General features: G+C 39.7%; 2 protein-coding genes and 1 pseudogene across 2 annotated transcripts; 1 reads left to right on the plus strand and 2 right to left on the minus strand.

The window, feature by feature from the left end:
- Positions 1 to 14,708: 14,708 nt before the first annotated feature.
- Positions 14,709 to 15,812, minus strand: LOC109730745 (cytochrome c oxidase subunit 6C-like; annotated as a pseudogene).
- Positions 15,813 to 16,008: 196 nt separating this feature from the next.
- On the minus strand, positions 16,009 to 55,264 carry ZW10 (zw10 kinetochore protein). The gene is made up of 16 exons (XM_012753309.3): positions 55,078 to 55,264; positions 53,373 to 53,507; positions 46,083 to 46,184; positions 45,830 to 45,907; positions 45,524 to 45,683; positions 42,926 to 43,078; positions 42,313 to 42,504; positions 35,684 to 35,847; positions 34,665 to 34,847; positions 30,238 to 30,476; positions 27,828 to 27,899; positions 25,268 to 25,437; positions 24,301 to 24,431; positions 23,617 to 23,748; positions 22,361 to 22,563; positions 16,009 to 20,216 (listed from the first exon to the last, which is right to left on the minus strand). The coding sequence occupies exons 1-16, from the start codon at positions 55,180 to 55,182 to the stop codon at positions 20,096 to 20,098; spliced, it is 2,340 nt and encodes a 779-aa protein (XP_012608763.2). The 5' UTR covers positions 55,183 to 55,264; the 3' UTR covers positions 16,009 to 20,095.
- A 4,732-nt stretch (positions 55,265 to 59,996) lies between these two features.
- Positions 59,997 to 60,686, plus strand: CLDN25 (claudin 25). The gene has a single exon (XM_012753306.2). The coding sequence runs from the start codon at positions 59,997 to 59,999 to the stop codon at positions 60,684 to 60,686; it is 690 nt and encodes a 229-aa protein (XP_012608760.2).
- The last annotated feature ends 262 nt before the right edge of the window (positions 60,687 to 60,948 follow it).

The following is a 60,948-nucleotide window of genomic DNA, read 5'->3' on the forward strand; positions in this document are numbered from 1 at the left end:
TAGGGGCCCTTCCAACTCGGCTTGAGGGTTCTGCTGTTATGCCGTTTCACCCACACCCAGTCCCCTGGCTGGTGTGGGTGAAACGGTGTCTGGCACCCTCCTCCTTAGGCCAGTAGATAGCACGGAGGCCCGGCCATACTTGACTGTGGACACGTTGCAGAGCCTGCACCGCTTGTAACACTTCTTTGGGATGTCCCAGAAGAGCCTCAGGGCTCATCCTAGGAACTACAGGAGGGGGTGTGCCATACATGATTTCAAAAGGGGTTAAACCCAAGTGATAAGGGGTGTTCCAGGCTCGGAACAGGGCGAAGGGAAGGAGGGTCACCCAGTCTCCGCCAGTCTCCAGGGCCAATTTAGTCAGGGTCTCCTTTATTGTTCTATTCATTAGCTCTACCTGCCCAGAGCTCTGGGGATTATATGCACAATGTAATTTCCAGTCTATCCCCATAGCCTGGGCCAGCCCTTGACTAACCTGACAGATAAACGCAGGTCTATTATTTGATCTTATCCCTTCCGGCAGTCCATACCTGGGGACTATTTCTTCTAATATTTTCTTAGCTACTGTCAAAGCTGTTTCTCCTTTCGTAGGGAAGGCTTTTACCCATCTGGAAAACGTATCTACCATGACCAGTAAATATCGGTATCCATATTTTCTAGGCTTGACCTCTGTGAAATCCACTTCCCAAAATAGTCCTGGCTGCCTCCCCCTTTCCCTTGTACCTGCGTGGGTCCCTCTGGTCCTCCCCAGCTGCATGACCTGACAGGCTCGGCAACTTTTGACGATGTCATCTAGAACCCGTCCTTGTGACTTGAACCTTAGTTGAGCAGTGTCCAGCAGTTGTAGCATCTTTTTCTTCCCTAGATGTGTGGTCTGATGCAGGTGTTCTAACAGGTGGCGTCCTAAGAGTTCTGGCACTATTAGGCGATGCCCTTCGTCCTGCAACCAGCCATCTTCACTTTCGCTTACACGTAGCTGCTCTGAGGCCCAGACCTCATCTACACTGGAATAGTCTGGCAGAGGAGGCAACTGTCCCATGCCCGGGGGGTGGCAGGCTAAGGTGCAGGATGTTTGGCTGCGGAGTGCCTTCTGCAGCCTTTTTAGCTTTAGCGTCTGCTCTCCGATTGCCCCGTGCTTCCACTGAATCCCTGCTCTGGTGTCCCGGGGTATGGACTACCACCACTGCCTTTGGCAGCAAAACAGCCTCCACCTGAAAGTGGAGTATTTCAAGTTTGTGCTTAATTTCTTTTCCCTCTGCCGTGATGAAGCCCCTTTCCCTGCAGAGGGCCCCATGTATGTGCACAGTCCCAAAGGCATAGCAGCTGTCAGTGTACACCGTCAGCCTTTTTCCTCGGGCCCGGCTAAGAGCCTCCGTCAGCGCTATTAGTTCTGCCTTCTGAGCAGATGTCCCTTGCGGAAGGCATGCCGCCCAGACAAGTTTACCTTGGTCATCTACTATGGCCGCCCCTGCGTACCTGCGTCCGTCCCGGATGAAACTGCTTCCGTCCGTGAACCAGGTCAGGTCGCTACCTGGAAGGGGGCGATCCTTCAAGTCTCTACGAGTCGTCTGGGTCTCAGCTAGGATCTCAAGGCAATCATGTTCAGGTGCGGCTGCATCGGGGGTTGGCAGAAGCGTAGCCGGATTCAAGGCGGCAGGGGTCTGGAACTCGATGCCGGGTGCGTCCAGCAAAAGTCCTTGGTAATGAGTCAGCCTCACATTTGTGATCCACCGTCCCGGTGGCTGCTTCAGAACCCCCTCTATGGCGTGTGGGTGGTGATCTGCAGCCGCTGCCCTAGGGTGAGCTTATCAGCGTCTTTGACCAACAGGGCCGTATCACATAGATTTTAATCTCTGCAAACCTGGGTAATGAAAACGGAAAGAGGGCACTAAAGATTCCAAAATCATGATTAAAACAAAGTACAGCCAACTCTCAATTATCCAGAGATGAACTAAGACATGTCAGAAATGAACACGTTACAATCTCTGCTCTCAAAGGAGTTTAAAACCCAGTTGAGGTGACAAACAAACACACCAGTAGGAGTGAACTGAGAGGATAGGTGGTAGACAAGGTGGGCTACAGTAGTGTCAGCAGCCCTGAGTTCTGCAATGTCACTCTGAGGCCATGGGGTGCAGTGACCACACTGAAAACCCGATCCTGGGAACTGCTCAGAGTAGAAGTTCTTATCTGTGAATATGGAGGCTGGTACTACCAAACTAGGCCCTGAAGGAATGGCCTGGTTTTGATGGAGGCTCAGGTTTTGGAAATGGCAGACAGGTTGCATGAGGTGCTACATCAATAGGATAAAGGATACCTGAGCTTCCAGAGGGACAGCAGATGCTCATCAGGGAAAGCAGGGCCAAGGCAGGCCTGCTTCCAAATTTTCCATGGCAAATGATAAGTAGTGAACCCTAGGTTTGCTCTTGGTTTGGTTTTTCCCATTGAAGATACCCAAGAAAAGATCAGGTTACCTGACTAATCTTTTTCCTTAACGTTCTGTCCCCCCTGGCCAGTGGCTCTTAACCCTGGGTGTTCATCTGTTGGAATCCCCTGGGGAAGTTGTTACTTAAAACACTCATCCCCTGGCCATACCTGAAACTTCCTGAACCACAACTCCTCTAAATAGGGGCCCCGATGTCTGTGGTTTACCCTGGTGATTCTGGGGAAGTTCTGTGTCAGTTAAGCTTGCTAGTCTTCTTTAGGCCTAGGAGCAGCAGCAGGAATTAGAAGAGGGAAAGTTGTGTCACAAAAGAGCTATCTTTCAAAATCACTTATCAGTTCTCCTGAGTGCTCTTCCAGGGTACATGGCAGGCCATTCCCTTGGACAGACTTACATCATCTTTTTAAAGAGAGCTATATTTCTCCATCAGCTGCTACATGGCCCAAATTCCACCCTAAGAGACCCACTGTGTTGGAGTGAGGCATTGTGTCTCCAGCGTCCGGCAGAGAGCCTGGCACACTGCAGGCTTATCAGCCAGGTGAGGCCAGGTTATGCTGCAGTGGGAAGCGGCTCCCAGGTCTTAGTGACTTAAGACAACAAAGGTTTGTTTCTTGCTTATGCTCCAGGTCCATAGGCGGCCAAACTGTGGACTTCTTCCCACATATCTTCAATTAAGAACCCAAGCCAATAGAACAACCTCCATCTGGAATATGGCTGGCCTCAGTGACTGAAAGACAGAGGGTTCTGGAGGGCCCCGTGTGGCAATTAAATGCTCTCCCCACTCACCACTCATAGGCCCAAAATGTCCCATGGCTCCACCCAACGATGAGGAGAGCATGAAAATGCAATCCTGCAATGTGCTGAGAAGCACAGAGCCATACCCATAAATACTTAGTGCACAGCACTAATAACTACCACAGTGTGTATTCAATAAATATTTGTAAAAGAAAATAACAGATGGGCAAAAATCCCCTTACAAGACAAAAATCATTAAGCCCACCTTTATCCTCCTATGACATTTTTTCCCTGAGTTGAGAAGGTGGTGAGTGAAATCAAGGCTAAATGAGCACACAGGCTCCACCCTCTCTGTCACTTCGGTTGGCACAGCCCTAAGGGACTCCTGTTGGCTCTCTTTTCTCTCCAAATCTAACCTCTGGAGAAGGCCACTCAGTTGCCCTGAGTTCCTGTAAGTCACGTTCCAGTGGTGTGAGAGATGGCTCTGGTGTGTGGCAGTGGATTCCTAGCAACTGTAGAGGAATCAGGAGCTGCTGAAACCAGCTCTGCTCTCTTCAAGAGCAGATTCTAGATTAACTAGAGCTGGCCTCTTCCTGGCCATTTTCTGCCTGATTACCCACCAAGTTTCTCTTCTCTTTCTCACTGCTACTCCCCTCCATCCCAGATGAGCTATTCTGGTTTTCCCTGGACATTTCGTTGGTTTGGGCAGAGTAATACCCACCTCTAGGGTAAGGCAAGCAGGAGTCGAAAGTGCAAAATTGAAAGAGGTACTCATGAGCAAGTGGAGTGCCGGCACTTGAATGTCCTAAGAGTGATGCCTCTTTAAATATTGTGCCCTAGGGTGTTGTATCTGAAACCTCCTAAGATATAACTTCTCTGAACAGGGGTTCTGGGGGCTGCACTGTTACCCTAGTGATGCCGATGTAGCTTCACCCTAGTCCTAGCCCTGCTCCCCTGCCTCCCCCCTCTGACAACTCCTGGACCCACGGGGCCCACATCTATGGATAAGCCCCAGCTCATGAGCTTTGAAATTCTTGTTTCCCCCCTCCTTCAGTCACTGTTTTGATGCCCTCAGAAACATCAAGGGCTCTTCTCAACTGTCCTTCAGATGGGCCCTGACATCTTTAAACCGATCACAATGGTGTCTTTCTCCTTGACCCAAGTAGAAATACCCATGTTCTAGTTTATATGGAATTCCCAGATTTGCAAAGTTTGTTAATAAGAGACCATTAAATTTGCCACTTCTCCTATCAGAGAAAACAAGGCTACAAAAGGTGAATGTTCCACAGAATGATGGAGGCCATTCAATCCTCAGTCTCCTGACTTCTAGTCCAGAGCCTTTTTCAACTTCCACCCTACAACCCATGCCACAGAAGTCATGTATTCACTGAACATGCAGGCTCAGAGAGAAGAAAGTCCACCTGTGGGCCAGAGCTCTGGCCAGTGATTATGGAGCCCCATCCTGCTCAGGATCTTCCCTTCCTGACAGTGGACAACAGCTTCAGCCCTTGGATTCAAGACTGCCAGTGACTGTTCCTTCCTGATTCCCTGCCCTATGGATTTTAGACTTGTTTAGACAACTCCCATGATCACTTAAACCAATTCCTTGTAATATCTCTGTCTCTCTCTCCGCCCCTACCCCGAGAGGGAAAGGTCAGTGCTGCAGGTGGTAGTGATGACAGGGCTTGGGTCTGGGGAGCTGCGGAATTGAGAAACTGACAGCTCTGTACACCTGCCTTGGTCCCAGCCCATTGCCCCTTTGGCTTTGTCTCTATCAATAATGCATCCCTCATTCACATCTAGTCTCCTTCTAGATGGAGCAAGATTCACCTGCATCCACGATATCCCCAGGTCCCCTCAAATGAGCCCCTACCCCCTCCAAGTTTGGTTTGGGTCATCCCACTGGGTCCCTCTGCTGCCATCTCACAGCTAGATGAGACCCAACCACACACCTCTGTCCATTCAGCTCTCTGGAGAGTGGTTTGCTCAATGAAGAATGAATAGATCCTATGTCTAATAAGAGAAAAGCTTTAAAGAGTGAAAATTTAAGAAAATGTTAACTTATTCAGTTAGCTTATTCCAGTTAACTTATTCCAGACCATTGCTGCATATCAATAGGCAATGAACAAACCCCTAGTGACTGTTGCCACTTTACTTGCTTTGAATACAAAGAAATGGATAAAAGTGTATTTAAAAGGAAAAGAAAAACTATGTGGTCCCATATGATAATCAGCTGCCTTTTTATTAGCGCATTGCATCCTAAGCATGCTCTTCTGCCTCGTCATTCTGAATGAAGTCTACAGGAGGGAACACCCAGTAAGCATGGCAGGCAACCTCCTCAGAAAGGCCCTAGAGGCCCCAGAAGGGGCTCCCACTCAGCCTTCTCTCCTCCTCCCTCTCCCCAACAAGACCCCTTGCTGGCAAGAATTTTAACCTATCGTTGGCAAATAGAATCATCTTGGGGTCATCTTTGCCTGCTCCCAATTCCTTACCTTCCACCCGGTAACTCAGATTGAATCTCTCTCAAATATACCTCCTCCTCCAGCCCCAAGGCCACTCCCCTAGCCAACCACTAGCATCAGCCAGGGCAGCAGCCACCCAGCTGATCCCATGCCTCCACTCTACTTTATTCTACTCAGTCTCTACCTCCACTCATTTTAAGGGAATCCAGAAATTCGACTAGCAATATAGAAAGATAAAATAAATGAAAATGGACCCTTCTTTTTTGCACCCTGCAGCCAAAGTAACATTTCCAAGAGCAAACATAAATATATTTAAAATCCTCATGGATCCCCATAGCTTCTCCAATGAGAGCATTCATTCATTCATTTGCTCATTCATTCACTCATTCATTCAGCAAGTGTTTATTGGACCCCACCAAGTGCTGGGCACCATTCTAGATTCTGGAGTTACATTAATGAACAAGTCAGGCAGAGCCCCTGCCCTCAAGGAGCTTATAGTCTAATTCAGTCACGCCAACAATTCTAGTGCAGTCTCTGATAAGGGAAGAAAAAAGTGTCCTCAGCATGGCACAGAAAGTTCTACGTTTACCCAACATACTTTGCTAGCATCATCTTTTGTTCTCACCCCTAACCCCCCTCCATATGCCAGCCACTTATTTTCCTAGAATATCCCCATAATAAGCTTTGCTTATGCCATTTCTGAATCCTGAAATGCCCTTCCCTCATTAATTAATTATTTTAGCCCATGAGTCAGTCAATATATATTTATTGAGGATATACTATGTGCCAGGTACTGTGCAGACACTGAAGACACAATACTGTGCAAAACCAGATACAATCCCTGCCCTAAAGAACATTCTGGCTAGTGGGGGAGACATTCATGAATCAAGGGACCACATAAGATGTAAATTTATAAGTATGATAAAGTTCTATGAAAGAGAGACACAAGGTGCTAATGACAGCATGTACCTGAGACATGACAGAGTTGGCAGACTCAGGAAAGACTTTCCTAAGGAAGGCAGATTTAGCTGGGACCCAGGAAAGGAGAGCATGCTCTAAGCATGCAAAGGCAACAGGCAAATTCCCTGTGGCAGGACACTGTGGTACCTCCAAGGGACTGAAAGAGGCAGAGTTGGCGAGTGAAGAGGAGATGGTGGAGCAGAGGCTGGGGTAGACCAGACAGAGCCGTTAGAGCCACAGTAATGATCGGTCCTTGTCTCCAGAGCAATGGCAAACATTTTTAATAAGTGGCCTGGAGTCATGACCAGCCTGCCACCATCCTTTAGGACCCACATTAAATATCCCCCTACCTTCACTAATGCTCCAGGCAGCCCCCATGCTGTGTACCGTCTCCAGTAGAGATGCACCACGTCTTGATATGTGGTGAGAGTTATTCTGTGTCTGGCTTCTCAGTTGGTGATAAGTCTTCAAGAGCCAACATCCTGTCCTCTTCATCTTTTCATCTTTGTAACCTTAACCTCAGAGTGTCTGGCCTGTTGCATGTGTTCAGTAAAGATTTGTTGAATCAATCTATCAGTCGACATGTGAAGATGCCAATCTATTTTATTTCCTCCCCTCTGCCATCCTGCCCACTCAGGAAATTTCCACCCCATTGCCAACAATTTCCCTGCCTCCTTTCTCTCCCCCACACCACCCATCCTCCACGTGGCTACCAGGGTTCCTTCCTAAACATAGGTCAGAACAGGCCTCTCTGCTCTTTACATAAACCTTCATTGATTCACCCATTGCTGGCAGGACCAAATCCAAATTCTTTAGGTTAATTATCCAACATACTTCATGATTCAATCCCAAACTAATGTTCTTGCCTCATGTTTCATTGCATCCTTGCTTCCCCGTACTCTATGTTCCAATTACAATCAAAGCTCTAGAACAGGGATCCTCAAACTTTTTAAACAGGGGGCCAGTTCACTGTCCCTCAGACCGTTGGAGAATGCGCACACATTCCACACATGCACACTGAGGGCTCTGGACCAGTTGGCTGTTAAGCAGGACAGACAGGCAGCGGCGGCAAAAATACCCAGTGGGCCGGATAAATGTCCTCAGTGGGCCGCATGTAGATCCCTGCTCTACAATATTCCTCAAGTATTTCCACTCCCACCTCCATGCTTTTGCTTAGGCTGTGCTCTCAGCCTAGTTCTTCCCTCCTATTTCCTTAATTAGAAAACTACTGGTGCTCCAAGATATAGCTCAACTGCCAACCCATCCCAAAACTTCTCCCCTGATGCCCAAATTCAGAATTAGTGGCTTCTGTTTGTATAGATATATTTTTTCCTAGCACCTTGCCCAATAACTGGTATATCATAGTCATCAAAACAAAAAGAAATAGCCCCATTCTGTCCCTGCCCTGCAACCTCTCTGCACCAGCCACCATGGCAGCAACAAGGAGTGGGAGGAATGGGTAAGCAGCTCTCTCCTCCCCACGTGGGAACATGCATTCCCAGGAGGAAAAGAAACACAAGGCTTCCCTTGTTCAAATATTCAGACAAAAAATGACCCAAGTTGTATTCTAGGAAATTATTTCTAAGCCAACAAAGAACCATCCATTGTTTCTTGACTATTTCTGAAGCTCAGAGATTAAATATGAAGTTTATAATTTACATACTATTATATAAATTAAAATGCCCCCCACATTGCTCATTTTTAAAGCTCATTTTTTACTTTGTTTAAAAGCTATTTACTCTGGAAGCCTTTCAAATATATATCTAAAGACTTAAACTTATGATATACTCAGCTGAATATGAACTATGAGAACAATTCCCCACACAGTGAGTCAGTGGTGTCAACACTGAACACATAGGACATTTTTCATCTGCTTTAATTAAGACACAAAAGAATAGCAAAAAATATTAATCATGTGGCTGATTAAAAATAACTTCCTAAACATCTGCTGTAGGTCAGTAGTAGTTTTTGAATTATTTAAATCAATGTTTAATGACTGGCATGAGTGTAAACACCTCTGTGACACAAAGAATATAAATCACTCTCTCTATGTGCAACCTTCATTGATACCCACCTTTTCATCCACCAGTCTTTTCTTTATTCCCCAAAACTGGCTTTCATCAACCTTCCCAAGTCTTTAATGCCTGTTTGCATACAATGCAGGCTGGGCATTGTACAAAGTGCTCCGTTTTCTGGGAAACAGTCTAACTCAGACACACACATGCAGGCAGAACATAGACAATAAAATGATCCCAGTTATACATTAAATACAACATAAGCAAATTTAGTTTTCTTCATTTTTCTGTTAGCTTGTGCAGGACCACTCCATTGAAGTTTATTCTGTCTTCATGACCACCCTGAGGTAAGAAAGCCAGGGATTTCTATCTCCATTTGATTAGTGACCACACTGAGAGCAGAGAAGCTAAATGGTTTGCCCAAGTCTACACTGGTCTGTAAGTGACAGGGCCATGAATGAAATCCAGTTCTTCTGACTACAAACCTAGAGCTCGCTCCCCTTCCCACAGGTGATTCCCACAGATGAGGGAAGAACATTGAGAGATTTATAAGGTCAGTGCTGCTGGGAGTGAGAGGTGAGTCTAGGACTGGTGTTCAGAAGCAGGAGACAGGAAGAGGTTCAAGGAGCCATGCTGGCTTAGATGGGTAGGATGGGAGCAGCTGACAAATCTAGTGAACAGGCCATGAAGGTCTGTGGTGAAGTGGATTTTCAAGACCCTTTGAAATTATGGGATAGCTGCGTTGGTATGTGGCAAGATGAGAAAAGAGGGTAATGAAGCTGCAGGGCCTTGACTCTTACTCTGGTTTCCATTTAATTTCAAAAGACATATCCAGGATAGAAAATCCTAAACGCCCCTTCAGCGTCCCTCTCTTTTCCTGCCAGAACAGAAGCTAAGTTCCTAAGACCTATGGCTGCATCAGTGATGCCTGGAATGAACAATGAGCTCTGCCAGTCTTGTCTCTGTTCTCTGCCAGTGTGTAAATCAGAGTGACAAAGCAGCTGTCACGCTAACTTGGCTAATTAAATTAGAGCCCACTGAATGCTTTATTGACCTGAAGCTCACGCCAGTGAGCAGGCCCTCTTTGAAGGTGACTATATGCAAGGCTGTTAGTTAACAGATTAAATAAAATGGACAAAGACAGTAAGAGGAAATAGGAAAAGTCCTGTCAGTGTAAACACAGTGTCTAAAGCACAGCTGCTGGGGTGTATGACCTGTAGACTTGTTTGTTATTATGGGTTGAATTGTGTCCCCTCAAAATTCATATGTTGAAGTCCTCAGTTGAGTAGCTCCTTCTCTGGAGCTTTACCTCTTTAGAAAGGTAATCAAGCCGGGCGCGGTGGCTCACGCCTGTAATCCTAGCACTCTGGGAGGCCGAGGCGGGCGGATTACTCGAGGTCAGGAGTTCGAAACCAGCCTGAGCAAGAGTGAGACCCCATCTCTACTATAAATAGAAAGAAATTAATTGGCCAACTAATATATATATAGAAAAAATTAGCCGGGCATGGTGGCGCATGCCTGTAGTCCCAGCTACTTGGGAGGCTGAGGCAGAAGGATCGCTTGAGCCAAGGAGTTTGAGGTTGCTGTGAGCTAGGCTGACGCCACGGCACTCACTCTAGCCTAGGCAACAAAGTGAGACTCTGTCTCAAAAAAAAAAAAAAGGTAACCAAGTTTAAAAAAAAAAAAAAAAGGTCATTAGGATGGGCCCAAATCCAATGTCATTGGTATTCTTAAAACAAGGGGAAATTTGGACACAGAGACATACACACAGAGAAAACCATGTGAAAAGACAAAAAGAGAAAATGAACATCTATAAGGCAAAAAAAGAGAGTCCTGTAACGGATCCTTCCCTCAGAGCACCAAAGGAACCAACCCTGCGGAGACCCTGATTTTGGACTTGCAGCCTCCAGAACTGTGAAGACAATACATATGTCATTTAAGCCACTCAGCCTGTATTATTTTGTTACAGCTGCCTAGCAAACTAATACATTTGGAAATAGATGAGAGGCAGAAAGACCCCTGGATGAGGAGGACTTTTTGTGAGAACAACAAAAAGAGCACCCTTTCTAGAAGCAAACAAACCTGGGCTGAGACTCTAATTTTGCTATTACCCATTATGTGTCCCCAGTCAAGGACACATAATGTCTTAACCTCTTTGTGCCTTGATTTCTCATCTGTAAAATAGGGATGATAATAACTTCCTCACTGAGGTATTCTTAGGATTAAATGTGAACATATAGTCTTTGGCTCATGCAGATCCAGGCCCCACACGGCCCCTCACAACCAGGCATAGTCACCAACACAAATTCTGACCATCTACCAAATACTGATGATAATAAACAAGAGTAACTTTTGTAAAATAACTATGAAATGCACTCTAGCCTGATGTTGCCACACCCTATATGGGATTCTGCACGTTAAGATGAATGCTTTCTTTCTCAGTTCTCCGCGTCCCACCGAATTTATCACACACTTATCCTGTTTCTCCGTGTCTCTGGAGACCTCAGCTTTATGCTCAGAAATTGCCCTCCTTCATTTCTCCTGCCAGACATGGGTGAGGAGGGGAAGATCTGTTAAACAGTCCCCAAGACCCACCCCTCACCACCTCACCCGCTGTAGACACCCATCTAGACCTTGAGGAAAAAAGTGCACCTCTTTTTTTAATGCCTAGTTTAAAAAATGCTTGTTACTGAAAACCTCCCACATTCACTCAAAAATAATAAAACCAAATGGAAAACCACCTCCAGTAGCAATAATAATAAAGTCACATAATAAAACCCTATTTGTCCAGAATTGTGGGGAAATTGGTTGTTTTGGTTAACTGCCTATTCCATTTAAAAGTTACCCTATCAATTAGCCGGGCATGGTGGTGCATGCCTATAGTCCCAGCTACTTGGGAGGCTGAGGCAAAAGGATTGCTTGAGCCCAGGAGTTTGAGGTTGCTGTGAGCTAGGCTGATGTCATGGCACGCACAACAAAGTGAGACTGTCTCAAAAAAAAAAAAAAAAAAGTTATCCTATCAAAACTAAAGACCAACTTTCAAAAAATTAGAATGTAAATCAAATATGCCAAATGCCAAGTGCACCAGGATAGTTGGATCTTTACTTGGTTCTCTTCACTTCTCTTTTCTCTTTATTTGGGCTATATGGCCACACATTGTATGGGGCCTGACCTCAAATAAGTCCATATTTATTAAGCTTCTCTGCCCAGCTCTACAATAGGAGAAGCATTAGATACTATTCCTGCTTTCAAAGAAGCTCCAATTTAGTTGAAGAACTACCTATGTTATTAAGCTCTACATGTGTGCGTTGAGCTTAAAATACTGAACACTGGGAATTGACATTCTGTGATCACTACTCGGTGCTGTGTGTTTTACATATATTACCTCATTTAATCTTCTCATGTTCTGTCATATTATTATCCCCATTTTACAAACGAAGATTCTGAGTTTTTTGTTTGTTTGTTTTTGTTTGAGACAGTCTTGCTCTCTTGCCCAGGCTAGAGTGCCGTGGCATGATCATAACTCACTGCAACCTCAAATTCCTGGGGTCAAGCAATCCTCCTGCCTTAGCCTCCTTAGTAGCTGGGACTATAGGCATGCACCATTATACCCAGCTAATTTTTTAAAAATTATTTTGTAGAGATAAGGTCTCACTATTGTCCAGACTGGTCTTGAACTCCTAGCCTCAAGCTATCCTTCCCACTCAGCCTCCCAAAGTGCTAGGATTACAGGCGTGAGCCACTGCACCCAGCCTTCTGAGTCTTGATAAAGAATAAATAATAGGCCCAAGGTCACAGAGCTAAGTAAATGTCAATTTGGGTATGAAACTCAGGTCAGTGTGACCCCACAGCCCACCCTGGCACTTCATCTCTCCAAAGCTGCCTCTTCCACCCATCCTCTTATCTAATTCCCTGTGGATCAGCTGGCTATAGCAAAAATCCTACAAAGGATCAGAACAAGCTCCTTCTGCCCTTTTTTTCCCCTTCCCTTTTTATCCCCACCCACAGCTCCTACCAATCTCTCCCAAGATTAGCAGAGATTAAAAAACACAGAGAACTAAGAATAAGGGCTTCTCAGGAGCCCTTTTCTTCTACTCTGAAGCAAACTTCATCGCAAACTAAAAAAGGAGGTGTTTGCTGTCCTAGCTTCACTGGAAGAATAACATTATTCTTTCAATGAGACTGTGACTTTGTCTTTATTAGAAAAAAAAAGCTGTCAAATAGGTCTGCTTTTCCTCTAACTGAACTACTTTTTCCTTCTTACTGCTTCGCTGTCAGAAATTAGTAAAAAGACAAACAAAAACCAGAAAGTTAAGACTCTATTGAGTTCCCAGGGACCTCAAGTTAAATTCTCATAGGTTGATAAAGTGAACATTAAACAAATGGGCACTTAAGGTGAAAATAAATAAATAAATAAATAAAGAATTAGAAACAATACAGCCATATGTATGTACTACAGCACCACCAAGCCAGCTGGAAGAGGTAGCTGATATTTTTCTAAAATAAACAAAAAGTTGTCACCAGGATGTAGGGGATTTCAGCTTTCCATAAATCAGCTAGAGGCCCACTCTGCTAAAAATCAGAATGTCCAATGTGTTTTTTAATTGCCTTGCTAATAACTACCTTTCAGAAAGTCTAAGAAGTAAACAGGGAACTTTTTATCCAAAACATCAGTTACAGAACAATTGCAAATGTCACAATGGGGGAGGAAGAAATGGTGTGGCCTAGGCACAGGCCTTGACTTTAGAAAAGCATATTCCAAAGAGCACAGAAAAATGCCAAAAATGATCTCATGGCCAAAGACTTTAAAAGAAAGATATCATATTATGGATTAAAGAAAGGTAAAGATGGGGGGCTTTCAAAATGGAAAATCTGACCATATAATAAAATAAAATGATACAATAAAAAACAGGGCCTGTAATCCTAGCTCTTGGGAGGCCGAGGCGGGCGGATCGCTCAAGGTCAGGAGTTCAAAACCAGCCTGAGCAAGAGCGAGACCCCGTCTCTACTATAAATAGAAAGAAATTAATTGGCCAACTGATATATATATAAAAAAAATTAGCCGGGCATGGTGGCGCATGCCTGTAGTCCCAGCTACTCGGGAGGCTGAGGCAGAAGGATCGCTCAAGCCCAGGAGTTTGAGGTTGCTGTGAGCTAGGCTGACGCCACGGCACTCACTCTAGCCTGGACAACAAAAGTGAGACTCTGTCGCAAAAAAAAAAAAAAAAAAAAAACAGGAGTACAGTTACAGATGGAAACTAGCAATGAATTCTATGAAACAACAACATAACACAAAACAACAGTCTCTTCATAAGCAAAACTGTAAGAATGGCCTGAACACGGAAAAATGGTGACAGGAAGGAAGACCACCACCCAGAATATGCTAAAGTTTATAAAAAACATTATTTCAAGGGATTGGTGGGGGAGGTATTCTTTTCAGTGAAAGAAAAGGAACAAGAAAGAGACTATGCTTGGAGATGATGACTTGATGTTAAAAAAAATGACAGAAAGAAGGCTGAAAGGCTTAAACAGTATTTTGCTTTTATATTCTCTATCAAGGAGAATTATCTTCAATCTGGAAAGAATAGAACAAATGTAGTTGAGAGAAAAATGAAGCCTAAGATAGGTGAAAAGATAGGGAAAGAAAACCTGTGTTTTAAATGAGTTCACAATTCTAGACCCAGATGAATTATATCCCATGGGACTTAAAAGAAACTGCAGATGCAATCACAAAATCATATTACATAGTCCTTAAGATAAGCAAGTGCCCTAATATTCAAAAAGGGGACAAAAGCTCTATTGCTACTTCAGACCAATGCAACTGAAGTCAATTTTACAAAAGATCCTAGAACAGATTACTATGTAGATAGTTGGTGAGCAAGAAGTCCTAATTTTTTAAGTTTTAAACAACAATGTAAGTACAAATATGATAAACTATTTAGACTGTATTTAGGAACACAGCTTAGTACTGAAGTTAAATGAAATTTATAAAAGTGACATATTTAATGTTATACACAATTTTTATCATACTGCATGATAATCGAGCATAGAGCCCTTCATGCAAATGAAAATGATTACCATTCTTTTAAAAGCAGCATTTCTCTTTTTTTATTTGTTAATTATTTACTTACCAAGAGAAACTATTCCTCAGCCTGAGTATTCATAGCTCAGGAACACAAGTCAGTGACAAACTTCTACATAAATCAACCTAAAGAAATTCTTTATATTCCAAAATCACTTTGCACTCTGAAAGATACCAGCCTTCCTCATCTCCTCAAAATCTTTCATAGAATCATAATTCCTGTAGAAATCTGCATATGCCTTCTTACTTGGTTCAGCCACAGCAAACTTATACAAAACTGCAACCCCAAGGATAAAATGGATGCTCTGACAATATGAAACTGTAGATACCTGGCCAGGAGGCCACGCATCTGAGGCTCCATCAAAGTGCTGGAAGCCATGGTAGTTACTGTCCTTGATGGGTATGCCAACCTCAACACAACCTTCCTGGCTGCTAGAGAAATGAACTACCTAAAAGCAGCATTTCTGAAGTAAGGAATGGGGAATGGGAGACAGAAGCCAGCAGTGGCTACTCCACTCCCCACCACTACATTCAGACAAATCTTAGGGAAGAGGTGGCTCTGCCTTAAACCAAGCCAGTCCCAGACTCCAAATGCCATCCAGTGCTAGGACTCAGTAGGTGGAGCTGGGTAACCATGTCTTCTGGGATTCCCTGTGAAAGTAACCCAGGAGAATGTGGTTCTACCGGGATAAGGGATATCCTTATCCTCTCTGATCAAATAATCAGCAAGAGGAAAGTCTTCCATGCACCTTTTGAACACGCAGAAACTATGGGATTGGGTTAGCTGAAGTGGTTTTGGCAGAAGGAAGGAGGAGACAAAGGGGAAGACAAAAGCATGATTCACTTGTCAGCTGCTTTTGAGGTGTTTGTTATTTAATATCAAGTGTTCAGGGGATGGGAGTGGAATGGATGTATTAGGGTGAGTCTGAGTAGAGAAGTGAGGTTGGGGGAAAGAGGAGGGAGGCAGGCACCTAGTGGACAGCTCCCGGGGACAGAGGTGAGGGGAATAAGAGTTGAAAGAAAGATGCAACAAGAGAAAGCTTCCAAAGAAACAAAATTCACAGACTATGGAATGAGCCCTGAGTTTGAAATACACTGCTTGCCATTTGCTTCAACATTCCAGTGTGTTTGTGGGAGCAGGGGCAGGGAGGGAGGGAGGAGAGGCAGAGATTATGAAAGACTGACCATGTGATGATAATTGTTGAAGCTGAGTGATGGGTACACAGGGGTTCACCATACTATTCTCTCTACTTTTATATGTTTCTATTTTTTTAAGAGGTTTTTTTTTTAGGTACTAAGTGTTTACCATTTGACTCAGAGTAAAAACAAAAACCTATAATCTTTATGCTAGCCTACAAGGCCCCCTTCTCCTGTTACTTCTCTAGCCTCCATGCAGCCTACATGCTCCCTCACAGACTATTCCTTGAGCTCACCAGGCATGCTCCTCCCCTTAGGCCTTTGCAAAGCTCATCTCTCTGCTTTGGGTGGGGAGTTGTCTCCACCCACATATGCATGTACCTTACTCACCTTCTCAAGGAGACACCCAGTGACCATGCTATTTAGAACTGCAGCTCACCCTGTGTCCCCCTTCTATGGAACTCCTAATTCTCATCACCCCAAGTAATTTTACCCTACTACTTATCATCTTCAAACATACTATATTATTTACTTATTTCATGTATTATCTTTTTTCACTAGAATTTAAATTACCAGAGGGACAGGGAATTTTTGTTTTGGGGTTTTTGTTGTTGTTCAGTGACTAGAAAAATGCTAGGCACCCAATAAATGAGTGAAATGAATATAGAAAATTTTAGAGCTACTTAGAAGCCTGTGGCAAGGGATGGGGTAGATGTCTTTGGCCTTAGCTTTTCTTGAGTAAAGCTAGCATCTACTCCCACCCTACTCTTTTATGCTAAACAAAAAAACTGGGGCATCTAATTTCTGAAGAGGAGTGAAGAATTTATACATAGCGCATCAGAATTACTGCCCTCCTCCCCAACTTCTAGGGAGAGATTTCATAACTTGGTTTTGAGACATCTAAGGCTATATCCAGTTACAGCTTGTGACATCACAAAATTCTTAACCAAACTCATCAAAACAAAGTGAGGAATTTCTGTCTAAACCATACAATAATTAGAAAACCTCTCAAAACTGGGGCTTTGTAGTTTTTAGGAAATTTTAGGCTTTGGAAAAATACATATATTTAGGAGAAAGTTATCTCAAGACAAATGTTCAAAATCATTTTTATGATTAGGAAGACTGTGGGCACCAAAATCCAATTTAGAGCTACTTTGTGCCAAGACTTTTTTTTGTACGAGGTAATTTCCAACAGGCTTATCCCTTCCTGCATTTACAGCTCTCTCCCGTAGTTCAAGTTACTCCTACATGCACCTTCATTTATCTATGGCACAAACTAGCTATGGAGCTTGAACTCCTTCTGTGGGCCAATTTTCTTATGATTACAAAAATACCCTTAGATGTGCGGGTTGTGTGTGTGTGTGTGTGTGTGTGTGTGTAGTTGTGTATATCACTCAGTACTTTCAGAATAGAGACAAAATCTTGGGAATTCAGATAAACAATAGAATAAAACCCCACAAAAACCTGGGAATCATTGCCTTAATGATAGCATGGGAAAGGGATTATCCACATCTCCTTTAACAGTGTTATTTATCAAAGAAAATACTGTTTGATTTACTTACAAGTGATTGTTCAGCAGTGTGTTGCAGCTTAAAGTACAGAGGCTGTTCAGAGTCTGGATGACCTTTCCAGAGCAGACCAAAATGTAAACTCAGGGTAAAATGAACAGGTTCTCTGCCTTCCATTTCCACAGATCAGGTCTAGATGCCCTACCATCCTCCCAGGCTAAGGAAAGAGTGCCATCTGGAGGATCTCCGTTTCAGAGAGAAACGTTTTTGCAAAACTGATCATGAAACAGATCACCAACCATTCAGGACCCACATAGAAACAGGAGCCATTATCAGTAATCTCACAGATTCAGGCTGTTTCCAGACTTGCCTTTTTAATAAAAACTTTCCTTTTTCTTTTTTTACAATCTTACATGTTTCTTGAATTTCACTTCTCAAAGTCATTTGTATAGCTCTGATTGCTATCTGAGAAAGGGTTTCTACTACTTGGCCCACAGATCCACTGAATAATTCAAGCCTTACAGTTCCCTTTCTCCCATAATCTACCAGGGGTCCTCAAACTTTTTAAACAGGGGGCCAGTTCACTGTCCCGCAGACTGTTGGAGGGCCGGACTATAGTTTTTAAAAAACTATGAACAAATTCCTATGCAAACTGCACATATCTTATTTTGAAGTAAAAAAACAAACAGGCAAAAACACCCACATGTGGCCCGTGGGCCATAATTTGAGGACGCCTGATCTACACTCTTTCTAAAGGAAGAAGGTGCTACTCCCATCCCAACTCAGGTTCCCAATCAGAACAGGTACCCTCAAAGGTCTTGTAAGAGCTGCCAGACCCAACTCCCACATGCTCAATCAGATGATTCATCCCTAACCAGAATGAACATCCACTTAATCTTCCACTATCAATGCCTTGGCCAAGGAAGAGGATGGAGTCTGCCTGCTGTGTGCCATAGTATATAAACTATTCATTAGGGAAAATAGTTCCAAGGGACTGCACCTACACAGCCTAAGAACTGCAATGCAGTTTTCTGTGTTACTGCGGGGAGGGAAGGAGTGAAGAGCATGCTTTTCAGTTATAAGAGATCCCACCTCCAAATTGCTATACCTGTCAAGCAACAGGAATAGCTTCTATGAACAAAAGAAATCTGCTGTTCTGTGTAATAGGCCTGTGATGCATTTATTTCAGTTCTGCCCTTAGTTCCCCATTCTGTCAATTGCTGAGAAAAGTAATGCTACCTGAAATTATGTGAATTTTCAAAAATGGGTATTTTCTTCACCTGTGAAAATGGCCCCTGCCTGCTCTCTTAAGAAACCCAAGTCCTTTGTTCTCAAAACAAACAAACAAACAAAAAACCCCCAAAGCTGGTTCAGATAATTCTTTTCGGGGTTCTCATAGGACATGCAAAATATAGACAAATAGCTTATTATTAACCACAGCTGAGTCCTGTTATAAAAAGAAAACCAGTCTTCTTTCTTAAATAGTTCTTCTATGACACTCAAATTGGAAAAAGAAAGACTAAGCAACCAGAATGACTTAATTAAAGGTGCTAAGCCAGTACTCAGAGCAAGAGGGTGAAGGCAGAGAATACTGGAAGGCAAGAGGAAAAACAATTGGTTCTATGTATGTAAGGGATTAGGAGAATGAGGAGTAAGGAAGCACTCCCATTGTACTAGCAACTTCCTTCAGACAGCACCTGTCTCAAAAGCACATAAAGATCACACACCTCTAACCCTCTTTTCTGGAGAGAAAACTGTATTTTAGTATGAAGATATACAATTCAGAGTCCTAGAGAAGTCCAAGATAAGTTCCTCCAATGGCTGCAGAGTTAAAATTACAAAAAGTTGAGCTGAAGGATTACTTACGTCCACCAAACAAAGGATTAGGCTATAACAGAGCCCAGAATTAGCATCTCATAGCACATACTTTCCAAAGGAACTTTAGCAATTAAAACTTTGCCATTTGACAACATGTAGAAACAGTAGAGCTTCAGAAGGTGGAAAAAGTCCAACCAAGAAAATAAAATTTAGTTGAAATAGCAAAAAGTGCAAACAATTTATAATTAGAGAAACTCTTAAGAGTCCTAGGAATTCTGAGAAATTACCAAGTAGTGTTATAAAGAAAGGAGATAAATTAGTGAGTATTCTGTGAGTGTCATATACTTCAACACAAAGAATGACATAGAAGGTAAAATAACTTGTTGGTCTCTTTTGTCAAAGCTTCCATGTTATTAAAGACAGTCACCCTTAACTCTAAAAAGCATTATTTATTGGAAAGAAAAAATATTACAAGAAGTCTCTGTAATTCCCGCAAGGCTAAATATGGTATCCCTACTTCCCACCTCCACTCCCCAAAAAATATTTCCCATTTGCTCACAAATTTTGTACCCTGACTCTTGGAATCTCCCAGATTCCTTGCTCCAAAGCCAGGGCCTACATTTACAATGTACATAGTTCCCAGGGGGTGCTGGAAGCAGCATGAAACAATGCCGCCTGACAGTTTCTCATCTAATCAAAATAGGGTGGCTAGAATGTCAATGAAGTGAAGTGCTTTACTAGATAACTTATCTTAATATCCAGTTCAAACACAAAGCCTCATACAGGCCAGGAGGTAAGAAGTTTTTTTGTCAAGTCAAACTTCCATGATATATTGGTTCACCAAAACCTACGGGTGATTCCAAGAAGTCTTTAAGGGAGTAATTATGCCAAGGGAGGAATCCACATAGTTAAGAAGTCATAGCTTTCTCAAGAAGATGGAACTATTTAATCTTAGCAAGGGCAGCTGCTCTTCTTTCTGTGTTCTGGAACAAGGCACGAATTAAAGCTTTTACTTCACTGGAAGAGAATGCAGTTGCCAGAGGCCCTTTTCCATCTGCCCACCTGCAAAACAAAAGATAGAATTCATTTTCTTATTAGGTCTCTGAAGTATAAGCAAGACTTAAAATTTGCTTATTTGATCCAAATGCTTATTTGTTTTAAACAGAAATTAAATCCTGGGCATACTTCCTACACTTCAACTACTTTGACCTCTTTGTTCACTGGCTACATCTGGTATCACCACAGCCAGATGAAGAGACCAATGAGGAAGATGAGACTATTCTCCCCTATTCTTATACTCACTAAGCCCTCTCTGAACTTAATAATCATGACCACACACACTCTCATGCCTTAGGCTCTGTAACTATATTAAAAAGTGAACCACAGGCAACAAATTTTAACTGACAAAGGACTGATATAAAAAAAACATATAAAGAACTCCCATAAATCTATAATGAAACCATAAACAACCTATTAGATTAAAGGCCAAAAAAAAAAAAAATAGGCATTTTACAATGTAAGAAACATGAATAACCAATGAAATGTTCAACTTCATTAGAATTTATAGAAATGGAAATTAAAATGACAATGAGCTATCATTTCATACCAACTAGATTAGCAAAAATATTCCAGCCTGATAATTCCAAATACTAGTGAAAATGGGACTCAACAGGACAAATAAACTATGAAATATTTATAAAATGGAATATGACACAATAGTGAAATGAACTACAGCTATACGTACCATCATGAATGGATTTCAAAACATAATATTAAATTTAAAAAAATTGACAGAAGATTCCACTTACAGATACTTCAAAAACAGGCAAGTCTCAACTTTATATTATTTAGAAATATGTGTAAATGTGGTAAGATTATAAAAAGAATGGCAAGGAAATAACATAAAATTCAAGATAGTGGCTACCTCTAATGGAGAGCATGTGGAGAAGGGTAGACAGGAGTTTTCAAAGGTACTGGTATTATTTTTCTTAAGTTGGGTAATAGGCACATGAACATTTATTCTTTTCCTTTAAACTATGAATATATATTACGTATGCTGTATTCCTTCATATGTATATTTTATAACTTTAAAATCTTTAAATTACATGATTAGAAATAGCTTCTTTGGTAAAAAATTTTCTCAATTAGATAGTAGTCTTACATTTACTGAAATCTCTAGGGGAAAAAATTTTCCTAGGCAGAGAAAAGAAGTTGAGATGCATCACTATTGTAATTTTTCTCATAACAAGGAATTAATGATCATTCATAGGCTGCAAGAAGGCCCCTTAATAGCAGAAAGAAAAATTCTTATCTTCTGCCTACCCTCTGGAACCTATTACCTAAAGACATCTTTTTTACCCACTAAGGAGATATAAATTATGAGATATAAATATAAACAAATGAGTAAATCAAAACTTTGTACTAAACATGATTAGAGATATTTTGATGTGATTTTTTTTAAGCAGAAATCTCATTTATATTATTACACAAATGAACAGTTGGCGAAGACAACTCAGACCCATCTACGATAACTGGTCTAATATAACTGGATGTCTGTAGTAAATCTAGTTAAAACAGATAGACAAGTAGCTATAGGGATGGAGATGGACCTTAAGGCCTCTACAGGGAGTTCTCTATGCAATGTATGCATATTGATCAATGATCTACCAAGACAACATAAAAGCATCCATGATGTGTTACTAACCCCTATCTATTCTGTTTTATACAGTACCAATGGCCTCTGAACACTATGGTATGATATAGCATATACTTAGTGGGCACAGCAACATTGACCAGAAAGATTGCTGCTGGTCAATCAAACAATAGCTTGATGCTGAATATTTCAGACAGATAAAAATCACTTCTCTGTTAACATATCAATGTCATTCTTAAAATGCATCCACTGTTGCTTAAAGTGAAAAATTTCCATCCAGTTGTCAGAAGGCTGTAATTCTTACAAATGCCAGATCATTTGTAAAGAGTATCAAAATCACATGTTCAAGACCAAAATAATATGAATGAGAAGTCTTACGTTATCAAATATGAGAAAGTGGTACACTACGATAAATCAGGAAAAGGCTACAACTACTGTTACCCAGTATGAAATCTGTTTCTGAGTAACATTAAGAAACAGAAAAGCACTGCTACTACTAGTACTCTTTGGTACTGTGGAGAGATATAAGCCTCTATAGAAGGGTTACACGCACCGATCCCCGATTTCTTGCAAGCTGGCTTGTAACATCAGCATCAATTCTTTGAATGGCATCCATTTTGGCACATAGACTGGGACCTCTTCTTGATATTTCTTGTTCATGCTTTCTTCAGATAAAGGTGCAAATATCTGAGGTCCTTCATCCACTACTGTTTTGCATAAGGCATACAATCTATCGCCATCTTCAGTAGAGATGTCCTGGTTTTTGTGCAAAGGAAACACAACAGAATAGAACTGGACCAGCTTAGTAGTGGGGAAAGGGCAGCAGATGTTTGATGCATGTTGTCCAGGAGGGTCAGCTATAGCAATATGTTTTCCAACCAATATAGTACACATTACTAGACACAAGCTTTATTTATTTATTTATTTATTTATTTACTTACTTACTTACTTACTTACTTACTTACTTATAGAGACACTGTCGTATAATCTAGAGTGCAGTGGCCACTTACTTACTTACTTATAGAGACACTGTCGTATAATCTAGAGTGCAGTGGCCTGATCATAGCTCACTATAACCTCAAATTCCCAGACTCAAGCAATCCTCCTGCCTTGGCCTCCCAAAGTGCTGGGATTTACAGGTGTGAGCCACTGTGCCTGGCCTAGACAACAGATTTCATCAGTTCTCTGACAATACCCCTAATACTAGAATGACACAAAATATATTTCAACAGATTGTCAGTAATTTAGTTTGGCTATAGGAGAGAGCCCATTTCTCTAGTAGAATATAGCACAGCTTGTTGCAAAGCAGGGGATGTTATTACAAATAAGGGTTTAGACAATCTATGCTTTAGAGGCATCAGCTGGTCAAGTCCAGACAATTTTCCTTTAGAGTCACACATATAATCTCAACTGCAACAATATGTTGAAAAAGTGGTACCAGCACAACATTACATTCACTTTTCTAAATTAAATTATTGAATTTACTTGCAAATTAAATGAATTCTCACTATATGCCTCAGGACCACTGCCCAGTTTCCAACTTCCTCATTCATAATTTACAGATGCTAGGTTGAGAGGCAGTGCAATACTACTTTCTTGAAGATATCAAAGAGATTAATTAAGTTTTCAGCAAAACAGAATTAAGACAAAACTAAAAAAATATAACAGCATGAGTTAGACATGAAACATGAACAATTTCTTCTACCATCTGTGTTGACTAGAAATGAGACTTCAACATTTTCTTAGTCAAGTCACAATCTGGGACAAGAATTGCATCTCATGTCTGGTGTAGCATCTCAAGGCCCTTACCTCTAGGGCAGTGATTCTGCCAATGATCTCAGAAATTGCTGTATTGAGTAAAGTCCCCATAGCCTTGCAATAAATATTTACTGGCAGGACGTCCTGCCACACAATTCCAAGTCTCTTCAGTTGGTGCAGTACCTGTAAGAAGAACAGAGCTATTTACATGAAAGAAAGATTGTTGCAACAACTCACATTTTCCAGATTTACATTTATCATTTGTGTGCGTATGGGGAAAGAGGCATTACACAAAAGTGAGGTAAAGTAATCAAAAACATATGCTTCTTGAATATTTAACCTTAGTGATATCCTTGATAGATGAAATACTCATCTTGAGGATGGGGAAACTGCATTAAAAAGATAAATTACTTAAGAGAGAAAGGCATTAAGATAAAAACCAATTTCAAATTTCCCAAACCCAAGTTCATAAATCAACTGTTTGCTACAACAGACTTAACAGATAACTAGGCACATTATTGGGTCAATGGAAAGATAGCTTTCTGTTGTCTTGGTGGGACAGGGAAAGGAAAAGTTCTTAAATATGACTGTAAAAGGTATCTAGATTTTCCAAAGGGAGTGGAGGTGGGGAAACCAACTGAGCTACTTGTTACATATTCTTTGCTGCTTTAAAAAAAAAAAAAGGGGGCATCTAAGGATAGAGTATAAATTCCAGCACTATCAACAGCCTCCCACCTGCCGGATCGCTTTACTTGCTGCAGAATAATTCTCTTCATCATCCATATTTGCAAAGTTCCTAGCACTTGATAATCTCTCCAGAAGTTCACCTTTCTGTGCCCGCATTTGGGCCAAAAAACACTCTGTCCCTATAATGCGAAAACAGAACAAAGAATTCTAAAAGCCATTCCATTACACACTACAAAACCGGGATGTAAGAAGAGACACTGCTTTGCCTATGTAAAAATAATTGCCAGATAATGTCATTTAGCTGTCCTAAGGATACTAGAAACAATCACTTTTAAAACATTAGCCAGTCCCTCTAACCCCACCCTCAGGATAATAAATCTTTCCCAATAGTTTGCCTCGAGTCAGAGACAGCTAAGAAAAATTACTTATATAGAAAAAGGAGCTACTTATTATTCTGATATATCTATACCACCTAAGGGAAAAGTCAGGAATTGAAAAGCTAAGGGAACCATACAGATTCTCTGCTTTTCTCAGGCTATCATTAAAATAAACATATTGATTTACCCCACATTTCATTTCTTTTGACTTATAATAATCCCAAGTAAAACTAAGGGAGTTGTAGGAGGGGGAAGCCATCTTGGGGTTTTGCAAAAGAACCAAGACTGACATTAGTGAGCTCCTACCAACAATGTTAATAGAATTGTCACAATATAAATCTTATTATGTGTCATTCTACTGACATAATTCTGATTTGGTGAATTCAGTGCACAGCAGCAATGCAGTTTAGAACTCTAATGTACCATGAAATCATATCATGAAAAAATAATGCTTCTGCAAAGACTACATACACTTGATAAAATTAAATAAGTGGGAACATTTGCAAATTAAATGCCTTTCCAATATACCTCAGGACCACCATCTAATTTCTACCTCTCTCTCTCATTCAAAAATTACAAAGATACTAGACTGACAAGCTACATGATCCATATTTTCCCACATTTAAGGTATCAGTTACCAAGTCTCCTGAAGCCAGGTACGAGATCCACAAAAGTAGTAGTGCCATCACAAAGAATGGGAGCAAGACGTAATCTGAACTGATGCCCAAGAGTCAGCAAGTGGTGAGCAATATACATACAATTGTTGTGGTGAATGGCAGCCAACTGGGGCAGTTTTTGAAGGTTCTCCCTAGGCCCGGAGGAAGAGTAGAAAAAGAAAGAAACCACCTATTATTGAAGTTTCCTCTAATATATTTCTAGGCTTTACTAATTGTCTACTTAGTAAATGCTGTACATAACAAGATGCAATCTCATCACTCCCACTCCCAATCAGTGAGGTTGTTCTGCCTGAACGGGATCTTAGCCTATAAAACTATCCCAGTGATTAATGAAAGATTAAGGGAATCAAGATGTTTACCTAAGTCAACTCTGTACTGGAAACCTAGCAGAGTTGTGCATAATAATGCCCTTTAAATTTTACACTGATATGTCTGTGGAAATGCAGGTTTCTCCAAATTCCTATTTCATTTATATAATGAAGCATTTAACTATTTTCTAATTCACTAGTTTTCAAAGCTGACTACAGATTAGAGGCACTTGGGAAATTTTAATATATGGATGTTTAGACTTCACCCCAAACAAAGTAAGTCACAACCCCTCAATGTGAAACTAGGGCATTTATACTTTTTAAAATCTTCTCATGAGGGTGATATGAATTTTCATCCAGAATTGAAAAATCACAGCATTAATTCTTCCACACATACAGTGTCTATCTACCCAGCTTGGGAAGAAACTTTATCTTGTATTTCTACTGTTTATCCATTAACAGTCATTCAAATAACACTTTCTAATTTGCTGACTCAAAGTCAGAGTAGGATATACAAGTCAGAAACCCAATAATCTAAGATAGCTGTCCTCATTCTGGGCTACACATCAGAATCATTTGTGGGGCTTTAAAAATATACACATACCTGGGTCTTACACTAGACCTATAACTCAAAAGCTCTAGGAATAGGGCATAGGCAAATGTATTTGTTTTTAAAGCTTCATAAGTGATTCTAAAATACTGCCAAAGCTGAGAACCATTATTTAAGGACAGTGATTCTCAAAGTATGGTCCCCTGACAAGTAACATCGGCATCACCTGGAAATTTGTTAAAAATTCAAACCCCATCCCAGACCTACTGAATCAGAAACTTTGGGCATGGATCCAGCAATCAGTGTTTTTTTTTGAGACAGGGTCTCACTTTGTTGCCCAGGCTAGAGTGATTGCCTTGGCGTCAGCCTAGCTCACAGCAACCTCAAACTCCTGGGCTCAAGCAATCCTACTGCCTCAGGCTCCCGAGTAGCTGGGACTACAGGCATGTGCCACCATGCCTGGCTAATTTTTTCTATATATATTAGTTGGCCAATTAATTTATTTCTATTTATAGTAGAGACAGGGTCTTGCTCTTGCTCAGGCTGGTTTGAAACTCCTGACCTTGAGCAATCCGCCCCGGCCTCCCAGAGTGCTAGGATTACAGGTGTGAGCCACCGCGCCCGGCCACAATCAGTGTTTTAACAAGGCTTCCAGGTGATTCTAACCCACACAAAAGTTTGTCAACTCTTGGTCCAGTACAAGTTCTGAGATCATACAAAGGAGAAAGAGGCAAATCTAACTCCACAACAGTGTGAAAAATGTTTCTGAGCCATAGAAAATTCTAAGACAAATGTCTCTGAATCCCCAAGGGCAAGGCTGTCATCTGACCCAAATATGTTTTTTCTTTTCCTTTACTTAACTAAGTAGAAAGTGAAATAAAAATTTTAAACTACAGCAAAGAGAATGAATACAAATAAAAACAATAAGGTTCACAATAAATAAGTTCTTTTACAGTAAAAACAACAGGTGGACCTTGTTAAAAACATCTCAATTGTTCAAAAATCTGAACTAAAAAATACTTCAAATAATAAACTGATTTTCATCTTTGAAAGCAGAGTCCTTGGCTAAGGAATAGCTCTGCTGACATATTACCAAAAACATGTATAAGCATCCAAAACACTTAATCCAAAAAACAAAGGAAATTCCTAAAGACTTAGAGATGAATGAATAACTTTTCAGATTAACATAAAAAAAAAAAAAAAACTTTTAAAACCCAAGATGTCAGGTAAATACTGTCTAAAATTGCTAGGAAGAATAGCTGATCATACTTGACAGTTAAATAGCAATCTCTTGTGGTATTAAGTCTGAAGAGCCATGAATACCAAGGAAAAATGGTATGTTTACTGGATAGCTGTATGGAGTGATGCCCTTTTTGTTTTTCAACCAAGTAAAGTAATGCACTTCTGAAAATGCCCAGCAACAAAACAGGGTAAAGTTCTTTTGAGTTTTTAAATTTGCATCACTATGTCGCAAGACTATGGTATCCTTATTAATTTAGTAATGAATGACCAAGTCCTATGAATATGTGTTTTTAAATGGTATATTACATTTTATTATGAATTTTAGTAACCAAAATATCTTTGGGGAGAATATAAAATTACTGGTTTTAACTTAAATTACAAACATTTTAGACATATAGAAATGAGATACAGTGGCACTTACTTGTGATATGTTGGTACAACATCATGGAACAAATGGAAGATATTCCTCACTGAATAGAAAAGTTGAACAGCACTAAAAGGAAAACATAAATTTAACAGACATGCATAAAGATATACTGAAAATACGAAAAAAATTCAAACTAAGTGTACCTTCAGTTCTAGTCAGCTAAAAATACAGTTGCAGAGAATACCTGCCTTGATCACTACCAGAAAACACCATTAATTTCAATGGAAATGTATTTTCAACCAGTATTTACTAACTAGACTGCAGTTCTAAAAACTGGGATCCATTAATAATTTTAAGAACAGCAGCATTCAACCAAAGCCTCTTTTCCATTTATCAATTTCTGTTCTGCCAGTATCCAGAGTATCCCTTCAGTAACAAATGTAACTAAGCCTCAAGCAAATGTCACCTACCCACTGATGCACTCTGCAAAGGGCAAGGTATCAATAAAAGCACTCATTTGGTTCTTTTAGAATCAGTCTGACTTTCAGCTTCCACCTTTTTTCCTTCTTACTCCAATCCAAGGAGATGAATCAACATTTCTAGGATAGACTCTAGCCCTCAAGATTTTTTGCCCTTTAAATCTAGCCTTAAAACACCTAAAGATTATTATTAAAATGCACTTTGAAAGAGCAAATATAAGGTTTGTGTAACTTACCTCTACATAAGAATATTTTAAACTATACACCTTGAAAGCTTATAGGAATTCCGCAAATATTTAAAAAAAATAAGTTATACCCCAAAACACTGTTACTACTTGAGTAACATAATACTTGATTAAATCATTTCATTTTATTTTTACTGGGTATGTTGCTATTTGAGGTTTGATAATGAAAAGAGGGATTATTGCAGTATAGTTGTGGTTTTGTTTGTCCTGTTAAAAACTACTGGAAAGAATATTCATATTCAGTGTACAAAAATACTGCTTGGAGGTTTGCATTCTGAAATATTTAGGAAGTATTGCCCTGCATCTCTAACTTCTACTCTGGTATATTTCAGGAGAATGTCATGTTAAGAAACAGTCATTTCTATATTCATTTTGTGAAAGGATTATGTACTTCCTTTATAAAGATTTATTTTTCTTCCTACTTATAATTTAACTCTGGGATGAACTTGTGAGTATGATTCATTAATGCCATAGAAGTTTCTTGGAAACATGTTCTTTGTAGAGCAGAATAAAATAAAGGGGTTTATTTGCATGTAAAGATAAAAACTGATACTCTGGAAGCCTATCTAAAGATGCAATTTGATTAAGTCAATCCCTAACTGAAATTGTTTTTTTCTCTGAGGATAGGAAGTATAAAACTGCTAAACAGAGAGTCAAACTAAAGAGGCTTTTGTAAACCTGCTCTGCAATCAATTTGGGCCACAGTCTACCATTTTCATCACAATTCAGTCTAGGAGAAAGGGAAGGAGCTTATTAAACAAAAAGAGATTCAGTACAAGATATGGAATAGAGTTTGAGGTAACCTGAATGCAATGTAGATTAGAAGTCATCTTGAAAGGGTAAAGCCAGATCTTTTGGCATGTTCCATTCTTTTCCTTCTACTTTTGGCTGCCTAACAAATTGTTACTGTTTTAAAGATAAACAATTAAAATATAAATTAATTAGGGCCTGGATTTCAAAAGATAAAAAGAATGTTAAGCTAAAGAGCCAGAGCAAGCTGGAGCAGATGATATGACTGTTACTATTACCACCACCATCAATAATAAACATTTGAGGCCAGGCATGGTGGTTCATTCCTATAATCCAAGTGCTTTAGGAGGCTGAGGCAGGAGGATTGCTTGAAGCCAGGAGTTCAAGACCAGCCTGGACAACACAGTGAAACCAGTCTCTACAAAAAATAATAATTTAAAAAAATTAGCTGGATGTAGTGGCTTCTGTCTATGGTCCTAGCTACTCAGGAGGTTAAGGCAGGAGGATCCCTTGAGCCAAGGAGTTTGAGGCTACAGTAAGCTGTGGTCACACCACAGCACTCCAGCCTGGGTGACAGAGCAAGACCCAGTCTCTAAAATAATAATAATAATGATAAAAAACATTTGAGCATTAATTATTTTCCAAGTAGTATTCTAAGTTCTTTGCTTCTCATATATAATTCAATTCCAATAAGTAAAAATTAAACAAAAAGAGCTTTTTGTTAAAAAGTGATCAATAATTTTTAATGTCAGAGAAACCATCCATATAAATGCATCTACTTCTTATACTTTGCTCTAACATCTATGTTATTGTAAATAAAAGTCAGAGATCAATATAAATCTATGTAGAATACTATGTTTTTCTACAGAAAAAAATTAACTAATAGGATAAGAAAACCCAAAGAATCCCACCTAATTTTCTTAATAAATGTCTAGTCGGTTATGCATTTAATTAAGTCATTGCCCTTTTCAGACAACTCAGATTTCATACCATTGATCGCTACTGGTCGTTGCCTCTAGTAAAGTCTGATAGGCAAGTTCCATTAATTTCTTCACAGATTCACTGATGCGGCATGTGGGCAAAGAAAAGGAATGTTGGTCCAATGTATTTTCAGGCTCTAAATTCACCACTTCATCGTACTGAAGTTTGGATGCTTTCTGTACTTTTAGCTTGTTATCTTCATCAGGACTGGGTAAGTCTGGCACACTTATCTTAGAATCAGGAGTAATCTAAGATTCAAACATAGAAACATAGAAAATGTATTGTTTTCAGAATAACTCAAATATAAACATACAATGAGGAATAAATACTAGTTGTTTTCATGATAATAAAGCTACAGCTCTCCAGAATAAGTAAAAGATCTGAGTAAATACAACAGTATTTTACTGACTGCTCAATCTTGGATGAAAGCATGTCGTAAGAAATAAGCAATCCTCTTTACTATGAAATTCTTCCAAACCCTCTTCATCTTGGTTTATTTTTTTTTTTTTTTTTTTTTTTTTTTTTTTTTTTTTTAGAGACGGGGTCTCGCTCTTGCTCAGGCTGGTTTTTTGAACTCCTGACCTTGAGCAATCCGCCCGCCTCGGCCTCCCAAGAGCTAGGATTACAGGCGTGAGCCACAGCGCCCGGCCCATCTTGGTTTAAATAGCAAAGCTGTGCCACTGGCCTAAGATTTCAGGTAAATGAAAAGACCTTCAAAAATCATCTTTCAGAGCCAAGTAAGGTGGCTCATGCCTATAATCCCAGCTATCCAGGAGGCCAAGTCAGGAGGATCAATTGAGGCCAGGAGTTTAGGCTCAAGACCAGCCTACGTAACATAGCAAGAGTCTATATCTAAAAAAAATGAAAAAAAGAAAATAATAAGCTAGGCATGGGTGGCACATGCCTGTAGTTCTAGTTGCTCAGGAGGCTGTGGTGGGAAGATTGCTTGAGCTCAGGAGTTCAAGACAGCAGTGAATTATGAGCATAACACTGCACTCCAGCCTGGGTGATAGAGCAAGACTCTCTCTCTTAAAATCAAACAAACAAACAAAAAAGCATCTTTCTCAGACTAGACTATTTTAGTAGTGAATAGTATGATTTTGTGTTCCACTGTCAAGATTATTAAACAAATTATTTTGCACCAGGCACATGTGTTGGCTTAGTCTAAGAAATAACTCATTCAGAGTTAGCATATCCTCTCCTTAAAAAGAAACTTCAAGCCAAAACCAAAAACATCTCCCTAACATTTATATAGAATGAAAATTCCCTGACTTGGTTGGGACTAACTGAAGGAATAGCAGGCCACAAATCTGGAAACAGTGATTTTTTTTTTCCTAACATTTCATAAAGCCAACTAACCTCTCTTGATCTGTTTTCTCATTATAAAATGAATAAACTGCACTAATAATGGCTTTCAAATGTTGCTTCTCAAAGATGCCTGAGGGGGGGAGGGAAAAAAAGGAAAGATTAAGCAGGCAGGAACAGCAGGCTCCCTACTCCCACTGCAAAAATAGCAGCTCTACTCTGCAAATCCTGGGCCTCGATGGAAAATTTCTGATGGAAAAGGTTCAAAGTCTAATAAAAATGTTTAAGTCAGCAGACTTGGTTTCCTAATCTGTAAAATGGTATAATATCTACTTCCCAGAGCTGGTATGATATTTAAATGAGAATACAAATGTCAGGGACTGGGTAGTCAAAAATTATGGCTAAGATTAGTATATTGATGAAAAAATGTAATTATAGAGATGAGATTTAAAAATGCTAATGTTTGTCTGAAAAACAGTGGGCCCAGAATACATATGATTCAAAAAAGTGATTTCATGGGATAGGAAAAGAAAACTAAGATGGAAGGATGTAAAACCTAATATGACATCTCTTAAATCAAAATGTAAAAACAAAACAAATAACAATAAAACACAACTTTAAATATCTTTTGGGAAAATGATGAATATACGTAAGGGAATAAAGAGAATTGACATAAAGACTATGAAAAGCAATGAAGCTCAAACAGCTTTTAGAAAAAGGAAAATGAACTTTTCAAAATTGGGCAGTTTAGAAGATCTAATTCCAGGGCCTAATTGTAAAAAAAAAAAAAAAAAAACAGATTAGAAACTAAAGCAGTGGTTCTCAACTAGGGAAAATTTTGTCATCCAGGGGACATTTGATAATGCCTAAAGATAGTTTTGGTTGTCACAATTGAGAGAGGTGCTACTGGCATCTAGTGGATAGAGGTCAGGGATGCTGCTAAACATCCTGTAAGATAGCCCCCCACAGCAAAGAATTACCTGGTCCCAAATGTCAACAGTGCCACTGCTGAGAAGCCCTGACCTAGAGGAAGCTAGATTTAGGTTCGAGATTTAGGTACTCAGGAAAAATGTAGTTTTATAGAATGTCAAAACTACTTGAGTAAGAAGCTCAGAGATTTGTCTAGTTCAATTCTCTCACAATATAGAAGAGGAAAATAGGGTTCAACAAGGTGAAAAGATTAAGCCCAGAGTCATAGAGGAATTCAGTAACAATATTGTTTACATCAAGAAGTTGGGATAGAGATAAGTGAGATATATATTAACTCATTTACCAAAGGTACTCAGTAACCACCTGAGCACTGAGTTTGTAGTATTAAGTACCAGAGTACGAGGTTATTTTCTTGGTGCCAGAGATAAAACAACACAGTAAAAAACAAAACAAAACAGTCAAAAAAACAACCAACAAACAAAAAACTATCCTCTCATCAAGCTTACTTTCTAGAGGGGGGAAACAATAAATTATTTATACAAAACGTTAGTTGATATTAATAATAAGTAATGTAAAGAAAAATAAAGCAAGGAAGGTATAAGGAAAAAGGAGGGGGTTATAATTTTTTAAAAAGTGGTCAGGAAGCACTTTTTATAAACCAAGTCATATGGGTACCTGTTCTAATGTAGAATGTTCCAAGTAGAGGGAACAAGAGGTTCAAAGATTCTGCAAACGAGTGGAACTAGCACATTCAAAGAACAACAATGAGTCCAGGGTGGCTGGAACAGAGCAATGGAAGAATGCAATAGGAGATGGAGTCAGAGAGGCTATGGGAAGCAGACCAGATAAGGCCCAGGAGGTCTTAAGACCACTGTAAGGCTACGGGGTCTTTCTCTAAATTAGATGGGAAGCCACTGGATTTTATGCAGAAGAGTGACATAATCAAGCAATACTTATGTTAAAAGAAACCAAAGCACACTTCCTGGCACTGAGTAGATTTCAGCTCCCTCAACAATCCAAAATTACCTTGTTAATATCTGTGCACTTCAAATGGCTAATTAAATATTCTGTTGTGACACAATAATGGGGTACCCCAAGAAAAATAGCAGAAGAAGGGATTAAGAGGAAAGAGCCTAGTCCTCTCAGCGAAAGAAGTATTAATACCTTACGTTTACTAAATACAAGGTATATAAATTATTTTATATACGTAAGATATGAAGAAAACCAAAAAGAAAATACACAAAATTATCTAAGATCAAGGGGGTAAAATACCCTCAGTACAAATTAATTAGTCCACTTACTTTATAGGTAATTATTTATATCCTATCTTTTTGCTTACTTGTTTTATTATTTTAGCTTCAAAATTAGTCCCTTTACCAGCCTAGGAGATGAAGTCAACATTTTCACAACAGGATATAATCTCTAGATATAATAAAATTCAAGTTTACTGGTCACAAAAATATGTACAAAAGCCTTGAGTAATAAAGATGAGAATAGTCTACTGTCTAATTTCAACATTAGTGATCCATTACATTTATGTAGACTTTTTCAATTTATAATGAAAGAGGTGGTTATTAGGACCATTTTTAAAGAAGACAAAACTAATGCTCAGAAGATTAGTAATTCAACAGTGAATTCAGCAACTGTCAGGCTCTCTTCCACTTTACCATATAAAATTCAAAAATGAGCTGCTTCCTAAATACAATGTAACATAATGCTAATACTGTGGTCCCCAACTCCCTGGGGCCATGGATCCTATCAGTCTGTGACCTGTTAGGAACTGGGCCACACAGCAAGAGGTTGAGCAGATGAGTGAGTGAGTGAAGTTTCACCTGTATTTACAGCCACTCCCCATCGATGACATCACCATATAAGCTCCACCTCCTGGACAGCCACAGTATTAGATGTTCATAGGAGCACAAACTCTACTGTAAACTCTGCATACATGCAAGGGATCTAGGTTGCACACTCCTTATAAGAATCTAATGCCTGATGAACTGAGGTGGAGGTGAGATGGTGATGCTAGCACTAGGGAGCAGCTTCAAATACAGACTATCATTAGCAGAGAGGTCTGACTGCACAATAAATGTAATACATTGAATCATCCCAAAACCATCCCCCCACACCACATCTGTGGAAAAATTGTCTTCTGTGAAACTGGTCCCTGATGCCAAAAAGGCTGGGGACCACTGCCCTAGTACCTTTACAGTGTTGTGAATTTCAGAGGTCATTAGGTTTCTGGCCGCCACAATCACATCCTGGCACTTCTTGTTAGCAAAATGAGAATTGATGTTACGGGCATATTTCAACAAATCTGTAGTATCTCCTTTTAAAAACCTCATCTCCTTCAGGGCATTTTCAAATTCTTCAGTGGACTGTATGATCTGAGAAATATAAGACAAAAAAAAGAAAAGAATTATATACGTACATCCTATTTCAATATTAAAATTTCAAATCCAATGACTGAAAAAGAACAAGGATCAAACTGGTTATTTAAGTTTTAGAACGGAACATCAATTACTAGGTATAAAAATATTATACATTTTTCTAGCCTTAAATTCATTAGGAAGAATATCTTCAACAGAACTTTCAGACTCTGCTAAGTAAAGGTACAAAGACCTTTAAAATAAATATGTTAATTTTATCATTCAAGGAAACATTTAAAAGAATAAAGAAAATATAATTAATAAGAAAACAGGCCAGGCGTGGTGGCTCACGCCTGTAATTCTAGCACTCTGGGAGGCTGAGGCAGGTGGATTGCTCAAGGTCCGAAGTTCGAAACCAGCCTGAGCAAGAGCAAGACCCCATCTCTACTATAAATAGAAAGAAATTAATTGGCCAACTAATATATATAGAAAAAATTAGCCAGGCATGGTGGCGCATGCCTGTAGTCCCAGCTACTCGGGAGGCTGAGGCAGGAGGATTGCTTGAGCCCAGGAGTTTGAGGTTGCTATGAGCTAGGCCGATGCCACAGCACTCACTCTAGCCTGGGCAACAAAGCGAGACTCTGTCTCAAAACAAATAAAAAACAAAAAAGAAAAGAAAACAAACTTCCCCAAAGAGGTAGGCAGTCAGGACAAAAATGAAGTTGCTTCCATTCCTTATTAGTAATTTTCCTAAATGTATAACTAAAAAGCAAAAGATCTCCAAGGAAAAAACAAAAGACAACAACAGAAATTAACAGTGTCTAAAAACCTTCTGTAACATCTCCCCTCTTTACCTCTTCATATTGCTGTAACTTGCTGCTATTTGTTGGAATAGAATAAACCAAACAGTTTTTGATAAGGCACTCAGATAAGTCCTCCCAGATCACATCACCAAGCATCTCAGCCAATATGATCGTAGGTGTTTTTTCATTTTCTAGGTCAGTGTCAAGTGGCAAATCTGAATTCAAAAGAAAAGGTTTTAAATAAGAAACAATTCATAGTCCTGATATATTCAGTTCCCTAGTTTTCTAGAATTCTTTAATTTTAAGATGAGGAGGAATAAAACAGCACAGATAATTCTACAGCCATCTCAACTGACTGCGTGGGACAAAGCATGACACACAATTATTATTATTTTATTTTCACTGCTCAAATGAATTGTCTGTACTATATTACCGCCTGTACTCTATAACAATAAGGTATTAAGCCATCTACATTATAATCATCTTCTGTTAGCTACTGATCTGATTATATGACAAGTACTCAGAAGTTCTTCATTCCAATTTGAAACTAGTTTAAAATCGCACTTCTTTAATAATGAATAAACACATTTTTTTCATCTCTGCATAGGATCTGAGTGTTTATCCAAAGTAAAATATCAACAAGCATCTTACTTTAAAACATAATATCTAGTCTACCAGAGTATTTCAATACCTCCTCTATAATATATCTTATGGTGCTTTTTTCTAACACATTTTGGGGATGTTTAGAATATCCTATAAATGAATTAAATAACAAAGAATGTGGAAGGAAGAGGAATCATAAAAGGGACCAACTATTTTGAACCTAATTCTGATTCACCAAGAAAGATCTTAGGAAGTTAAGAGCCTTAGAAGAAAGTGACCGTATCTCATAGCCTTAAGATACCTAGCAATGTCTAAAATCTAGGCTTTCATTAGCAAATATGGTAGCCACTAGCCATATTTTGCTACGGAGCACTTAAATTGTGGTTAGTGTGACTAAGAAACAAACATTTTTAAAATTTTAATTAATTTAAAGATATAAAATGAAGCAGGGGTATGTGGTTATAATGGGGTAGCACAAGGAAGCCTTGTGGTGATGGAATAGTTCTATATCTTGATTATAGTGGTAGTTACATGAATCCACACATGGTAAAATTGAATAGTACTACACATACACACACACACACACACAAATACATGCAAAACTGATAAAATCTACAAAACTCTGTGAATTGTATCAATGTCAATTTCCTGATTTTGATATTGTACTATAGTTATGCAAGATGTTAACATTGGAAAAAAATGGGTGAAGGATACATGGTATCTCTCTGTAGGTTTTAAGAGGCCCATGCTTTACTGCCAGAGCTAGCCAGGCTTCTCTGTAAGTTTTAAATTTAAAAAAATTTTTTTAAAAAAACACAATGAAAAATACTTTTCTGTTAAGCACAATTTCAATATTTTAATATAACTACCTTTCACTGTAACCATTACATTGCATAAGACATTACTGTTGCATTGTTACACACATATCAGGCACAAATGTCATTTCTAATATTTCACATAACACATTGCCAATCCAATGGGTATAAACAGATTGATTCCATTCCAATGATTTTTTTTGTATGCACTAAAGTAACATTATAATGTGTTTATTTGAATATTTTACGGATATAGCACAAGTTATAGCAGATACTATATTGTTTTGAGTCTTTTGTTTTGTTTTTTTAAATATATTGAAGGTTTGCAGCAACCATGCATTAAGCCAGTCTATTGGTGTAATTTTTCCAATAGCATGTGCTCACTTCATGTCTCTATCACATTTTGGTAATTCTCACAATATTTCAAACTTTTTTCATTATTACTGTATGTGTTACAATGATCTGTGATCAGTGACCTTTAATGTTATCATTGTAATTATTCTGAAGTGCCATGAACTGTGCCCATGTAAGATAGTGAACTTAATAAATGTTGTGTGTGTTCTCACTGCTTCACCAACCAGCTGTTCCCCAAATCCCCTTCCCTCTGTTTCCCCCTCATCTGCTGCCCTCCCTCAATTCCTCCTCCCATCTCTCTCTATTTCCTAAGGCCTCCCTATTCCCTGAGACACAACAATATTGAAATTAGGCCAACTAATAACCCTACAATGGCTTCTAAGTGTTCAAGTGAAAGGAAGAGTCAAATATCTCTCACTTTATATTAAAAGCTAGAAATGGTAAGGCTTAGTGATGAAGGCATGTCAAAAGCTCAAACAAGCCAAAAGCTAAGCCTCTGTACCAAACAGCCAAGTTATGAAAGCAAAGGAAAAGTTAGTTCCTAAAAGGAATTAAAATATTATTTTAGGATATACAAATGATAAGAAAGCAAAACCACTTTATTTATGATATGGAGAAAGTTTTAGTGGTCTTGACAGAAGATCAAACCAGCCACAACTGCCATGGCTTATATAAGGGGCTAAAAAGAAAACAAACAAACAAACAAAAACCCAAAAAAACTAGCCACAACATTCCCTTAATCAAAGCCTAACTAACTCTCTTCAATTCTATGGAGGCTCAGAGAGGTGAGTAAGTGCAGAAGAAAAGTTTAGAGCTAGAAGTTGGTTCCTGAGATTGAGGGCAAGAAGCTGCCTCCGTGACAAATGTGGAAGGTGAAGCAGCAAGTGCTCATATAAAAGGTGCAGAAAGTTATCCAGAAGATCTAGCTAAGATAGTTGATCAAGAGGTTGCATTAACATATTTTTCAACATAGACATTACAGCCTAATAGAAGACATCATCTAGGACTTTCATAGCTAGGGAGAAAAAGTCAACGCCTGGCTTCAAAGCTTCAAAGGGCAGGCTGACCCTCTTGTTAGGAGGGGCTAATGCAGCTGGTAACTTTAAGTTGAAACCATTGTTCACTGACCATTCTAAAACTCCTAGGGCTCTTAAGAACTATGCTAAATCCACTCTGCCTGTGCTCTAGAAATGGAACAACAAAGCCTGGATGACAGCACATCTGTAACAACACAGTTTATTGGATATTGTAAGCCCATTGTTGAGATCTATTGCTCAGAAAAAAGGATTCCTTTCAAAATATTACCATTCATTGACAATGCACCTGGTCACTCAAGAGCTCTGATGGAGACACACAAAGAGATTAATGTTTCATGCCTGCTAACACAACACCCATTCTGCAGCCTACGAATCAAGGTGTAATATTAACTTCCAAGTCTTACTATTTAAGAAATACATTTTATAAGGCTATAAATTGCCATAGATGGTGATTCCTCTGATGGCTCTGGGCAAAGTAAACTGAAAACCTTCTAGAAAGGATTCACCATTCTAAATGCCATTAAGAACATTTGTGATTCATGGGAGGAGGTCAAAATAGCAATATTAACAGAGTTTGGAAGAAGTTGATTCTACCCCTCATGGATGATTTTGAGGGGTTTGAGACTTCAATAGAGGAAATCACTGCACATGTGGTAGAAATGGCAAGACTAATAGAATTAAAAAATGTAGAGCCTGAAGTCATGAATAAATTGCTACAATCTCATGATAAAACTTGAACAAATGAGGAGTTTCTTCTTAGGAATGAGCAAATAAAATGGTTTCTTGAGATAGAATCTACTGCTGGTGAAGAAGCTGTGAACACTGTTGAAATGACAACAAAGGATTTAGAATATTCCATAAATTCAGTTGATAAAACAGTGGCCGGGAGAGAGGATTGACTTCAATTTTGAAAAAAGTTCTGTGGGTAAAATGCTATCAAGCAGCATTGCATGTTACTGAGAAACCTTTTGTGAAAGAAAGTCAATTGATGAGGCAAACTTCCTTGTTGTCTTATTTTAAAAAATTGCCACAGCTACCCCAACCTTCAGCGACCACCCCCCAAATCAGTCAGCAGGCATCAACATCAAGGCAATACCCTCCATCAGCAAAAAAATTATGATTCATCAAATGATAATATCAAAAAATGATTATTAGCATTTTTTAGCAATAAAGTATTTTTTAATTAAGATATTACATTTTTTTAGACAATGATATTGCACACTGAATAGACTACAGTAGAGTATAAACATAACTTTTACATATACTGGAAACCAAAAAATTTGTGTGACTCATTCTATTGCCATATTCACTTTATTGCAATGTGTTTAAAACTGAAACTCCAATATCTCTGAGTTATGCCTAGAGGGCCTTTAAAGAGGTAATTAAACTTAAATGAAGTCATAGGGCAGGGTCCCGATCCAATATGACTGAGGTCCTAATAAGAAGAGGAAGACACACCAAGATAGAAGAGTACAAAACAAAAAATCCATATAAGGACACAGAGAGAAGGCCATCTTCAAGATAAGGGGAGCTTCAGAAAAAAACAAACCTGCCAACACTAGAAGAGCAATGAATATGAGGGGAACTTAAAATTATACCATTCAGGCCAGGCATGGTAGCTCAAGCCTATAATCCAGCACTTTAAGAGGCCAAGATGGGAGGATCACTTGATCCCAGGAGTTTGAGACCAACCTAGGCAACACAGCAAGACTCCATATATACAAAATTTTTAAAACACAAATTAGCCAGGCATGGTGGCATGTGCCTGTAGTCCTAGTTACTCAGGAGTCTAAGGTGGGAGGATCACTTGAGTCCAGGAGTTCAATGTTACAATCAGCTGTGATCAAAACTACAATGGCTACAGTGGCTCACGTCTGTAATCCTAGCACTCTGGGAGGCCAAGGCGGGAGGATCACTCAAGGCCAGGAGTTCAAAACCAGCGTGAGCAAGGGTGAGACCCCGTCTCTACTAAAACTAGAAAGAAATTAATTGGCCAACTAAAATACATAGAAAAAATTAGCCGGGCATGGTGGCGCATGCCTGTAGTCCCAGCTACTCGGGAGGCTGAGGCAGGAGGATTGCTTGAGCCCAGGAGTTTGAGGTTGCTGTGAGCTAGGCTAACACCATGGCACTTTAGCCCAGGCAACAGAATGAGACATTGTCTCGAAAAAAAAAACTACAATGAGTTAAGATCAAATGACTGTATTACAGTCTGGGTGACAGAGCAAAACCATGTCTCTTAAAAAAAAAAAAATTATGTCATTCAAAAAAACCTCTGGATGTTTATATTGGGGAAAATAATAGCTACTGTAAAGAATTTGAAAATTCATGTGTAATAGAAATTAGACTTGTACTGTAAGCCTTCATACAACAGAAATCACATCAATAAAATATATATTACAGGGTAATATATTTTGAACAAACTATATAAACAACTACTCTAAAGATTTAATTTGCAAAATGGACATTTTGGTAATGGAATTTGTTATAGATAGGAGATGTGAGTTTTAAAAACCAAAACAAAACAAAATGCTTCCTAGTATTCAGAGTTGCCCAGAGGCACAATAAAATGCCTTAAAAGAAAGTGAGTTCCCTCTCTCTCAGGGTGTTCAGGTTGGCTATATGACCAGTTGATGGGATGTTATACAGGAGATTCAAGCATCAGAGATATTTGGACTGAATCATCTCTCCAAGTCCTTCTAATCCTTGGATGCTTTATTCCAATAGCATTCCAATTTAGTCCTTCTAATCCTTGGATGCTATATTTATTTTATGTTATTTTTCGAGACAAAGTCTTGCTCTGTCACCCAGGCAGGAGTGCAATGGCCTAATCAGAGCTCACTGCAACCTCGAACATCTGAGCTCAAGCGATCCTCTTGCCTCAGCCTCCTGTGTAGATGGGAAAACAGGTATGCATCATCACACCCAGCTAATTTTCCTACTTTTTGTAGAAACAGAGTCTCACACTTGCTTAAACTGGTGCCGAACTTCTGGCTTCAAACAATACTCCTGCCTTGGCCTCCCAGAATTTGTATTTTTCTCTAAGGAAAGGATTTGAGAACAAGAGAAACTATCTTGGATTTCTGAAGTTCGTATAAGCCCTTAAGAATTTTTCTCCTGTTCTCATTTAAAAAAAAAAAAAAACTATAAAAAGAATTCCTTGCTTTACATATATTTTTATGTAAGTAAATAGTGGCTGCCAGGAAGGCCTACAAACAGTAGCAACATTTATTTTTTCCCACAGCAAGAATGGTTGGCTGGACTGTTTAACAAGACAACTGAGAAAATCACTAAAAAGGTTAAGTCAAATAGACTAAAAAACAACAGTATTAAAATAAAACACCAAAAGAAACTTTTTTTAATAGTATAACAACCAAAAAAAATTATTCAAGCAACAGAAACTGGCTGTTTCTAGTGTGAATATGTAAATATCTAACCAACAGGCTGAGTTGGAATGTAATTTATTTTCTATATTAAACCTCATTTGTTGATATCAGATTAATAGAGATTTTTCTCATTCAAATACATAAAACAGCACTTGGTGCATTTCTATTTCTATAATTAAAGCAAGAGTCCCAAAATGTGATGCTACTAGAAGTCCAGTGAGAGAAATACATGCTAGAATTCAACTAAAATAAAATTACAAATACAGAATCTGGGGTACCACTGATGATCTACTTGTCAATATAGGACAGAAAAGGAAGACAAAGTAGGGAGGAAACAAGAATGTAATCAATGCTCCTATGGCACAATTTACTCCTGATCTCCCCTTCAGTCACATTATGGGCATTTTGACTTTAAAATAATATTTACTTTTAAAAACACTATTTACTTTACCAAAATATAAAAGCACTGCCTTGGGGATACATACCTAAAAGCTGTTTCTGGAGCACTTCCAGTACCAGTCTGATCTTTGCAAAAACTTCAGATGGTGATGGATGTTCTAAGTCAGTCATTACAGATTCAAAACGAACAATAACTATGTTAGGCTGGTTTTCTATCGCAGCATAAAGAAATGGGCAAGATGCCAGAGGCCTAAGGATATACTTCAGCAGCATCTGACCTGAAAAATCATATGAACACTCATCAAAAATCACTAGAAGAGAGTTCTAAAAAGTAGCATGACCAAAAAGAATATAGATCTCCAAGCCGAACCAAAATACATATACTATAACATTACACACTATTATGCACTATAGTTTTTCCAGTTTTTCCTACTGAAGTTTTCCAGATCGTCTATAGATTTTTATTTGAATTATTCAAAAACAAACAAATAAAATTAACAGGAACTAGTTTCTTTTTTAAAGAAAGGATTCCAGCCCTTAATAAAAAGGGTAATACTTATGACAATTCCCTTTGATGAATCAAGAGGCCAAACTCTATATTAGTACTCTCCAGAGAATATTTTATAATCTTTTCTGTCAGCCCTTTAACACTGGGCCTTCTAACACTTCACGTAAATGAAACAAAGTAACATGCTTTACCAAATGATTTAAGCTTGGTGTGTAGTTCTCCAAGAATAGAAAAGGCCAACAGGACAGAACTGATGGGTGGCATAGGGGTCTTCTCCTCTTTCTGGGATTGTTCAGTGCATAAATGAAGTTCCGTTTGTAGGCAAGATTCTAAACTGCTGGTATCTAAGAAAAAGGGGAGAAAATATCAGCTATCTCAGCAGTACAAAATGTTTCCACTTCTATTCCTCGAAGCCCATTCTTTACTGAGATTCCCAATGTAGTCTTATTATAATATACTTCTAATGCAAGCAAATAGTATGACATATTATGTCCTTGGTATCACTTTAAAACAGAAAATGACTTTTATTGGCACATTCAAAGAATCAAACTAAGTACTAAAGAGATGGTGTGTCTACAAGAAATCCTTACTAAATATGTTTGTTTTGTTTTGTTTTTTAATTTTTTTAGAGACAGGGTCACACTCTGTTGCCCAAGCTGGAGTGCAGTGGCACAATCACAGCACACTGTAAGCTCAACTCCTGGCCTCAAGTGATCCTCCTGCTTCAGCCTCTGAGGAACTAAGACTACAGGCATGTGCCACCATGCCTGGCTAATTTTTAATTTTTTTTTTTTTTCTTGAGACAGTGTCTCACTCTGTTGCCCCGGCTAGAGTGAGTGCCGTGGCATCAGCCTAGCTCACAGCAACTTCAAACTCCTGGGCTCAAGTGATCCTTCTGCTTCAGCCTCCCGAGTAGCTAGGACTACAGGCATGTAGCTAATTTTTTTCTATGTATTTTTTAGTTGTCCAGCTAATTTCTTTCTATTTTTTTTTTTTTAAAGTAGAGATGGGATCTTGTTCTTGCTCAGGCTGGTCTCGAACTCCTGAGCTCAAACAATCCGCCTGTCTTGGCCTCCAGAGTAATTTTTAATTTGTTTTGTAGAGACAGGGTCTCACTATATTGGTCAGGCTGGTCTCAAACTCATGCCCTCAAGCAATCCTCCCACTGTGGCCTCCCAAAGCCTGGGATTACACGCATGAGCCATTGTACCCGGCCACTAAATATGTATTGAATAAGTGAATGAAGGAAAGAAATAAAAACTGAGGTCTTAGTTTCATAGATCTCCTCTTTCATATTCTTTCTGCCAAAGTTTAAATGGTAGTGTGTGCTATAATACAACAAAGAATTCCACACACCTGCCATCTTCTCTTAATTTACAGTCTAGTTGGAATAGAATCTAAAATTTTCTAGATTACACTCTTCAAAATACCCAATATACATACACATTATGTGTATGTGTTATCTATGTACAAACATACATGATGTATTTGTAAAAAATTAATGAGTTATTTTACTCTAGAGGGGGAAAGAAGGAAGATTCATCATGCTGGCTCTTGATTTTTTTTTTTTTCTGAGACAGAGTCTCACTATGTTACCTAGGCTAGAGTGCCATGGTGTCAGCCTAGCTCACAGCAACCTCAACCTCCTGAGCTCAGACACTCCTCAGCTTTCCAAGGAGCTGGGACTATAGGCGTGCATCATCATGCCTGGCTATTTTTTCCTATTTTTAGCAGAGATGGGGTCTTGCTCTTGCTGAGGCAGGTCTCAAACTCCTGAGCTCAAGCGATTCTCCTGCCTCGGCCTTCCAGAGTGCTAAGATTACACGCGTCAGCCACCACGCCCAGCCTTGATATTTTCTTTTAAATCCAATAAGTAAAAGCAATTAAGAATAGTACTGAATCCTGTCTAGAAGTTCTAGAACAAGAAACAGGCTAGACATTGGCATTTCATATAACTGGAAAGTTCAGACCCAGTGTATGTGTATCTATGTACACACATACAACCACAATGTATTTGGAGGCCAAAGTAGATATAGGAAAAGGAGCAGGTGGGAGACTGTAAGATTTCCCTTGAAATACACTGAATTTCAAGATCCAGTTTTGGAAAATACACCAGGTATTATAGCATGACCTTTACACACACCCACTGAAGTTTTACTTCCAAAGCAAACAACATATCAAGGAGGACTCACACCCAGAGGTGGGCAGAAGGGCTGAGCCAAGTAGCATAAATTAAAGCCAGGGCCAGAGTAATCCTATTGCTTCACCTTGCAAAACATCCCCTATTTCATGATTTGGGCAGCAGTTTTTTCCCAAGGACTCAGAAAATTTGAGCCAAACCCCTCCTCTACCCATAAGTCCACTGTCCCTGTCTTCTTTCCTCAGCACGAGAGAGAATGGCTGAACAGCTCCTTTAAGCTTTCTAGCAAAAGAAACCATTGGGATTAGAACATGTATGTCCTACAGGCAGGAGAAACAGTGTGGTCTCAAACTGCTACCATGTCCTCTAGCACACCCTCACTACATGGACCACAACCACTCAATCATCTTTCCTCACTTTCCTAGAAAAGGGACAGAAAGAGGGATGTAAAAGAAGTAAGGTGAGGGCACATTAGGGACCCAGATGAGTTGGTCCTACAAAAGCATCTTGCTTAACATAAGAACTCAATATAGAATTGGAAGATTATAAATGAAACCTCATCTACCAATACAAAATATTTAGAATATATTCAGACACCAAACTGGTTCAGGCAGATTAAGCAAAGCAGTCCACCTGAGGTCAGCAGCACCTTTTGATGGTGGGAACTTCCATACAATCAGCTTCTGCCACTCTTCTCCAAGGTGATATAGTATGTTCTGTTTCTGTATTGTGAGCTCCATGCTGAGAGATTTCAATATTTTTAAATCAAAGCATTTTCTAGATTTTAATAACTTCAAGCATTTCTGTGCCTAGTGGCGAAATAGAATCATTGTTAAACATTCCATCTGGACTCAGGGCAATTAGAATATATTTGTATAATAATAAACTATACATGGAATACAAAATGTACCAAAAACAAGAGCATTAATTGCTCATGTTTTGGAGAAAGTAGTACCTCTTCTAGACGATGAGCAGCAGCGACATACTTCTTCTCTGTTAATGCACAATTGTATTCTTCAATAGCAGTTGAAAACTGAAAAGTATAATATTTTATACATCCTATTATTTCAAGTCTATTTGTTTGTTTGTTTTTAAAATATGCAAAGAAAAAAAAAAACATTGTATAATCAGGGGATATCCACTGAATGAGACCAATCAGAATAAAAGTAACTCCCACCACCAAAGCACTAAAGCTCAAGTTTACTAACCTCTTGCAGCTGTTTAAGCAAACTTAGTACAACTGAGTCTCTTTCCAACTGTTGCTTCAAGTCTGTAAATTCTGCAGTTGATACATGAAGATCCCGGCGGACCTAATTCATACATCAAAGGTAAGTACTTTTAAGCTATACCATACCTAAGAAACAAAACATTTATAGCTAATCAATAAGCTTTATTAGGTCAACATAATTTACGTTGAATTTTTTTTCTTTTAGAGACAGAGTCTTGCTCTGTCATCCAAGCTGGAGAGCAGTGGCATGATCATAGTTCACTGTGGCCTCAAATCCTGGGTTTGAGCTATCCTACCACCTCAGTCTCCCAAGTAGCTGGGACTACAGGTGAGTGCCACCACACCCAGCTTCAAGGTGAAATTTAAATGCTAGTTAAGACTAGAATAAAGGCCAGGCGCGGTGGCTCACGCCTGTAATCCTAGCTCTCTGGGAGGCTGAGGTGGGCGGATTGCTCAAGGTCAGGAGTTCAAAACCAGCCTGAGCAAGAGCAAGACCCCGTCTCTACTATAAATAGAAAGAAATTAATTGGCAAACTGATATATATACAAAAAATTAGCCGGGCATGGTGGCACATGCCTGTAGTCCCAGCTACTCGGGAGGCTAAGGCAGTAGGATCACTTGAGCCCAGGAGTTTGAGGTTTCTGTGAGCTAGGCTGACGCCACGGCACTCACTCTAGCCTGGACAACAAAGCGAGACTGTCTCAAAAAAAAAAAAAAAAGACTAGAATAAAAATCATAGAATGCAGTCAGAAAAGATCTTAGAGGTCCACCTACGCCAAACCCTTATCCTACGCAAAAATACCCATTCCCATCAACATAATATCCTCATGTAACCATCTATTCTTAATTTACACAGGCATCTTTCATGAGAGAACTCATCCACCTGGATCACCAGAAGGGCATCCCCATTGCCAAGTGATAACTCATTCTACAGTTGGATAGCTCTAACTATTAAAAAGATTTTTTATATTGAAGCAGAATTTACCTCCCTCTGTCCCACTGTATCAGTGACTTTACACCATGAATTATTTCTTCTCTTCAACCTCTGCCTAATTCATCTTCATTTATTCACTCATTCATGAAATGTATATCGACTGATATCTAATAGTGCATGGCTTGTCCCACCAGATTTCAATGTTAAAAATTCCCCATCTTTAAGAAAAAATTCCCTTCACCTCAGCAACCAACCTACTTTTCGGCAGCTTCCTTATTTCTCTCCTCCCCCTCACAAACAGCTTATAGAATGTACAGAATCTGTATAGAATAACAGGTTATAAAATGTACTTTCTTGAAATAGTGATCTGTGCTCATTATCTTTACTTTCTTACCTTTCATTCACTCTATACCTCACTGATCTGGTTTCTAGCCCCACCATTTCACCAAAACTGTGCTTATCAAAAAACAAAACAAAGCTGGGCGCAGTGGCTCATGCCTGTAATCCTAGCACTCTGGGAGGCTGAGGCAGGCAGACTATTTGAGCTCCAGAGTTCGAGACCAGCCTGAGCAAGAGCAAGATCCCATCTCTACTAAAAAATAGAAAGAAATTAGTTGGACAACTAAAAATATATAGAAAAAATCAGCCGGGCATAGTGGCGCACGCCTTTAGTCCCAGCTACTCAGGAGGCTGAGGCAAGAGGATTGCTTGAGCCCAGGAGTTTGAAGATGCTGTGAGCTAGGCTGACGCCACAGCACTCTAGCCTGGGCAACAGAGTAAGATTGTTTCAAAACAAAACAAAACAATCAAGTCCTTGCTGCTAGATCCAAAGCATACATTACCAGTACAGTCATGAGTCATTAAATGATAGGAAAACATTCTGAGAAATGCACCATTAGGTGATTTCGTCATCATGTGATTATAGAATGTACTTACACAAACCTAAATGGTATAGTCTACTGCATGCCTAGGCTATGTGGGATAGCCTATTGCTCCTAGGCTACAAACCTATATAGCATGTTACTGTACTGAATACTATAGGCAACTGTAACACAATGGTAAATATTTGTGTACCTAAACATAGAAAAGGTATAGTAAAAATATAGTATAAAAGGAAAAAAAAATAATAAGGCAGTTACCATGAATGACGCTTGCAGGACTAGAAGTTGCTCTGGGTGAGCCAGTGAGTGGTAAGTACATGTGAAAGCCTAGGGCATTACTGTACACTACTGCAGACTTATATAACTGCACACTTAGGCTGCACTAAATTTATTTTTTAAATATTTTTCTTTCTTCAAGAATAAATTAACCTCAGCTTACTATAATTTTTTACTCCAAACTTTCTAACTTTTTGATTCTTTTATAACACTTAGCTTGAAATATAAACACATATTGCTGTACAAAAATATTTTCTTTATATCTTTATTCTATAAGCTTTTTTTCTATTTTTAAAATTTTTATTTTTTTTAACTTTTTAAATTTTTTTGTTAAAAACACACACATTAGCCAAGGCCTAGTCCGAGTCAGGATTATCAAGATATCTACTAGGCAACACAAATTTTTCAACTCCATCATAATCCTATGGGACCACCATCATGCATGCAGTCCATCACTGACTAAAACTTCATTATGCCTAGCACTCTGGGAGGCCCAGGCAAGCGGATTGCTCGAGGTCAGGAGTTCGAAAGCAGCCTAAGCAAGAGCGAGACCCCATCTCTACTATAAATAGAAAGAAATTCATTGGCCAACTAACATATATAGAAAAAATTAGCCGGGCATGGTGGCACATGCCTATAGTCCCAGCTACTTGGGAGGCTGAGGCAGGAGGACTGCTTGAGCCCAGGAATTTGAGGTTGCTGTGAGATAGGCTGATGCCACAGCACTTACTCTAGTCTGTGCAACAAAGTGAGACTCTGTCTCATAAATAAATAAATAAATAAAAACTTCACTATGTAGTGTCTGACTGTATTTAACTATTTAACAGTACACTATTTCTTTCCTTCTAAAACATTCTTTTCCCTTAGTTCATGATACCATTCTTTACTGATTTTCCTCAGTTCTCCAGCCATTCCTTTTTCACTTTCTTTTGGGAGCTTCATTTTCCTTCTAACCACTCCATCCATACATAATGATATGCCTTTCTCCCTGATTGTCTTCTGACTCTGAACCAGTGGTTCTCAACGGGGGGTGATTTTGCTCCACCTTCACCCAGGACATTTGGCAATGCCTGAAGACACTGGTTGTCACACTGAAAGAGGTCTACTGGCATCTAGTGGATAGAGGCCAGAGATACTGCTAACATAATACAATGTATGGGACAGACCTCCACAACAAAGAATTATCCAACCCAAAATATCAATAATGTCAAGGCTGAGAAGCCCTGTTGATACACTCTCTCTCAGCAATCTTGTCCATTCCCATGGCTTCGATTACTAAATGCTGCTATCTCAAGTCCACATCATTTTCTTAACCTCCAAACATGTCTATGAGTGGGTGGAGGTGCAAACAGTCCACTAAAATCCATCTTCCTTTTTTCCATATTAATGGGATCCAAACAAATTATATATTTTAACCTCTTTCACAGTCGAGTGTGACCGTGTCTAAGATCTTACCAATAGAATGTTCACAAAAGTGATGTATACCCAACTCTGAGTCTTAGGAAAATAGATGTGCCTCCTCCATGCCCTCTCTTTGCCCTTAACCTCCTGCCATAACCTGGGCATCAGAAGAGACCAGACTGAATCATGCAAACAACAAAACCCTAAGAGCAGTGTTTCTCAAACAGTAATGTATATACATTTCACTTGGCAAATGTCATTAAAATGCAGATTCTGCTTCCATATGTCTGGACTAGGGCCTTAGATCCTGCGTTTCTAATGAACTACCAGTTGCCAATGCTGCTGCTCTATAAACTTTTGGAAGACAATTCTTTAGAGGTCTCTCACATTTTTACACCATCTTGCAAATGAGACAGTGACTGCCTTTAGTTCTGGACTATCTTTTCAGGATATCTATGTAGTAAGCAGCCTTGGAAGATAGAGATTGTGTCTCCTACAAAAGGAAGGCATACTTGCTAATTATAAAATATTCAGGTTCCTTAAGCTCAGGAGACCTCTTCTCTAATGCAATCCACTGCACAATGTCCTATAGGAATTGTGATTGGTGTCACTGATACAAAAATGCTGATACTCTGGCTACTACTGTAATAAACTATCCTTCATCTCTCACCCAAGAGACATGTCTTCTCCAAGAACCCATGAAACTATAGTAGGCTAACTTGCTGACTTGCAAGTAGTTCACAATCTCAGATCCCCTTCAGTTCTTGACAAAGACTATACTAGAATAGCCAGGCCTTAGATTGTAGAGTTAGCTTGCTTGCTGAACTACTACAATTAAAAAATAAAACACATACATAGAGGGAAGTATAACTCAATGGAAATCAATGGGGGGAAGGGGAGAGGAGGGAATAGATGAATGGATACAATGGATACAATGGACCTAATGTACCTAATGGATACAATGAACAATGATGGGCACACTTACAACCCTGACTCAAGCATTATAAAAGTGATACTTGTAACCAAAATCATTTGTACTCCTGTAATACTTTGAAATTTTTTTAAAAAGTATCTTGTTTGAGCCATGGCATTTCAAGGTGACTTTTTTCCTTTCCTTTTTTTTTTTTCTTTTTTTTGAGACAGGGTCTCGCTCTATTGCCCAGGCTAAGCTGCGGTGGCACCATCATAGCTCACTGCAACCTCCAATTCTCAGGCTCAAGTGATCCTCCTGACTCAGTCTCCCAAGTAGCTAGGACTAGAGGCATGTGTCACCATACATGTGTTATGTTGCTCAGGCTAGTCTTGAACTCCTGGCCTCAAATAATCCTTCAGCCTCAGCCTCCCAAAGTGCCAAGATTACAGGCATGAGCCACCATGCCAGGCCTTCTCTTTTTGTTTTCATTCTTTCTTTCTTTTTTTTAACAACAGTCTAGGCTCCACTTTAATACAATCCCAACTGCCTATGCTAGTCCATTTGGACTTATATATCCTACAGACACCTTAAATTTAAACTCCTCATCCCCCATAAAAAAAACTGCTCTCTCTGTAGGTTCTCTATTTCAGCCAATGGAACAATCAATGACCTAGCTCCCCAGTTATCCATAACCTCTGCATCTTACACTCCCCACATCAACAAGTCCTCAAGATCCTACCTCTTACATGTCAGTAGGATTTACCCAATTTTCTCCATCTCCACTGCCATTGACTTTACAGCATGTCACTGCCCTGTTTTTCCTGGATCATTTTAACTGCATGTTAACATTTTAACTGCCTTCTAATATCCCAGTCTCATTTCCCTCAAGTCTTTTCTTCAAACTGCAAGCAAAATGGTATTCCTAAAATTCAAGTCTGATTTTGCTCCCTTGTTTAAAACCCTCTATGGTTTCCACTGTGCTAAGATATCAAGGTAACATCTATATTATTAATGTGATATACAAGGTCCTTGCTTACCTTTCCAATCTCATCTAAAGTCCTATCCCACCATACTCCCTAAACATCAGTCTTACGGAACACTCCTCAAAAGTGACATCTCTCCATTATCTCCACATCTCTCTGCCTACCTAAAACCCTTATGCTAATGGCTACCTAAAACACTCTTCCTTCCCCTGTCACCTACCTACCTACCACTTCAGGTCTTGGTTTGGGTACTATTTCCTACAGGAAGCCATCCTTAGCTACATCACCTCTCTCTAACTAGATTATTCCCATTTAGTATTGTGACACACTATTTTACTCAACTACATCAGGCATGAGATTCACACTTTGAAATAAAAAACTATCTTATTCAGCAACTTTTACAGTATCTGGCACCTTGTTAGTGCTCAAAAATATAGTAAATGACTTACTGAAGTTCTGACATCCCCTATTGAATCTAATCCATTTTTTGAGCTATTACTTTGAATCTTTCTCACATAAAACAGGGCTTCAAATATTGAAAGTGTTTCCTCTCAGGGCTAAACATGCTCAGTTTTTTTCACTGTTCTTCAAATGGTAGTGTTTGGCCTGGACCTTTTCATCTGGACCATCATCTTTCAAAATACAACAATAAGAACTGCTTAAATCTCACTAGCCATAATCTGGCCAGCAAAAGATATAGAGAGCCAATTACTGCCTTGTTCCAGATACTTTGTTTCTAATAGCACAGTCTAATATTGCACTATTGACTCAATGCTCAACTAATTACTAAAACATTCTAGTTTTTGAACTATGTCAGGGTTGCAGAGAAACAGATTTTTATTAAAACTTTTAATCACAATGATTGGTTAATAGGCTGTAAAACAGATTTTCTTTTAATCTATTGCTTCTTCACTTGTGATTCTGGTTTTCTAGAGAACTTTTGAAAAACACATTTGTTCACTTTCCTTTTTTAATAACCATCACATATGAAACAGACTTGAGAATACCTCAAAATCACCATTTTGGATATTAATGAGCCCTAAGCAATAATTTAGACATAGATATAGAAGACACCTAAATTTGGACTTTGTTTAAACCTCTGATAGCATGCTTTCTTTCAACTGCCTACTTTTCCTAAAAGAAAACCATAGGGGAAAAATCCTGGTGAGATAATACATGTGCAAATGTTTTTAAAATTATAAAGGAAATATTTCTGTTTCTGTACTGGGTTACTTCTTTTTGTGATGATAGTACTCATGCAAACATGGTAAACATTTCTAAAATCCACCAGACTTTCCATAAGAAGTACATCAAGCACCAGCTCATGAAGTAACACTATACAAGAAGGGCAAGGAGCCTCTCTGTATGCCCAGAGAGTGGCTTTATGACAGGAAGTAGAGTGGTGATGGTGGGCAAACCAACCCATTTTCCAGAAGAAGGCCAAAAAACAAAGAAGATTGTGTGGAAGATTGAATGTGTTGAGGCCAGCTGAAGATCTAAGAGGATGCTGGCCATTAAGTGATACAAGCATTTAAACTAGAAGACAAAAGGCCAAATGATCTAGTTCTATGCTTCACCTGTTTTTATTTTATTATGAAGAAAATAAAATCTCAAGACTTTTTTCATTTATAAAGTGATATTCAAATGTAAGACATTATTATAACTTAAAATTTTTTCCCATAATAAATAAGTTATTTAAATTGCAGTTTGGGAAAACATTTTTATTTTAGAATTGAAGCACCCTACAATTATTTAGTTCAACCTCCATTTATCAATTAGGAAACTGAGATCTTGAAAAGTTGCACAGACTGAGTTGTCTTAGGAATTAGGAAGCTGAACTGCCTCCCTACAAACCTAACCAATATAACAAGTTATTCTTACCTCACTCTCTATCCTGGACTTCAGCAGGTCAATGTCTTCAGATAACTTATCCACCTGGGTAACCAAACCCTGTGCACTCTGCATGCTAGGCAGGAATTCACTGTACTTCTTGCTAATCATATTGCACACTTCGCCCTATAAGACAGAAGAATTATAACATAAAACAGTAAGATGAGTACAGATCTCTGTTAAAAATACACAGCTCATCTTCCATAAAGTATCTTCCATGTTAGAGCTTTCTTGCCAGTTACCCATACCCAATCACTTTCCCTCCAGGCCAATTGATTTCTTTTTTTTTTTTATTTTTTTTATTTTTTTTTTTAAATTTTAATAGAAAAAATCAGACTGTGGGAACAGGCCAATTGATTTCTTTCAAAAACACATTTCTCCCACCCTTAAGGATCCCATGACATTACGAGGGTACACAAAGGCAATGATTCAAAACATCACTATGTACCCTATGAATATGTACAATTACTATTTGTCAATTAAAAGAAAAAAAAGACAATGATCTCCAAATCCTAACAGTGCACAGGAGTTGTACAAATTCTGAAAAAGAGAAAAATAGAGTCATTTCTCATATTGAACTATATCAGACTGTGGTTATCAATTTAAATTATATAAGAAATAGAAAAGGAAATAAATGGATAAATTAAATCCATAATCTGTATGTCACAATCAATGTATTCATTTCTATTTTCTTGCCTATAAAACTTTATGGGGCCCAATCTTAAAACCCTAAATTAAGTTGAGTTTCATCATCTCCTTTAATTCAAACTAACTTAATAAACAAATTATTGAATACTTTGCATTGAATTATTCAGTGCTTTGAAAGGTAATAGAATAAATTATGCTTGCCCACAAATAAATTTCCTTTTAGATAGGAAAGATCCTTTACGGTGCATTCCAAACTTGCTCCCTTAAATCCATACTTAGGCAGGTGGTATACGTAATTTTAAATGAAAGCAACTACAGTGTAGGCAAATACTGGCAAGGTAACAATGTTAGTACAGAGTGAAACTGTGTCTGGCTATGTGCTTTTTGTTTTTGTATCAATCTAAGGCAGCAAGGTCCATGTACGTATCACTGACATGTTTTATAACACTCAGCACAGCCTCAAGGGTTTGGGCATGAAGAAGACATTTAAAAATATATTAAAGGGTTTTTTTCTTTTAATGTTGAGGAGGAGAATGGTGAGATCCTGCCAGAGCTATTACATTATAATATTCATCAACAACTAGAAAAGTGGATGGAAGAGGGAAACACTCACATAAGGGGCAAGGGGGTCCTGTCCACTTTTCTACTCCCCTCATACGCTCGCTCCCCAGATACCTCGGTGCTTCCAGCTGAACCTCGCGCTCTGCCGTCCCTTCAGTCTTCCGCCTCCTCCCCCTGGCACACCCCTCCCTACCTAACCCCACTCCCCCACGCTCCCCAGCCACCGCCTCGTCCTCCCCACAGCCCTGGGCCTCCTCGCCTCCTCAGTCCCCAGCCCCTGTCTGGGCTCCCCTCCAAGCTCCCTCCTCAATCCACACACCTCTCAGTCCTCTCCTCGTGCCCCCGACTTAGCCCTACACCCGAATCTCCCCCCACAGGACCCACTGCGCCGGTACCCGCGCCGTCTGCCCTTAGCCCCCCACCGCTTTCTCCAGTCCCCTCACACACTGGCCCGGCGACCCTTTCCAGTCAGGGGCCCAGCCCTCACCTTGATCTCCTCCACCCGCCGGGTCAGGCGGCTGATCCGGGTGCCCAGATCCTCCTTCTCCAGCCTCCCCGAGTGTGCCAAAACTTCTGTCACGAACGAGGCCATGATCAAGACAGGAACCAACAGTGACTAGACGACTCGCAGAAAGCTTCTAGTAGCCAGCGCGGCAGCTCCCGTCCCGCCGACGGCCGTGGCGCACGGCCTGCCGGGAAACCGAGTCCCGCCGGGCCCACACCGCCACAAGGAAGGCGAGAGCCGCACTACAACTCCCAGCGGGCACCGCGCCAGCCGCCGGGGTGGGAGTTCCACGGTGTCCCGGAGCTGGCAAACTGTAGGGAGACGCGTTTACCTCCTCCGCTGTTTTCAAATAGCTTGTCTCTTCCCGCCCGTTTTTTTTTTTTAACACTAGAAGAAATTAAATGTTTTTATCTAGTAACAGTCCTAACTGAACCTTTCTCAACTTCAAACCGCTTACCTGTGAAATTAGTTGAGAGACCTAACGAGCCCATCTCGATCTTTTTTCATTACACATTTCACTCTTACTGGACCGCAGTGGCCATCAGAATCTATGAATGGCGCCCTCTGGAGTTGTGCAATGAAGTGGCGTCTCCTCATTATAAATAAGAGGCTGCCTATAATTGCACTCTTTTTATATTACATCTAGGTAATACATTATATATTTATATTACATAGGTAAATATAAGTAACATCAGTCCTGTGTGGACTAGAAAAAATACTTCGCACTTTCTATTAATAGTAGAGGTTACAAATCAATTTTACCAAAAGCTTTATAAAATTAAGTTTCATTATTTTAATGCACTACATACAAAAAGATGTTTACAATATACTATGTAGAGTTTAATTCTTTTTTAAATATTAATACATATGTATGTAAAGGATGTACACCAAATTATTTCTTTAGATGGTGGCTCATGGTGTTTATTCTCTTCTCTTTCCTTGTTTTTCTATTTTTCTGCAATAAACATATACAGTATGAGGAACTAGTACCTGGTTCCGGTACCCCTCAGGTACTCCAGTACCTGGAACCAGTACCCCTCATACCCCTCAGTATGAGGGGTACTTGTTCCAGAACTCCCTTCATATTAAACTTGGCGGATGCTCAAGTCCCTTAAAGAATATGGTGTAATGTTTACAAATAACCTAATACAAATCAATTTGTATTTTTTATTTATATTATCTCTCGTTGTTGTTGTTTTTATTTTTTGTATTTTTTGAGACAGAGTCTCACTCTTTCACACAGGCTGGAGTGCAGTGGCGCGATCATAGCTTACTGCAGCCTCGAACTCCTGAGCTCAAGCACTCCTCCTGCCACCACTCCGGTCTCAGAATATTTTTGATCTGCGAATGGTTGAATCCAAGGATGCAGAGGGCAGACTGTACTGCTTTGTTTAAAAGGTTATCTTTCCTTTTTTAAAAAGGTGTCTTGTGAGGGTTGACCTTCAAGTAGTCACTGACGCTAAAGTCCCTGAAAATTTTAAGTGTCTGTGAGACAATCTACTTATCCTAGTAAAGCAAGAGCAGCTTCCTGTACCATGAGCCAAGGAAATGAAACAGGGGTTGAGACAGGAAGTACTACAGATAGCCATAACACTCTGGGAAGCCCTCTCCTTGGAAAACCAAATCAATTTCTATTTGGTAGACCTGTCAGCCTTACTTTGAATTCTATCTAAATGCCACTAATAATAAATGCTCAATGACAAAGAAGGACTGACCTACAGATGAAATTTCTGGAAACTTGTATTGCATATTTATTAAGCAATTATTACATAGTAGTCACTGTGGTAGGCCTGGAGATTCAGAGTATGTGAATATATATTTTATATATATATATATATATATATATGAAAATATAATTACTATTTTATAGGTAGGTAAGGGATGGGTCCAGATTTAGTAGGCCATAAATCTTATACAGTTGCTGGGAGAAGGAAGACTGTTTAAGGAAAAGAATATAAAATAATAAATAAAAATTAGGTTCCATGGCCGGGCGCTGTGGCTCACGCCTGTAATCCTAGCTCTTGGGAGGCCGAGGCGGGCGGATTGCTCAAGGTCAGGAGTTCGAAACCAGCCTGAGCAAGAGCGAGACCCCGTCTCTACTATAAATAGAAAGAAATTAATTGGCCAACTGATATATATATAAAAAATTAGCCGGGCATGGTGGCGCATGCCTGTAGTCCCAGCTACCCGGGAGGCTGAGGCAGAAGGATCACTCGAGCCCAGGAGTTTGAGGTTGCTGTGAGCTAGGCTGACGCCACGGCACTCACTCTAGCCTGGGCAACAAAGTGAGACTCTGTCTCAAAAAAAAAAAAAAAAAAAAAAAAAAAATTAGGTTCCAGCCTTGGGAGGGGTTTGTGCAAGTAACAAGCACTAAAGCTTAATTTACCTCTATGGGAGTGCAAAGGGCAGAGAAAATATTGAAAGAGGAGCACCCAGTCTGACTGAATCATGGAAGTTTCAATGTCAAATGAAATTTATAGGAGGCCATTGGTTTGGACTGAGCTCTTGCACTAGCCCCATAGACCAAACCAAAATGGAGTCACTCATGCTAAAGTTCTAACTTCACCAAACCAAAACTAAGCTGTGTATCCAACCTTATGAGAAATCAGAATGAGAGACAATAGCCAAATCCCCAAACAAGCCCATTTCAATAGGCATGATAATGCAGCTCCCTGTTTTAATTTTCACAAAAAAAGTAACCTGATGTCAACCAATCATTTATTTTCTATTGTTCTGTATCCCTGTTCCCACCTTACAAACAAAGTAACTTTGAAACAACTGATCCACTTTTTGTCCTTTGTTTCTCCCTTCTTCAGCCCTTTTCTGTCTATAAAACCAACTTCCTTTGCTCAGCCCATTAGAACACTTATTTCATTTTAGAATGAAGTGTTGTCTGATTCTAGAATCACAAATGAAGCCAATTAAGACCTTTAAACAAAGTTTGTTGTAATTTTGCATTTTGACAAACAATAAGGAGGAATCTGAACTGAGACTTGAAGGAGGTGATACTTTGAAGTTGAGGTTCTGGGACCTTCCCTCAGAAAAGCTATCCATACATACCCACACACAACTGCATAAGCCCCCGTCTCTTCCTGAACAGAGACCACTGGATAGGTGAAGGCTTTTCCTCAAGGTCCAAGGGAAAGACAGGGAAGAGCCAGAGTTAGGTTGAGAAAGGAGGAGACCAAGCACGGGAAATGGAGTGGGATTGCTAATTACACAGAATGCAGGAATTAATGAATACTAGAATTAAAAAAAGAAATTAATAAGTGATATGTGTTCTGTTTTCCCCCACTAACCTGACCTTCAGAGTTCACATTCATGGTTTATATGTCTCCCAATTCACAGATTTTTCACAAATCAGCAGGAAAAGGCACGGAAATCTGGAGCAATGTCTGAAAGGATTCCTCCTGACCTATCATGGCTCACACATATATGACACACCTGTATTCAGGAAGCAAAGTATCAAACACACAATTCTAGCCAAGGACAGTACAAGCAGACAGAGTTTCCAAGTTTGCGTACTATTTGTCATTGTGTTCTAAAAGCAGCAGGAGCCTACAATTTGAAAGAGCAGCCCATGTGCTTCAAAATAGCATGAAAGCGGGGACAGTGGGTGCAGGTGTGGGTGAAACAAGATTGGTGCAAGCGGATAATTTTTGAAGCTGAATGATGCGATGAATATGAGATTTCTTTATACCATTTGCTCGACTTTTGTATATGTTTGAAATTTTCTCTAATAAAACATAAAAGAGGCTGGGCGCAGTGGCTCACGCCTGTAATCCTAGCACTCTGGGAGGCTGAGGCGGGCGGATTGCTCGAGGTCAGGAGTTCAAAACCAGCCTGAGCAAGAGTGAGACCCCTGTCTCTACTATAAATAGAATGAAATTAATTGGCCAACTAATATATAGAGAAAAAATTAGCCGGGCATGGTGGCACATGCCTGTAGTCCCAGCTACTCAGGAGGCTGAGACAGAAGAATTGCTTGAGCCCAGGAGTCTGAGGTTGCTGTGAGCTAGGCTGACACCACGGCACTCACTCTAGCCTGGGCAACAAAGCGAGACTCTGTCTCAAAAAAAAAAAAAACATTTTTGGTCTTTTATTTACAAAAATATTAAATTATAAATTTATAAAATATATAGATAAGTAGAAGTAAGGAAATAAAAACTACTCATAATCCTACCACAAAAATAACCATGGTTAACATTTTGTGCTATACACACACATATATGTACACACACATGCATGCATTTTTGATGAAAGTGAATTGCATTCTATATATTCCACATACTATTTGGTCACCTGCTTTTCTCACTTAACATATCAAAAACATTTTTCATGTCATTGAAATTTCTTCTACAGGATCACTTTAAAATAGCTGCCTAGTAGTGACCAGAATTTATCATTATTAACAATATTTCAATGAACATTTCCATAAATCTTTGTATGTATTCATGATAAATCAGGTAAATTTTCTGAAGGTAAGGTGCTAGGTTAAAGTGTGCATATATATAAAAGAATAAAGCATGAAGTCCTGTTGCCCTCCTGAAAGATTATATCAATTATATTTCCAGAGCATCATTCCTGTGATCTCAAAACTGGGGGGTGATTTTAACTTTACGAATTTATTCATTAAATGTATATTGATGGCTGACTGTATGGCTTTTTTGCCGCTTGTGGGGACCCTCCCCCAGAATCCACAGCCACATCTGCTCTTGGACACACCCCCAAACCCAAACATTGCCAACACCTGCTTCAGCTGCTGCCCAGAAAACTGAAACAAGAACCCTCTCCAAATGTGAAAGATCTTCCACTCAAGCATTCTGAAAAGTGGTCCCTGCTAACCAGCGCCTGAGCCACCCGTCCTGCTTTTTCTCTCTGCCTCTGTGGTGGGAGCCACTATGCCCTGGAGTTGCCGTGGGAAAGTCCAGCTCGGGGGGCTGCTCCTCTCCCTCTTGGGCTGGCTCTGCTCATGTGTCACCACCACCCTGCCCCAGTGGAAGACTCTTAATCTGGAACTGATCGAAATGGAGACCTGGATCATGGGGCTGTGGGAGACCTGCGTGAATCAGGAGGAAGTCGCTACTGTGTGCAAGGCCTTTGACTCCTTCTTGTCCCTGCCCCAGGAGCTCCAGGTAGCCCGCATCCTCATGGTGGCCTCCCACGGGCTGGGCCTATTGGGGTTTCTGCTCTCGGGCTTTGGGTCTGAATGCTTCCAGTCTCACAGGATCAGATGGGTATCCAAGAGGCGGCTTTGCCTCCTGGGAGGGACTTTGGAGGTATCCGCTTCAGCAACTACTCTCTTTCCTGTCTCCTGGGTGGCCCATGCCACAATCCGAGACTTCTGGGATGACAGTGTCCCTGAGATTGTACCTCGCTGGGAGTTTGGAGATGCCCTCTTCCTGGGCTGGGCTGCTGGCATTTTCCTAGCTCTTGGTGGGCTACTCCTCATCTTCTCAATCTGCATGGGAAAAGAAGATGTGCCTTCTCCCTGGATGGCTGATTCCATAGTGCTCCCCTCCTGTGCTCCAGTGGAGGACTCAGACAGCTCCTTCCACCTCACGCCAAGACCTGGGAATCTGGTCATCTAGGCCTGGCTTCTGCCAAGGAATCTCTGGAATAAAGGAATGTCAGTAGAATCCTTTCTCTTCCTTATCCTTCCTCACTCTATACTTGCTTGCCTCATGGGGGGGGGATGGTCACTGTCCGAGGTGTCAAGGGTATGATGATCTTGGTGACATGGTGGTCCTCATTTCAGAATGAAAAATCAGGGCACAGTGTCTAGCAAACATGTCTTTCTGACTTGAGATTTTATTTATATAAAAATTGTTTCAAACTCATAACATTATATAC

Source organism: Microcebus murinus, chromosome 4 (genome assembly GCF_040939455.1).
Source record: "Microcebus murinus isolate Inina chromosome 4, M.murinus_Inina_mat1.0, whole genome shotgun sequence".
In the NCBI taxonomy this organism is placed as follows: Eukaryota; Metazoa; Chordata; class Mammalia; order Primates; family Cheirogaleidae; genus Microcebus; species Microcebus murinus.

Excerpts from the sequence above, each read along its gene's own strand:
- ZW10 (XM_012753309.3), bottom strand. The coding sequence starts at position 55,182 with ATGGCCTCGTTCGTGACAGAAGTTTTGGCACACTCGGGGAGGCTGGAG. Across the intron at positions 45,908-46,082 it reads TGCTTAAACAGCTGCAAGAG|TTTTCAACTGCTATTGAAGA; the intron begins GTTAGTAAACTT and ends TATACTTTTCAG. Across the intron at positions 24,432-25,267 it reads ACCTGGCTTCAGGAGACTTG|GGACAGAGTGTTTTTTGGCC; the intron begins GTAACTGATACC and ends TTCGCATTATAG.
- CLDN25 (XM_012753306.2), top strand. The coding sequence starts at position 59,997 with ATGCCCTGGAGTTGCCGTGGGAAAGTCCAGCTCGGGGGGCTGCTCCTC.